Genomic DNA, 51,419 nt, shown 5'->3' with positions numbered 1-51,419 from the left:
ATAGATAGATTTTTAGCTATTTTGGAGATGGTGTACAAGATAAACTAGACTTGCAATCGGGAAGTCTTAGATTCTTATCCTGCTTCATACTTAGCTCTTTCTACTTCGTTATCTAGAAAATGAAGAGATTAGACCCAAGTGCCTCTAAGGTTTTTTCCAGCTCTAAAACTGTGTATGATCCTATGATCAAATGCACAATAGTATGATGTAAATGTCTGGTAGTACTCTTATGTCTTCCACATCTTTCCCCATTGTGGGTTTTAATATAACATGGGTTGGCATAAGAATTTAAATGGGAATTATGGAGTTTGCAGAAGCCACAAAAGTTTGTGAAGTCCAGCAGATGACACTGAGCAAATACTTAACCCAAATTTTACAGTAAGGTATTGTAAATACCCCCTAAATGGGAAAAAAAAATAATCAAACTTCTCTGGTAAGAAGAGAGGACCAACAAATTTTCCAGATAATCCTCATCCCTCATCCCCAAATTATTCCCTAACTCCCTTGATGTGGAAGGGATAACTAAAATTGCAGTAGGAGTAGATATAGGAGTAGTACTTGCATACTTTTTCCACGTTCCTAGACCCAGAGAAAATAAGCTCTTTGAGGGCAGGAATTGTTTCCTTTTTCTCTTTAACGTTTGTTGGTTGGTTTAATAGATCTGTTATTTCATTGGACTGTCCCAAGAGATTGCCTCTACCATTGCAGATCACTGAACAACATCTGCTCTTCATCTTAGAATCTTGGAAGGTGAGGCACTGAGAGTTTAGGAATTTTTCCAGAGTCACACAGCTATTATGTATCAGAAGGGGAACTCAAAACTCATATCTTCCTAGCTCTTCCTTCCAGTGGTTCTCCAACTTATTTTGTCCATGATACAGTTTTCTTTTCCGTGAACAATCCCTATGAATTGAACTTTGGGGAGAACAATGGCCTGGAGAGCCTCAAATGGGCAGTTTTCCTATCATCAAAGCAGCCTTTTTGTTCATTTGTGGTAAGCTCAAAGCTTGATCTGTTATGGGCTTAATGCTTGTGTAATAGTTAAAATTTTTAAAATTCTATTCTTATCACACTAAGTATGGTGGGTAAATAAATGTGTGGCAAAGTTATTTATGTTGTTCATTTGTGTTCAACTCTTGGTAACCCCATTTGAGGTTTTCTTGGCAAAAATGCTAGACTCTTTTGCCATTTCTTTCTCCATCTCATTTTACAGATGACAAAACTAAGGTAAACAGGGTTAAGTGACTTGCCCAGGGTCACATTGTTGGGAAATGTCAGAGACCAGGTTTGAACACAAAAGGAATCTTTCTGACTCCAGGCCCAGAGCTCCATCCACTCTTCTACCTAGCTGCTCTAAAGTTATTTATAAATTTTCCTGTAAGAAAAAGTGATACAAGAATACTCTCTAGGTTTTCCTCTCGCTTTGTCTTATTTTTCACTGAGGCAATTGGGGTTAAGTGACTTACCCAGGGTGACACAGCTAGGAAGTGTTAAGTGCCTGAGGTTAACTCTGAACTCAGGTCCTCCTGACTTCAGGGCTGGTGCTCTGTCCACTGCGCCACCTAGCTGCCGCCAAGGTTTCTCTTAAGAACTTTAGAATTGATTATATGACACCGGAGACATTAGCACAGGACCACCCAGCATGGCATGCCCTCATTAGAAAAGATGCTGTGCTCTATGAGCAAATAGCTCAGAAGAAACTTGAGGTGTGCAAAGTTAGAGAGGCCACGCCCAATATTTATGAGGACTGTGTCCAACTTGTGGCAAAGCATTCTGAGCTTGTGTTGGTCTGATCAGTCACAAACACACTGTAACTTGACTCTAATATTAATGTCATCTTGGCTCTTAGAGAAGGAAGGACAGCAACCACCAACCAGTAACAACAATGATCATTTCACCAATTGCTCACCCTGTGAATCCCAGGGAACACTCTGAGAGACATTGTTCTAGCCACTATACAAGTGCTTTACATATGTGACAAGTATATACTTTTGAAGCATATAAACGGTATATACAGAATAGTTTCTCCAAGGGTATGAGGAAACAAATAGAAGTCAGGAGGGAATAAGGAAAAGTCTTTTATAAGATTTGGTCCTGGAAATTAATCTCTGAAGGAAGCTAGAGATTCTAAGTAGACTAAGGATAGATGGCTTTCCAAGCCCTGGGGTAGATACCCAGTATCAGGGTATAGTGAAGAAAGATGGAATGTCAGGGTAGCTAGATAGTGCAGTGGATAGAGCACCAATCCTGAAATCAGGAGGACCTGAGTTCAAATTTGGCCTCAGACCCGTAACATTTCTAGCTGTGTGATCCTGGGCAAGTCACTTAATCCCCATTGCCTCAGGAAAAAAAAAAAAAAAGATGGAATATATATATAGGGAACATGGGAAAGGCCAGTTTGAATGCCCAGTAAAATATGTAGAAAGAATTAATATGTAATAAGTCTGAAAGGTAAGCTAGGGACGGATTGTAAGGGGATTTAATTGTTTTTGGTATGAGAATAAGAAGCCTCTTAAAGAGGAGTGATATGGTCAGACATGATTCAGGAATATCTCTTTGACAATGTGGTGGAGGGTAGATTGAGAAAGGAAGAGATTTGAGACTGAAAAACTAATTGGGCTGCATACTGAAGAAAGAAAAGAAGGAATTTCTAGTACCAGTTGATCTTGAATGGGTAATGATGAAAGAAGTTCTGGTGAGGGTTTGGGGAAGTTCTTAGGCAGACATCCCTCAGTTTTCTGTCTCCCCCAAAATTGAGTTACACCTGAATTTGTACCTTATCAGGGAGAGGAGTTAGATTAGAAGAAAATAGTGTACTTCTTTAGTTTGGAAGATTCATTGCTCTGACAACTGAGTCAGATTAAGTAACTTCCCTGTTGAGACAAACTGATTAGGTGCACCTAGGGAGCATAGATTTTTGACTCACTGTGTTTAAGCAGGGGCCTTTCCACCTTTTCCCAGTTTCCTCCCAGATAAACAGCTGGACATTTTTAATGTCCAGTTTACAATGAGTAAAAAGAGTGGATTCAGGGATCTTGAAAGTGTTATGCCAAAGTTCCCTTTTAATGTTGTGACCCAGTTTCTCCAATTGTCCTATTTAGTTATTCTGTCTTAGGTTATAACCTTTCCCTCTTAATGTTTGAGATAAAGGTTTTATAGACATTCTTTCTTAATGTTTGACAAGATAAAGGTTTATCCATTTTAGATGTCATTAGAATATCAGTAACCTCCCTCCATTAGATTATCTCCACCTAGGTACCTCCATTACGTCATTGTTCTTATTCTATAAAAAGCTTGCTCTCCCAACATCGGGGTTAGCTTCTTTGAGATGATATTCTTGTCTAGCTCTGGAATCAACCATGGATCCACTGGTCCCAGTATTTCTCTCCATTTAATAAACTACTGAATTTGTCTCTAATCTCTGTCAGTTTCTTCGACATTACAGAAAGTTCCTCCCAACTCCAGATCCTTGATGCTATGATTCTCCAAATGACCAGATGTGTAAATGAAAATGTGTTGTAAAATTAGCCAACATGGGCCGACGAGCCTGGTGTCTCTGGAATGTTTTTAAAGACTATTTAAAAAATATTTTTCTGGGGCAAGAGATAAACCCATCTTCTCTTCTTGATCATTTCTAGGTCATTTTTCTAAAGAGAGAAAACTATGTGGAGCATATGGGTGGAGGACAACTAGTTAAGAAATAAAATCACTGTGATTCCACAAACCTTTGGAATATCTCTGTAATTGGAAGGCAAGTCCGATAGGTCAGTGCTGGATAACTGATTGAGAAGAAGAATGGTAAATTAATTTTTTTTTCCTTTGCTGAGGCAGTTGGGTTGAGTAACTTGCCCATGATCATACAGCTAGGAAGTGTTAAGTACCTGAGGCCAGATTTGAACTCCTCCTGACTTCAGGGATGGTGCTCTATTTATTGTAAATGCAATTCTTGCTAGAAACTTTCTTTGGGTCTTAGAAATTTTTATTAAAAAAAAAAAAGGATAGTCCTACTCTCTCCACTTTTCAAATAATAACTGATATTTATATAGTAATTTACAGATATTATTTCACTTGATTTTCACACACAATAACCCTATGAGGGAAGGTGGTGTGATAATTACCCTCCCCACTTTATAAGGGACAGATTCTAAGGGAATGTTCCAGATATTGTGAATTTCCCATGGTCACATTGCTAGAGAAGAGACTCAAAGCCATGTCTCAATTTCTAATCCAGGATTTGGCTTTCCACTATGCCATGCTGCCTCTCCATGGTTATTGAGTCACCTGAAATGATTCCTTTTTTTGTTCTAAGCTTGTATCTGAAAAACTGAATTCATTTAAAAAACTGTCAAGTTTGAGAGCTGGCCCGATAGAGATTGATATGTACTATTAACAATCTAAAACATTTCCCTGGGGTGTGATTTTTTTTTTAATTCCTCACAGCTGCTTACAAACCTACTTCCAGCTTCAATTTCTGAATTTAAAATTCAACAGTGAGTCTATTTGGGCCAAAATAATTATTCACAGTAAGTATGGAGGGAACATGAAGTTAAATCTATACACTCCTTGTCTGAAAGTAAATCAAAGTAATCACTCCACATGCCTCAAGGGTAGAGAGTAGTTGGTTCAAATGACCTTATCAGGTTCCCCTAGCAGAGTGGTATGCATGTGGGTGTCCTGTAGGAATTCACTAAATATTGGCCTATTATTTGACACAATATTGTATTTCTCAAGTAATTCATTGACATTTCCATTAACCATGCTTTCAGAAAGGTAAAATGGGTGCTGTTAAAAAAAAAAATCCTGAATAAGGTATATTTCTTCTAACTGTCCTTGATTAACCAGAGTGATTCTTCTGATTCTTGGCAAAACAGTGTGGCCTACTCTCACTGAGGAGTAACATATGTGTCTATGGATAAGTTCAGCCTTTACCTTCATTTTTTTCTCTTTTCTTTTGGTGGCAAGGAACAAGGAGAACTTTGGCAATGGACTAGTTAGCTCGCCTTCACGAAGATGTAGTCAACCTGCTTTGGAAAGATTATCAACTTAACAGCACCAGTGGCATCCATTCCAAGCAATCTGCCAAATTCCAGACAAGGGGATCCCCTTGGTCTCTTACCGACATTTCAGGAGGATGAAAAATAGCAACTCTTGATCACCTGCCTTTTAGTTTACAGAAAGTAGTTTGCACCGTTACATGCATTTTACCAGTTAAGTGAAATGCCAAGATCACTCTAACAAGAGTTAACTCTGTATGACCTGAGTGAGCCATGTAAAATTATGTAAAATTACAAAAAAATGTCTCCTTTGATCTACAAACCCAAAAGGTCTTGCATCCTCTCAGAGCAAGATAAGCTTTCTAGGTGAAAGTCACAACCGCAGGTAAGATTTCACCTTTACTTGGACTTCCTTTAGATTCATGCATAAAACTGGTCTTCAAAAAATGACTTTTTGCAGATCACTTCTTCCTTGAGAATGATATGCGGGCCAAGGGACTCCCTCTTGGTGTATTTTTTTTTTTAAACAATAATGCTCTTTACCACCATAACCTCTGGCTTTGGCGAATTCCTTCGCTCCGAACGCCTGCTTTGGAGAAAAGGAACCCCACCCGTTCCTGCCTAATGTCTTCATCGATACCCCCATCCCTCATCCACCCCAGCTCTTAAGTGTCTGAGCGCAGCTGAGAGTCTGAACTTCAGCGTTCAGCCTGGAATCACGGATTCCAAGAGGTGGAGAGGAGGAAGTAAATGCTGGTGCATGAGGAAGGTGCAAAAGCAGGAGCTCAAGTACCACGTGCGAGAGACAGCAGGAAGGTCAGAAGGGGAGGCGCACGGAGGGAAGTAACGCTGGTAATCAATGAGGCCGCAGAGGCAGACTGTGAAAACCGGAACCCAAGACTTGAAACTGAAAGGAAGGAAGGAAAAAAAGGGAAAATGCATAAAAATATGCCAGGTACTTTACAAATAAGATCTCATTTGGTACTATCATTGTACCCATTTTGCAGCAGAAGAAACTGAGGCAGGCAGGAGGGCTCAGGACCACACAGCTAATAATAAGTACGGGGCTGGATTTGAACTCACTGCCGGGTTGGCAAGGGGCCCCTAAAATCATCGGTTCTAGAACTGACTGTAATGGTCTATACTTGTGTTAGCTTCTCGGCAAGGCTCATCCGAGCTCTCTGGGTTTTAGTTTCCCAGTCATTCCAATTACAGGGAGCTCTCCAAAGAGCCCGCCTCCTTCCCGGCCATCCTCTCCCTTAGAGAGCCTGCAGGATCCGCACTGCGTCAGAAGGTGGCGATATCGTCCCCAGGGCAACCAAGGGGGCCCGTCACGACGTTCTCACGCAGCGGAGATTTGCCGGTGCCTCCCGGCTTCCGTCGAGCACGGCACAAGATGGCGGCCTCCGAGACGGTTCGTTTGCGGCTCCACTTCGACTACCCGCCCCCTTCCTCTCCGCGTTGTTCAGTCTTCTGGCTCCTGGCCGACCTGACCAAATGCCGAGTGGTCACTGACCTGGCCAGCCTCATCCGCCACCGCTTCGGCTTCAGCTCTGGGGCGGCGCTGGGGCTCTACCTGGATGGGGGGCTGCTCCCCCCCACTGAGAGCGCGCGCCTGGTGCGGGACAACGACTGCCTCAGGTGCGGGAGCGTGCGCGCGGCGGGGGGCGCGGCGGGAGCGTGCGCGCGGCGGGGGGCGCGGCGGGAGCGTGCGCGCGGCGGGGGGCGCGGCGGGAGCGTGCGCGCGGCGCGGGCCGGGTTCGGCGGCGGGCGTGTGCGCAGACTTGGCTGGGGGGAGGGGGAGGGGGTCTAAGTAGCACGCGCCTTCCCCACCCCCACCGAAGTCCCGGGGCCATGGGTCTCGATGAGGCGGCACCCCGCCCCTCCTCCGCCGGGGTAGGGACGCTCAAGCCTGGAAGCACGCGTGCGCGTGCGGGCACCGGCTTGGATTCGGAAGCCCGTTACCGTGGGCGTGGGGTCCGGCTGGAGCACGTGCTCTTAATTTTCTATCAGCTGGTCGGTTTAATCGACCCCCTTTGCCAGCCTGCTTCTCCCTCTTGCGGTCTTATGCCCGCCACGCCCCTTCCCGGGTCGCTAGGGGGCGTGGCGGCCCTCCTCGCCCTTTCTCTGCTGAACGGGGGCGTTCTGTGGCGGAACTTCTCCGCCCTCCTTTACTAACGCCCGGGCTCTGCTAAAACCCCACTTACGCGGGAGGCTTTAACTCTTGCGCCTGCCTTTGTGGCGATTATTCTCTCGTTGTTGTTCAGCCCTGTCTTACTCGTTAGGACCCCATTCATGTTTTTCTTAGCAAAGACACAGGAGTGCTTGGTCATTTCCTTCTCCAGCTCGTTTTACAGGTGAGGAAACTGAGGCAAACAGGGTTAAGTGTTTTGTCCCGGATCACGAAGCTAGACTGGACTTGGTGACTCCTGACCAGCACTCGTTTCACCCATCACTTTCTGTACATAGTTTTGACGGGTCTCTCCTTAAATCTGGAGCTCTGAGAGCCTCCACTGTCTTCTTATCCCGAAGTACTGTAAGTAGGAGGTACTTAATTAACTTAAACCCGTGCACCGAGGTCATTTCTCAAACTAAACTGCCAAGCATTCTGCCTCAGATCACTTCTTCCTTGAGAATGGGGGCCAAGGGACTCCCTCTTGGTGTGTGTTTTTTTTTAACAATAATGCTTTAATGCATTCTACCTCTACAGCAGAGAACACAGCTCTTTTGGGCCGGCCTGTCTGAATGGCAAATGTATGCTTGCCAAAAAAAAATTTATGGAGAGCTCGGGGCAAGCACTCGCAAGGTGGTCAGAAAAAGTGATATAAGGATACCCTCAAGGTCTCTCGTAAGAACTTTAGAATTGATTGTATGACATGGGAGACACCGGCACAGGACCGCCCAGCATGGTGTGCCCTCTTCAGAGAATCCCACCATCTATGAACAAAGCAGAACTGAATTAGCTCAGGAGAAATGAGAGAAGTGCAAAATTAGAGAGGCAAGCCCCAAATGTTCATAAGGGCTTTGTATTTGACCTGTGGCAGAGCATTCTGAGCTCATGTTGGCCTGTTCAGCCAGTCAGACTCACTGTTAACCTGACTAACAGAGTGATTCCATTTTGGTCTTCTTAAGAAGGGAAGGCAACAACCAGTCAACCAACCCCCTACACACAGGACAAATACAATACTAAATCTCCATACTTGAGTGTTTCCCTTAACTTTTGATTAAGTGTTTAAAAAGTACTTAGTATGTGTTATTAGACAGGCAAATTCTGGATAGGGACTGGACATGGGATGTACAAGTAGATGCAAAAAAGCATACAAAATAAATATAAGGTAATTTGAGGAGGAAAGAGGCACTAGTAAGCAATTAGGATGTGATGCTTGAGCTGAGCTTTGAAGGAAGCACTAATTCTCCTACTGACGCCTGGATTGCTCTAGACCAGGGGTCCTCAAACTTTTAAAATAAGGGGCCAGTTCACTGTCCCTCAGACTGTTGGAGGGCCGGACTATAGTAAAAACAAAAACTCTGTTTTGTGGGCCTTTAAATAAAGATATTTCATAGCCCTGAGTGAGGGGGATAATCGTCCTCAGCTGCCGCATCTGGCCCACGGGCTGTAGTTTGAGGACCCCTGCTCTAGACTATGCAACTTCCCCTTCCAGGCTTTTTTTTTTTGTATTAATTACATTTTCATTCATAACTCAGATCTTGATAAGAGAGTTAGAATACTCCTTGCTCCCCCTTACTCCATCTTCTCCTGTCTCTATCATTCAGTAATCTCACCTTTTTTGATGTAATGCCGAAGAAACTGAGCAAGACAAGAGATTAGAGACCAATTCAAAAGTTTATTAAATGGAGAGAAATACTGGGACCAATGCATCCATGTTGATCCCAGGGCTAGACGAGACTATGATCTCAAAGAGTCTAGCCCCGAGTACCGGGCAGCAAGCTTTTTATGGAATAACAAGAACAAATGACATAATGGAGGAACCTAGGTGGGGAATAACCTAATAGAGGGAGGTTACTGATATTCTAATGACATCTAAAATGGATAAACCTTTATCTTGCCAAACATTAAGAAGGAATGTCTATAAAACCTTTATCTCAAACATTAAGAGGGAAAGGTTATAACACTAAGGCAGAATAACTAAATAGGACCATTAGAGAAACTGGGTCACAACATTAAAAGGGAACTTTGGCATAACATTGAGGGTCATTCAATTCATACTTATCAACCAGTCAGGATTCTGATAGCTATTATTTACCAACCGCAGAACAATTTCTTTCCCCTTCCATAAAGGATTCAGTGCCTGCCTCACACTTTCTCTTTTTTCTAACTCTTGCCCTCATAGTAGAGGACTTTATAATGAATTTTGATTCTCCTTCAAGCATTCTAACTTCTCATTTCCTTAATTTATTAATTTCTCTTGACCAACTCATCTCATCTGTGGAGATGTTCATATTCTTGATCTTGCCATCTCCCACAAATGTTTTACTTTTGTGTTTGTGAATTTTGAAATTCTTTTAGTTATCTGTTTCATTCTACTGTCTCACTGTCTCTCATCACCTAACCCAGTTCTTTGTCTTCATAGTAATCTTCAATCCTTCTCCCTCATTTCTTTCTCAGACCTTTTCTACCTGTACTCTTCCTCTCTTTCCCATCTTGAACCTCTATATTATATTGTCCTCTGAGGCTCTTCCTCCCTTATTCCATTAACAGTCTTGCCCTAGCAAGCTCAGCCTTCTATTATTCCCATAGTCTACTGTCTTCATTCCTATTCACTTGATGCTCAATGAGGATGGAAAAAAATAACAAAATTGTATTGACTAAATTCACTACAAATTTGTTACATGATCCCCAATCACTGTGGTAAGGTAATCCTTTCATGCCTCCCTAATTGATTCACTACAGCAGCTTTCCAGACTTCTCCTCAAACCTCTCATGTTCCTCCCCCAACCTTCTCAGCTGACAGCTTTGCCTCACATTTTATTGAAAATGAAATTTTGGACAAGAGCTTTTTCTTCTCTCATTTTACATCATTCTTGCCTTTTGCCACTATCATCTACACTTCTGTCAGAGGCTATCAGAATTTTTATCCAGCTCTTAGTCATTGAAAGGGCATTGCCTCAGACAAACTGGTCTGGGAGAGACCTTGATGTAGAAAGGTTAAGATTATCCACTACATGCCAGGCCATTGCCAGTCAACTTCCATGACTGGAGGAGAGAATAAATCTGACAGCTTTGTGCAGCTCTGCCTTACTTAAATCCAATTCACTCAGAAGTGGAGACATTACCCTTGTGACAGTATTGGTCCTCTACAGGAGAACAAAGGACAAACAAAAATAACACACATGAAGAGTTGGCCTTTCTCCTTATAAGGCAAACATATACAAATGATCTTCTCCAGCATATTATCCCTTCTGTCTTCCCCACTCACTAATCTTTCCCTGTCCACTGACTCTTTACCTTCTGCCTGCAAACATGACGGTCTGCTTCCTCAAAAAACTCTCCTTTAATTCTTCCAGCCTTGCTAGCTTTATTTCTCTTTTGTATTGCAAAAGTCCTTGAGGAGTGTGAGTACAATAAGTGCTTCTATTTCCTTTCTTTTCATTCTGTGTCATTTGGTCCTGTTTTCCTTTGTTGCCTGAAACAACGTTGTCTTAAGTTACCAGTGATCTCTTTCTTTTTTTTTTTAATTATAGCTTTTTATTTAACATGTTATATGCATGTGTAATTTTACAGCATTGACAATTGCCAAACTTTTTGTTCCAATTTTTCCCCTCCTTCCCTCCATCCCCTCCCCGAGATGGCAGGTTGGCCAATACTTGTTAAATATGTTAAAGTATAAATTAAATACAACGTAAGTATACATGTCCAAACAGTTATTTTGCTGTAAAAAAGAATTGGACTTTGAAATAGTGTACTATTAGCCTGTGAAGGAAATAAAATATGCAGGTGGACAAAAATAGAGGGATTGGGAATTCTATGTAATGGTTCATAATCATCTCCCAGAGTTCTTTAACTGGGTATAGCTGGTTCAATTCATTACTGCTGTATTGGAGCTGATTTGGTTCATCTCATTGACCAGTGATTTCTTAATTGCCAACTCTAATGATCTTATTTTCCATCTTCATCTTTGACTCATTTGACTCTGTCAATCAATGAGTCTTTTTTTCTCCCTGATATCTTTATTCTCTTTATGTTTTTAAGACACTACTTTTCTCTTATTTACCTGAATGCTCCTCAGTCTTGGCCAGATCTTTGTCTAAATATGTCCCTTAAACCATGGATGCCCCCCAGGCCTCTTCTTGGACCCTCTTCTCTCAATATATGATTTTTACTTGTTGATCTCATTAATTCCCTTCAATTTAATTCTTTCTATGCAAATGATTCTTGGATCTTTTTGCCCAGCTCTAATCTCTCTGCTGACTTCCAATCTCAAATCTGCATCTGCTTTATTGTGAAAGAGACCAACCTGAGATAAACTGCTCAGACCCGATCATATGATACATTTATTAGCCTGCCTGCAACTTACTCCGCAGGTTACATTTTTATGTTAAACATTGACTCGATTTCTCGCTCAGGATGTGGGTGAGCACACAATGGAGATGTCGACATACATTTTATATTGTTAACCTAACATTGTTAAGCAAACACTTCTTACAATATCTGGGGCCTCATGACCTGGACAGGACCCCATCCTTTGTCCATTTCAATTGGACATCTTGAATCGGATATCTCACAGAAATCTTAAACTCATCATGTCCCAAACTGAATTTATTATCTTTCTCCCAAACTGTCCCCTCTTTATCTTCACTATTACTGTCCAGAGTACTATCATCCTTTTTTTTTCTCCCAGACTTACAACCCTAGTAACAAAGGAGCCCCAAAACTCTCTTAAAATCCTTGAAGGAGTCTCCTTGAATTCTGGCCTCTGGCCTCAAGACAGCTTCATTCTGTCATGTAGGTGGGGCTAGCTGAATTAGAGAAACACGCATTCAATTGTAAGATTTTCTATTCAATTCCAGCTCAGACTCTACCCACCAGCCCTCATCTGGAGCAGGCTTCCACTTGTAGCCAAAGGCTTCTATTATAAAAAGAGCCAATTTTAAACCCAATCCTCGCAGAGGACCTGCCATGCCATCCCATGGTATGCCAAGGAAACCTCTGCTCACTGAAATAATATTCTCTTTCAGTGTTACCCTCTTTTTATCTCCTTCACCTAGTTCCCTAACAAGACTTTATCTTTCTCTGTAGGGATCTTGCCATTAAGGAATTCAGCCTTTCTATTCATGCATAGCAAAGGCTGACTTCCCAGTGCCTATAATAAACTTTTTATCAGTCTAGCTTTTCGAGTTCATAAATTTCTTTATGAAGGACCTTTGCACTGTCAGAAGGGGGGGGGGGTTTCCACAACTCCTTATCCTGCGTAGATCCTCAAGGCGATTTAGGGGAGCCAAACTTCTTCATTTGGTTCCCTGAACCTGCCACTAACCTTATCATTTAACTCCCTGACCACCAGGAACCCTAATCTCATCATTTTGGTTCCCTGAATCTAATCTCATCACTAGCATCATCCATAGCTCCTCACTTTTTTCTTTTTCTTTTTTTAAAATTTATTTTTATTAAAGCTTTTTATTTACAAAACATAGGCATGGGTAATTTTTCTTTTTTTTTTTAATAGCTTTTTATTTACAAGTTATATGCAAGGATAATTTTACAGCATTGACAATTGGCAAACCTTTTGTTACAATTTTTCCCCTCCTTCCCCCCACTCCCTCTCCTAGATGGTAGGATGACCAATACACGTTAAATATATTAAAGGATAAATTAAATACAAAATAAGTATACATGTCCAAACCGTTATTTTGCTGTACAAAAAGAATCAGACTCTGAAATATTGTACAATTAGCCTGTGAAATAAAAAATGCAGGCAGGCAAAAATACAGGGATTGGGAATTCAATGTAATGGTTCTTAGTCATCTCCCAGAGTTCTTTTGCTGGGTATAGCGGGTTCAGTTCATTATTGCTCCATTGGAACTGATTTGGTTCATCTCATTGCTGAAGATGGCCAGGTCCATCAGAATTGATCATCATATGTGATGACCATGTATTTTAAAATCAGCCAGAGTCAGGAATTCAGGTTAAGGGAAAATCTTCAATCTTTATTCTCAGTAGAGGTGAAGAAGGATCAGAGATAAAGGGGAGATCGCAATAGCAATGTGTATAGCTGAGTCAAGAAGCCACCCAGACCAGAAGCCAGCCAGCCTTCTCTTTCCGCCCCTCTGCCTCCACCCACCAAAATTGTCATTTCCTATACAACACATTAGGACTTGCACAAAGAGTGGGCGGGGGGGTCATTCTTTCTCCAAGCATATATTTTAATAGAGTATGGTCCAATTACTATTTAGCCTCATGTGCTTGGGACCCTCATTGCATCAACTGGAGCTTCAGCTTCATCATACTATATGATATTGTTGTTGAAGTATATAATGATCTCCTGGTCCTGCTCATTTCACTCAGCATCAATTCATGTAATTCTCTCCAGGCCTCTCTGAAATCATCCTGTTGGTCATTTCTTACCAAACAATTAATTCCATAATATTCATATACCACAATTTATTCAGCCATTCTCCAACTGATGGGCATCCACTCAGTTTCTGGCCACTACAAAGAGGGCTGCCATAAACATTCTTGCCCATACAGATCCCTTTCCCTTCTTTAAGATCTCTTTGGGATATAAGCCCAGTAGTAACACTGCTGGATCAAAGGGTATGCACAATTTGATAACTTTTTGAGCATAGTTCCAAATTGCTCTCCAGAATGGCTGGATATATTCACAATTCCACCAACAATGTATTAATGTCCCTGTTTTCCCACATCCCCTCCAACATTCCGCATTATCTTTCCTTGTCATTCTAGCCAATCTGACAGGTGTGTAGTAGTATCTCAGAGTTGTCTTAATTTGCATTTCTCTGATTAATAATGACTTGGAGCATCTTTTCATATGACTAGAAATAGTTTCAATTTCTTCATCTGAGAATTGTCTGTTCATATCCTTTGAACATTTATCAATTGGAGAATGGCATAGCTCGTCACTCTTAAACATCCCCCTCTTAGCAGTTGCTAAGACCTATTCATTCTATCTTTGCAACATCTCTCATGTAGAACTCTCTTTTCCCCTCTGACATTGCTGTCTCCCTGGCCCTTATCACTTTTCTGGTTTGTCCTCTACTTCAGTCTACCTCCCTTTCATTTGTTAAGTTGATTTTCCTAAAGTGGATTTGACTAGCTCACCACCCACACCCATTCAGCAAACTCTAGAGGCATTATTACTTTATTAAAATATTACATATTACTTTCAGAATAAAAAATAAAATTCTGAGTTTGGTTTTTTCAAAATTAGTCTTTATTTCTACAAAGGTTTGCCTTCTCTCCCTCGCCTTCTCTCCCTCTCATTCTCCCCCTCTCCCCATGCACACATACACACACACCTCCCCAATTGAGACAACTGTTTGACTTTGAAAGTTTTTCATAACTTGTCCCTTTCCGATACTTTACTTCCCATCCTATACTTTTTGATGCAGTGAAAATAGCTGCCTTGCTGGTCCTTAACTTGAAACTCTTTCTTTGGACTCTGCCTTTTCACATGCTGTCCCCCAGAAGGGGTTTTCTGCTTCCTTTAGGTCCTAACTGAACTCCTATTTCTTTCAAGAAACTTTTCTAGAGAGTTCTCTTAATGCTAGTGCCTTCCTTCCAAGATTATCTAAACTTTTTTTTGTCTTAATATTACTTATGCATAGTTGTTGCCTTATTGTCTTCCCCATTAGAGTATAAACTCTTTGTGAACTGGTTTTTCCCTCCCTTTTCTTTATATATCCTCAGTTCTGACATGGTGGCTGGTTTTTTTAAAAAGCTAATTGGGCCCTTAAATGTTTCTTGGCTTGAATTAACTTCTAATACGTAGAAATGAAGAGGAATTCAAGGCATGTGTGGTAAATAGCCTGTCCAAAGGTATGGAGATAGCAGATGAAATTTTAATATATGAAGGACAGTGGTATGACCACTTGTTTTTTTGTTTGTTTGTTTTACGGAAGCATTTGGAGTTAAGTGACTTGCCCAGGGTCACACAGCTAGGAGGTGTTAAGTGTCTTGAAAGTGGATTTGAACTCAGGTCCTCCTGACTAAAGGACTGGTACTCTATCCACTGTACCACCTAGTTGCCCCCTCCAACTTGTATTCTTAAAAATGTGGACTAACTACACACCTGTCAGATTAGCTAAGATGACAGAAAAAAAAAATAATGATGAATGTTGGAGGGGATGCGGGAAAACTGGGACAATGATGCATTGTTGGTGGAGTTGTGAACGAATCCAACCATTCTGGAGAGCAATCTGAAATTATGCCCAAAAAGTTATCAAACTGTGCATACCCTTTGATCCAGCAGTATTACTACTGGGCTTATATCCCAAAGAGATACTAAAGAAGGGAAAGGGACCTCTATGTGCCAAAATGTTTGTGACAGCCCTTGTTGTAGTGGCTAGACACTGGAAAATGAGTGAATGCCCATCAATTGGAGAATGTTGGGGTAAATTGTAGTATATGAATATTAGGAAATATTATTGTTCTGTAAGAAATGACCAGCAGGATGAATACAGAGAGGTTTGGAAAGACTTACATGAACTGATGCTGAGTGAAATGAGCAGAACCAGGAGCTCATTATACACTTCAACAACAATATTGTATGAGGATGTATTCTGATAGAAGTGGATATCTTCAACAAAGAGAAGATCTAATTCAGTTCCAATTGATCAATGATGGACAGAATCAGCTACACCCAGAGAAGGAATACTGGGAAATGAGTGTAATCTATTTGCATTTTTGGTTTTCTTCCGAGGTTATTTTTACCTTCTGAAGCCAATTCTTCTTGTGCAACAAGAGAACTGTATGGTTCTGCACACATATATTGTATCTAAGATATACTGTAACATATTTAACATGTATAAGACTGCCTGCCATCTAGGGGAGCGGGTAGAGGGAGGGAATGGGAAAGTTGGAACAGAAGTGAGTGTAAGGGATAATGTTGTAAAAAAATTACTCATGCATATGTTCTGTCAATAAAAAGTTTAAAAAAAAAGTGTTGGTTAGACTAGAGAACTCAGAATTTCATGATTTACTGCTAATACCAGAACCAAAGAGTAGACTAGAAATTGAAAAATTCACTGATCACCACTTGAAAGAGATCCCAAAATGAAAACTCCCTAAAACATCGTAGCAAAATTCCAGAGTTCACAGATCAAGGAGGAAGTATTGCAAGCAGCCAAAAAGAAAGAATTGAAATATCATGGTGCTGTGATAAGAATTATACAGAGTTTGGCAAAGGGCATAGATATAAGGTGACTTCCATGGGATGATATCTTCTCCCCCCAAAATAAATAAAGTCATGAGAAAAAAATTGCATTGGAAAAAGGAGGGGGAGGAAATAGAGTGAGGCAAATTATTTCATATAAAGGAGGTTTAAACCTTATTCTGATCAGAATTGTCTCTAAGAGGAAATAACACTCATTTGGATACAGAAATCTATATTTCTTACTCTATAAGGGAGTAAAAAGGGATGGAAACCCTAGAAAGAGGCAGGGAACTGAGTGCAGATTGAGGAAGTGCTATAAGAAGTGAAATAATTGTCAGGAGGAAAAGGGAGAGAGACAGACAAGCTTTGAAAGAAATATACAATTATAACTATAAATGTGAGTGTAATAAACTCATCCATAAAATGGAAACAACAGAAAGGATTGAAAACCAAAATCCTACAATATGCTGTTTACAAGAAACCCCCCCCCCCCCGCATTTAATAGTAATGTATTTTCTAATTACATGTAAAAATAATTTTCAATATTCATTTATGTAAGATTTTGAGTTTCAAATTTTTTCTCCCTCCTCTTCCCTTCCCCCTCTTCAAAACAGCAAACAATCTGATATCCTATCTCCAGATTAATAATGTTGTGTGTGAGGGAAATCAGAACAAAAGGGAAAAAATACAAGAAAAAGAAAAAAACAGTATGCTGTATGTAAGTGGGAGACCTTAACTTTTCCTTCTCAGGATTAGATAGAACGAAGCAAAAGATAAGGAAGAAGTTAAGGAGGTGAACAAAATTCTGGAAAATATAGTTTTGATAGATATGTGGAAAAAATTGGGAATAGAAAGGAATCTCAGCAATGTGGTTCCTACACAAAAATTGATCATGTATTAGGACATAAAAACATCACAACCAAATGCAGAAAAGCAGAAATAATTAATGCATCCTTATCCAATCATAATGTAATAAAAATTACATTCAATAATGGGCATTGGAAAGATGGATTAAAAATTAATTGAAAACTAAATAATCCAATCCTAAAAATGGATCATATCATAGACACTATTGAGAATTTCATTATAGAAAATGACAGAGACACCATACTAAAAAAAAAAAAAAATTTTTTTTGCTGGCAATTGGGGTTAAGTGACTTGCCCTGGGTCACATAGCTAGGACCTATTAAGTGTCTGAGGTCAGATTTGAACTCAGGTCCTCCTGACTTCAGGGCTGGTGCTCTATGCACTGTGCCACCTAGCTACCCCAATATACTAAAATTAATAATATGCAGCCAAAGTGATACTTAGGGGAAAAAACATATCCCTAATTCCTCGCATCAATAAAATAGAGAAAAAAACAAATCAATGAATTGCACCTGCAACTAAAAAAACTAGAAATAGAACAAATTAACCCTTCCTTTCAATTAAATACCAAATTGAAAATCAAAGGAGAGATTAATAAAATTGAAAGTAAGAAACAATTGAGGGCAGTTAGGTGGCACAATGCATAGAGCACCAGCCCTGAAGTCAGAGGAGGACCTGAGTTCAAATATGACCTCGGACACTTAACAGATCCTAGCTGTGTGACCCTGGGCAAGCCACTTAACCCCAATTGCCTCAGCAAAAAACAAAAACAAAAAAACATTGAAAACTAAGTTGCAAATCTCAAAAGTGAAAGAGTTGAATTCACCACCAATGAAGAAATTAAAGCATTGTTTAGTATCTGTTTTGCTCAATTATATGCCTATAAATTTGACATTTTAAATGAAATGGATGAATATCTACAAAAATATAAATTACCCATTTTAATAGAAAAAATAAAATACCCCAATTTCAGGGGGTGGGGGAGAGGTGGAACTGATCATCAATGAATTTTTTTTTTTTTAATTCCCAGGTCCAGATGAATTCACAAATGAATTCTATCAAACATTTAAAGAACAATCTCAGTACTTTATGCTCTGTTTGGGAAAATGGGCAAAGAGGGAGTTCTTCTAAATTTATTTTATGACACAAAACTACCTAAAACAGGAAGAGCCAAAACAGAGAAAGGACGCTATGGACCAATTTCCCTATTCTGAATAAAACACTAACAAAAAATTTTATAATAATAAATGAGTCATATACTATGATCAGATGAAATTTCTACCAGGAATGTAGGAATGATTCAATATTAGGAAAACTTTTGGCATAATAGACCATATCAATAACAAAACCAAAAGAATCCATCTGATTGCCCCAATAGGTGCAGGAAAAACCTTTAACAAAATACAATGCCCGTTCCTAATTTAAAAAAAAAAAAAAAACTACCAACACTAAGAAGCATAGGAATAAATGGAGTTTATTTTTAAATAATAGTAATATTTATCTAAAACTATCCTTAAGCATTATCCATAGTGGGATAAGCTAGAAGCCTTCTAATACAATCAGGGGTAAAGCAAGGATGTCTATTATCACTTTTATTATTCAATATTTTAGTAGAAACATCAGCTATAACAAGAAAAGAAAAAAAATTGAATTAGAATAGGCAACGAAAAAGCAAAACTATTTTGCAGATGTTATACTTGAATCATAGAAAATCAACTGAAAAAACTACTTGAAATTATTAACAACTTTAGCAAAGTTGCAAGATATAAGATAAATCCATATAAACTGTCATTCTTATATACCCAGTGACACCTAGCAGCAAAAGGTGAGAAATTCTATATAAAACAATTATAATATAAAATACTTGAGCATTTATCAAGATAAACACAGGGACTATATATGAACAAATCTACAAAACTTTTCACACAAATAAAGTCAGATCTAAACAATTGAAAAAATATTAATTGCCCAAGTATAGACCAAGCCAATATAATTATGACAGTTCTACCTAAATCTATTCAGTGCCATGCCAATCAAACTATTAAAAAATTATAGAACTAAAAAATGGCAAAATTCATCTGGAAGGACAAAGGCCAAAAATATCAAAGAAATCAATGAAAAAAAATGTGAAGGAAACCTGTGGGGAAAAGTGTGTCTGTATCAGATCTCAAACTCTTATTATATAAAAGTGGTAATTATAAAACAGTTTGATATCAGCTCAGAAATAAAGTGGTAGGTAGATCAGTAGAATAGGTACAAATTGCATTATAGTAAAAATCATTTTAGTCTGGTATGTGATTAAACCCAAAGATCCAAGCTTTTAGAATGAAATTTTATTATTTCACAGAAACGGCTAGGAAAACTGGAAAATAGCATAGCAGAAACTGGGTACTGATACTGAGATAAGTTCAAAATGGGTGTGTCATTTACACATAAAAGATACCATAAGTAAATTAGGAAAGCATGATGTCATGCTTTATGATTTATCTGTCAGATCTATGGATAAGCGAAAAATTTATGACCAAGCAAGAGATAAAGAGTATTATAAAATATAAAATGGATAATTTTAATTATATAAAATTTAAAAGATTTTTCACAAACAAAATTAATGCAACCAAAATTATAAGGCAAACAGAAAAACTGAGGCAGGGGAAATTTTGCAACAAAATATGCAACCTCTGATAAAGGTCTCTTTTCTCAAACATAAGGAGAACTGAGTCTAATTTATAAAAATACAAGTCATTCTCCAATTGATAAATAGACTATGAACAATTTTCAGACAAAAGAAATCAAAGCCGTCTGTAGTCATGAAAAAATGCTCTAAATCACTATTAGAGAATTCAAATTAAAACAACTTTGTTACCCTCTCACATCAATCAGATTAGTTAATATGACAGAAAAGGAAAATGATCAGTGTGAGAAAACTGGGACACTAATGCCCTCTTGGCAGAAATGTGAACTGACCCAACCATTCTAGAGAGAAATATGGAATCATGCTATAAAACTATATGCATTCCCTTTGATCCAACAATATCACTGCTAGGACTGTATCCCAAAGATAGCAAAAAATCCCCTAAAGCTTAAATAACCAACCAATAACAACAGCAAAAACAGGGTTTGGGGGAAAGGACCTATTTGTACAAAAATATTAATTGCAGCTCTTTTTGTGGTAGCTAATAATTGGAAATTAAAAGGATGACCATTAATTAGGGAACGGCTAAATAAGCTGTGGTATATGGTTTTAATGGAATACTGTTTTCTATAAAAAATGACAATCAGGATGATTAAAAAAAAAACAAAACCTAAAAAGACTTAACATGAAGGATGTATAGTGAAGTAAACAGAATCAGGAGACAGCAATATTGGGGTTTTGTTTTGTTTTTTGCTGAAGTGATTAGGATTAAGTGACTTGCCTTATATTTTACACAAAAAAGGGAAGTCATTTGCAGGGAGCTCCTTTTTCTGTTCTCATCTCACATCCCTTAAATGTCTTCTGTCACTATCTCTTCTACTCCTCACATAAAGAGTTGGCTCTTTTTGCCAAAGCTAACCCCTCTGCATGCACAAATGATTCCATTCCATCTGTCTTCTCTAGCAGATTGTTCCCCTTTATCATTCCTACTCTCACTAATCTTCTGTGTGTATCTATTGTTTTATTACTTATTGCTTGTAAACATGTCCATATCTCTCCCAACCTCAAACACCTTTACTTGGGTAATCTATCCCTGCTAACATTCCATATCTTGCTAGCCTTTTGTGCTTAAACTCCTGGATAAGGCAGTGTCTAATAGATGTCTACATTTCGTTTCTTTCCATTTTCCTCTTAACTCCCTCATTCTGACTTCTGACCTCATCATTCAACCACAACTTTCTCCAAAGTTGCTACTGTTCTCCTAATGGCCAAATCCAATGGCCTTTTCTCAGTCTTCATCCCTTTTGACCAACCTGTAGTCTTTGACATTGTTGATCACTCTTTTCTCCTTGATACCCAGGGTTTTTTAGATGTTTTGAGATATTATTCTCTCCTAATTCTTTTCTTACTTATCTGATGTTTCCTTCTTCTTTTCCTTTTTTGGATCTTCATCCAAATCATGTTCACTAGCTATGAATATCCCCAGGATTCTGCCTGGGCCCTCTTCTTCTCCATACTATTGAATTTGGTAATCTCATCAACTCTCATAAATTAAATTGGGATCCCTGTGCTGATGATTCTCAAATCTACTTATTTAGGAAATCTAATCTAGCATGATTTGTACTGACCTTCAGTTTTGCAACTCTATCAGATATTAGCTATCTTCAACTAAATGTCTTGTAAACATCTTAAATACCTTCAGAGCTTAACGCTTTATCTTTCTTACCAAAAATTCACCCCTTCCAAACTTCCATATTATTATTGATTATTATTAATGATGTCTTTTCATCATTAGAACCACTACCCTTCCAGTTCCCTGTGCATGCAACCTAGGTATTATCTTCTTCATTCTCTCAACCTTTCCAGACCCAGTCTATTGCCAGACTTGTCAATTTTGCCTTCTCGCATATACGCCCTCTTCTGTTCTTGCTGCCACACTCTGGGGCAAGTCCTCATTACCTCACAGCCAGACAAACGATTGTCATAATCTACTGATGGACCTCTGCTCCAAGCCTTTCCTTTCTGATTCAGCTGTTAAAGTGATTTTCCTAAAGCACAAACCATATCATTTTTCTTCCCCTACTACTCACTAAATTTCCTATCACTTCCAGGATCAAATAGCAAATCAAAATCCCCTGTTTAACATTCAAATATAAACTACTCTTCCCTACTTTTCTAGTCTCCTTATATCTTGTGCCCCTTATCCCCCCTGACTTCCAATACTTTCTGATCCACTAACATTAGCCTCACTGTTTTCTGAAATGCAACACTTCGTTTAAATCATGCAGAACATACATATTGTTCTTAAAGAATTCTTTAAATCTTTATGTTTCTAGGACTTCATATTTCCTATTTATTGAATTATCTAGAAAGTGAATTTATTTAAGACAGCTTCATTACTTTCGTATGGTGGTAAGAGTAACTAACGTGTTCATTATTCAAACGGATACTATTTCACGATCTTATAGTTTAGTCTTCATTTCTTTAACCTTAGTAGCTTTTATATTGCTTTTGATTTGTTTATATCTATGAACTTTTATATTGTGAATTCCTAGAAAATTATTGTAGATAATTTGAGATTATGCTACCCATATGTGAATTTATATTGTTCAGTCACTTTTAAGTCATGTCCAGCTCTTTGTGATCCCATTTGGATTTTGGTTTAGGTTTTTTTTTGGCAAAGTTTTGCCATTTCCTACAGGGGAGGAACTGAAGCAAACAATGTTTAGTGGCTTGCCCAGGGTCATGTAATTAAGTGTCTGTTATTTGAATTCATAAAAATGATTCTTCTTAACTCCAGGCCCTGCACTCTATCCCCTGGATCACCTACTGCCCCCCTATCTGAATATCTCAGTGTATTTATTATTCTTTTATAACAGCCTTCTAGTGGTTTTTTTTTTTTTTTTTAATTCTTTGGAGAATATTTATGATCCATTTATTTATCATTTTAGTTGAAATAATGATAGATTTAGAATTAGAAGATCTAAACTCATACCTAGTTCAATTACTCATTATGTGACCCAGGCTAATCTATTGATTTCTCTGAATATGATTTCACTGTTCGCAAATGGGATTATAATACTTACAGCAACTACCTAGAAGGGATGTTGGTGAAGATCAAATTACACCATATTTGCAAAATGTTTTGTAATTGTAAAGCATGATATAAATGTAAGTTCATTTACATTTTTAACTAATATTTCCTCTTTTACTTATAAAATATAATTCTGTAATCCTTTATGGACTACTAAAAATTGTTATCAAAATGCAAATTGCATCTTATTCAGAGGAGGTCCCTGGATAAGAAGGTATGCTAAGATTGTCTTCTACTTGTGATATGCCACAGTGGGTTATATAGAACCCCCCCACTTTGGGTCTTGTAACTGAATGTGGGAGTCATGAAACTGTGATTTATTACAGTAAATATTTATATACCTATTTTATATACCTTATGTATTTGGAAGTCATGTAAAAATTTCTTGGGCAAAAAGTGGTCATGAGTGGAAAAAAGCTTAAGAAGCCATGATATCGAGGGATTGCAGCATCTGTGGACCATGGTAGATCCTGTTGAGTATTGTAAAATAGTAAGTGAAACTTGTCTGTGAAATGTTTGCATAAAATGTCATGGTATATTTTTCTGGATTATCTCTCCTTGATCAGGGAATGTACTCAAGTTCTAATGAATTTAATTCTTTATTAAATATGTGATATGAAAATTAATTTGTAGGGGTTTTAAAAATTGCAATCCAAAGCCAAATATTAAATGACAACTTCATATTAAACTTTGTGATTATTTCGGTTGCTTATTCTTTTCATCATTAGAAGATTAGGACTTGATTATATAAATCACATTCATGAAAGCAGTAATGACTGCAGTCTTGGAGATTGGTACATTTTCTATTCAATGTTGATTTAGGATTTGTATAGTTAATAGTGTTTTTGTATGGAGAAATTGTCACAGGTTTCTCAGTGACAGTAGGTTTCTTTTATTCTTTTGACAGAGTTAAATTAGAAGATGTTGACATTGTTGAGAACTCTGTAGCAGTCAGTAATGGGCTCAGTTATTCATACAAAAAAGCACGGAAGAGGAGATCCACATGGGAAGAAGAAGAGTCCGATGCAGAAAATGATCAATACATAGAAAAGCATTGGAAAGAGGGAGAGATCAGTGAAACCTCTTCTCTGGAACCAGATCAAGACACAAAGAAAAAAAACAAGAAGAGAAAAAGGAATGAGGGAGGAAGTGAAAATAATGGAAAATGGACCCCCCAAAAATCAGGGAAAGAGAAGAGAGGAAAAGCTGAAGAAAAGAAACAGAAAAGGCCTCCAAAGTCTTCTAAAACAAAGACATTGCCAGAACGGACCAAAAAGAGGTGTGTTGTTCAGAAGAGTGCTTCCATTAAAAATAGTTCAGCTGAAACCAAGAGGAAAAAGGATATTGGCTTGTCTGCTAAAGCCAACCCTGACACCTCATCGGACTCTGATTCTTCTGCCACATCGTCAGATGATAGCCACAGCAAGACAAGTCTTGGTGGTAAAAAATCAATAGAAAAGGAGTCATTCATTACATCAAAGTCAACCGGTTCCCACCCAAAGGCAGACAGACTTGTTACCGGCTCTGCTAAGGCCAAAGGAACTCAAGCCTCATCCTCTAGTTTGGATTCCAGTTCCAGTTCAGATGACCAGGGCAGTATGCCCAAGAGAGCTCCAGCGCCGGCTCCTCCCCCAGTGGGAGCAGCAGGATCTCCAAGATCTTCCCAGACAAATGGTCCAGATACAGGCAGTCACTTAGGAACAAGACAGGAGATGCGATACTCTGATCTCTGGGATAAGCCAGTATTGGGAAATAGTGGGAAACAACCAGCCCCTCTGACTGCAGAAGCAGCTCCTCATCCCAGCAGTTTTGGAAGGGGGAGGGGAAGAGGGGAAGACATTTTCCCTTGGAGGGGACCTAGGGGACGGGGTTTTCGTGGAATCAGAGGACGAGGGAGAGGGGGAAACATTAATTATGTGTTTAATGGTGAATCCCAGAAACAGCAGCAATTAAATGAAGTAGTAAAAAACACTTCCATTATTATCCAGGTATGTAGCCTTCCTTTCTTCTTTTATCTCTTTATTTTTATTACCTACATATGTTAATCAACCTGATATATGGTGAACCTGGAGTTTATCTATCAGTATTTATTATTGTTAATGAAATCAATCAATATTTGAGCATTTATTAAGTATCTGTTTATATGCCAGCCAGTGTGTTAGGGATACAAAGAAAAATGAAACAGTCTTTACCCTTACGGATTAAAAATTTTATTGGGGGAGATGGTGTAAACACACCATCTCTGTGTGTGTGTTTGTGTGTGTGTGTGTGTGTGTTTTAAATATAAATAGAAATTAATTTGGATTAGGGCACAAGTAGCTAGATGAATCTGAAGAGGTTTTATGTAGAAGCATTTGAGCTGAGTTTTGAAAGAAAAAGTATTTAAAAGGCTCAGGTGAAGAGGGAGTACTTTCCACACATGGAGGACATCCAGTGCAAAGGCACAGAAATGGAAGATGGAGTGCCCTGGGTGAAGAACAGCAAGTTGGCCAGTCTAGTTGGACAGAACAGTGCGGGAAGAAGAATAATATAAAACAAAGTTGAAAAGGTAGGTGGGCATCAGGCTATGAAGTGCTTTAAAAGCCAAACAGAAGGTGTTTACAATTGATTCTAGAAACAGTAAGGTGAGAGTTGGAGTTAGGGTAGTGATGTGGTCAGACCTTTTCTTGAAGAAAATCATTTGGACATCTATGTGGAGAATGGATTAGAGAGACACTTGAGACTAGGAGACCAATTAGAAGAATTATCAGTAGTCCATGCTAAGATAATGAGGTGATCCTAAACAAGCATGTTGTAGAGGTAGAAGCAAGATTTAATAACTAATCAGGTATAGGAAATGAGACATTGAGGAGGGAGAATATTAAAGTTATAAATCTAGGAAACCTCTTGAATAATGGTGGTGTCCTTGACAAAATAACAAAATGTGGAAGAAGGGTGCATTTAGAAGGAATTCAGGGTTCTGTCTTAGACTTGAGTTATAGTAGCTTACCAAATTTCTTGTTGGAAATGTCCAGTAAACAGTTGCAGCTACATGACCAAAGTCCAAGAGATAGATGTGACTGTATAGATCTGGGAGTTAAAGACATTTTAATTAAGCCTGTAAAAGAGCATAGAGAACCCTGGAACCTCTCTTGGTATGCCCAGAGTTGGGTACCATGATAAGGTTAATGACCCAGCCAAGGAAGCTGAGAGGGAGCACAGTCATACAGGTAGCAGGAGAGCTAAGGTAGATCATTGTTGTGAAAACTCGGCAAAGAAGGATCCAGGAGGATAGGGTGGAGAGTAGTGTGAGGCTGCTACAATGGAAAGGATGAAGACTGAGAAAATGTCATCAGATTTAGCAACTAAGATCATTGGTAACTTTGAAGAAAGCAATTTTAATTGAGTAATGAGGTTGGAAGACCGATTGCAAAGGGTTGAAGAGAGAAAGAGGCAATGAATATGGACAGCTTTTTTAAATAGGAATTGGGCTGAGAAGGAAAGGAAAGGAAAAAAATTTAAAGGAAAGGCATGATCTAATGAGAGGGTGATGGAGACTTAAGTATGATTCTTAGCAGAGAAGGAACCACTAAATGGGGAGAAATTAAGGATTAAAGAAAGGTACAGGATGATAGTCCTGGTGGTCTTCTAGGAAAGATGGGAAGAGATTGTTATCAGGAATAAATGTAGCTTGTTGGCCTTGGTGATAGGGGTCATCTCTTCATAGCTACCATTGTTTTTGTAGAATCCAGTGGAGACTCCCCAGAAGGACTACAGTCTACTTCCTCAATTAGCAGCACCCCCACGGGTAGGGGAAAAGATTGCATTTAAGGTATATTTCCTCTAACATATAAATGGTCTCACCAACTAGAATATATCATTGGGGTTCCAAATTTCAGAACCATTGATTTTTGGGGATCTGTGAACTTTAAAAAATATATTTTTATAACCATGTGTCACAGTAGATAGAGTGCCTGGTCTGGAGTCAGGAAGACCCATTTTCATGAGTTCAAATCTGGCTTCAAACTTGTCCTAGTTGTGTGACTCTGGGCAAATCACTTAAACTGGGTTGCCTTGATTTCCTCATTGTAAAATGGGAAGGTAAATCCTTCCAGTATCTTTGCTAAGAAAATCCTAGTTAGAGTCATAAAGAGTTGGACACAACTAAGATAACTGACTTAACAGTCTCAAAAATTTCGGTATAAATGATCTTGCAATCCTATATATTTTATTTTATTTATTCAAAAATGATCCTTAAGAGTCCATAGGTTTTGCCAGCCTATCAAAGGAAGCCATATCACAAAAAGTTAAGAACTTTGTGTCTATTGAATTCATAACAAAATAGCTTAAAATTGTTTCCTATTTCCACCTCTGCCACTCATTCATCTGTTAGACATGTTAGTAGGGCAGATGAAGTAGGAGAGATCAGCATTCTGACACTACTAATTACCTTGAGAAATTAGAAGTAAGAAGTTGGAAGACAGCCTTTCTTAGAAATGAGAAGATCCAGAACAGCCATAATCTGGATTCCATTTTTTCCATATCTAGTTTCAGTATTTTCCCCTTCTATCCTATATGTTATATCAATGGCAAATGGATATTACTTACTGATATGGAAAAGCTTTTAGCTTTCATCTTGTGTTATGCACAATGGAGTGGCTAAATGTTCTTGTCATGTTAGCAGCATTTAAAAAAGTTTTAAACTAAACAATTATATATCTTTTTGTTTATCTTTCTTAGCTTTTGGAATTGACAGCAGATTATTCTCCTGATGTCTCTAGTTACAAGGTATTTTATTTTATTTTAAATTTGTTTTTTATTTTATTTTAAAATTGTTATATGACAAAAGGAAAGGTATTTAGAACACAAGACTTAAAAAAATAATCTTTGTATATGTAAACCATATTTATATAATTTAATACCTCTTTCAAGATGTTTGGTGTTTTTAGTTATTATATATACTTTAATATAATAATGCACATTTATATAGAACTTTTAAAAATTTAAAAGGCACTTCCTCCTGACAGTCATCGAAATATGTGATCTGAGTATTATTATCCCCATTTTATAGATGAGACTCAAAGCTAACGTGACTTGCCAGTGAACACAGCTCATAATTGTCTGCCATGAGTTTCAAATTCAGGACTCTTGATTCCAAATCCAATGATATATTTACTATATTTGCCAATTTTTTTTAATAGCTTTTTATTTACAAAATATATTTATGGGTAATTTTTCAGCATTGACTCTTGCAAAACCTGTTCCAACTTTTTCCCTCCTTCTTCCACCCCCTCTCCCAGATGGCAGGTAGACCAATACATGTTAAATATGTTAAAGTATATGTTAAATACAATATATGTATACATATCCATACAGTTATTTTTCATGTCATTTCTTTTTAGCCTAATAGATATAGACAGTATAGGAGATTGAGCTGAGGAGTATAATTAATAGAAGAATGAAAAAATTATTAATTTATAAACAAAATGACTGGCTTGCTTTCTTTAGGAGCCACCTCTGTTTTAAGCCTAGTAATAGGTGAATTTTCCCATGTAATTCATAAGGGATGAATATTTTCATCCAAGGAAATAATTTTTTGGAATCAGCCTTGTCAATCTTTTTCACATTTTTTCAGAACACAGTTTTTCCATTATGAACTCTGATCTGAGTTAAGGAAAAGCTGTTAAAAAACTTAGATAATTCTAAAATTACAGTTTACATAATTATACTAATGATGGTTACATTAACATGTTTCTTTTGAGTTGTCATTTTATAATTCTTTGAAACTGAGCTATTTAATATCTCTTTGAGACTTTCTTTTGGCAGATTATATATTACAATTCAGTAAAACTTTGATTTAACCAAAATATTCAGAAAATAATATGTTGATTTGTTTATACTTGATTGTCTTGAATATGCTTTAAAAAAAAATAACTTATTGCAAGTCTTTCTAAAGTATAGTAATACACTTCTTTAGCAAATGCATTTAGTACTATGCTTCTTGTGAATTTTCCAGTGCATTAAAATTCTTGTCAATTATGCTATATTCTTATATAATAGCTATGAAAAAATGTAAAAAAAAAAATTGGTGAATTTGAAATTCCAGAACATTTCAAGATTTTGATTTTTAATAAAATCTTGATAAAAACTTTCCTCTTCTCCCTTCTCCCTTTCCCTGGCCCTCTGTCTTTCTTCCTCTTCTCCTTTTTCTTTTCTGTCTTGATAATTTTGGTTAATTTTTCAAGTCATATTGTAATGGAGACCTCCATGCAAGAATGAGGAGTCATCAGTGTTTTAACCTGTCCTGCAGATTTTAGAAAGTTCTCTGCCCAATAACTGCCACCATGCCATGTGTAGTAGGAATTTCCTGGCCAGAGCAGGAAAAAATCAGCTTAGTCTTAGTGGCTAGTCATTGTTAATGACAGCAGGGAAGCTAACATTTAGTACCAGAATATATGTTTGGGGAGAACACAAGATGGAATCTTATGAGGAAAGAAATGTACAGGTTAAAAAATATATGAGACCAATTATACAACTTTGCTGCCTCCCTGTTTCTCCCTGTAGTTTACTATCCTCCGCTTATAAGGCAGTTTTGGAGAAGTTTCCAAAGAGGTTGATGGTAATGACAACCTTATTGAAATAAATACATAGCTTCTCAACATTTGGCTGATGTTTCATTTGTTTCTAATCTTCTGGATGTGAACATATATTGACTTAAATGAAATTTTGTTTTATTTGTATTGAGGTTTGCCAGTATTGTTGAAATGGGATGTTTACTAAACTTCTTTGATGTCAACTTTTTTATTTTTGAAGGAGGGGAAAATAATAAACTACAATCCTGATGCTCAGGAAGTAGACATAGAAATCCTTTCATCTTTACCAGGTAAGTTCTTTTAGAGCCAATTGGCTGTGGATTTCTAGAGTGCTTTTAAACAACTTTCATAGAGATTGCTGAGTTTTGAATGACCTTGTTGGCATTAGAATTGTACTGTCTTTTTTTTTTTTTTCATACCAACTATCCAGCTGACAGTTCTATGTAAAATGAAGAAAATAGAAATTAGCAGAATATCTTAATTGCCTAGAAATTACACAGATTTACAACTCCTCCCCCTCTTACCCCCTTCCCTCCCTCCTTTTCCTATGGTTTCAGTGGTGAAAGAGCCTGGGAAATTTGACCTGGTGTACCAGAATGAAAATGGAACAGAAGTGGTAGAATATGCAGTATCACAGGATAAAAGGGTATGCTTCTATTCTGGGAGCTACTTGGTATCATTCTTTATTAAAAAATTTGTATTAATGTTTTACTCTAAACATAATGACAAGATTTTTGTTGTGGGAAACTTTCTCTGTTAATAATGTTATTTTGTAATTTTATTAAGCATAATTTGCTTTCTATTCTATTTGCTTAAACTAGGAAGATTGCTGTTTTAAGAGTATTTGGTTTAGGTTTGAAATCTACAGGTTTAAAGTTTTTTTTGACATGAATTGACTTTATTTTGCCAATATTGAAATGAAAAATATGAGTATTATATTTGACAATGGTCTGTTTGAAAGTTTTGTATTTCAAGTGAACTTCGTAAATAGTAAACCCTTATTTTGTCCCAAACTTAAATAGTTAAATAGTCAAATACATAGGTTTTTCTATATTTTATGAAAGAGGTAGGAAGCTCTCGTATTTATTTTTTAAAAGTTCAACTTTCAGAACACATATTTGGAATGAATATACTAACCCAATCTGTTATACTTCTTATTTTACTACATAGACATTTTACTACAGTACATTTCTGGAAATTTAAATTTTAAGTAGATAGTAGGCAATATTTTTCTCTATGTACTGCTTATGCAGTTACATTTATTGTGATTTTTTTCTATTAAGTGATGCTTCTGACATCATTAATAAAAGTCAATGTCATTGTAATTTTAGGAAAGCTGATATATATTAATAAATGCAAGCTTTACTGTGACAAAAAATGAATTACCTTTTTTTTTTTTTAAAAGGACAGATCTGTGGAATGCAGAGTGGCAAAAAAAGGGGATTACTTTGCCATCTGCCAGGGAACAGATGTCCTCTGTTTGAGGAACAAGGTTCTAAAGAGCCTTCTGAGTAATTAAAGATAAATTTAGTCCAAGTTTTGTTAAGTCCCTACTATATGCAAAATATTCTGCTAGGTGAGATAGAGAGTTTAGCTAGGATATGTTCCCTGTGCTTAATTTAGAAGGGAGATAATGAAACATGCTTCAGGTTTTTGGTTTTTTAAGGGTTTTTGTATGTGTTCAGTTTTAACATTATATACAAATATGTTGTTTTTATTGTTTGTACATAAACTTTATTATAACTCAGCCAAGGTATTTAGCTACTAGAAAAAAAAGTTTTCTTCATTGTTTTGGTCATATGAAAGTTGACTATATTTGAAAATGAATTTCTTCACTAGAGCTGGAAAGATAATATCACCATATTGATTGTCTTTTGTTTTCCCCAGATAACTATTTGTTGGAAAGAACTGATCGAACCAAGACTAATTATTGAGCCTCACACTGACACTCCAAATACAGAACAGGCCTGACCTTTATCATTCCACCCAGTGTATATGAAGGACTATATATTTAGTTTATAATTCAAATAGTTTATAATTTTTGTTTGCTTTATGACCTTGTGAAAATATGACTATAGGTTGCACCTTTTCTAAATAAAGTATTTCAACAACATAGAATAAAATTTTTAGTATTTTTTTATGTTAAGTATTTTATGAAAAATATACCTCTTAATATTAAAAACTAGTTACTTTAAAACATCATATGTTACAGAAGTGGTAGTTATCTTAAATTAATCATAGTTTTAGAATCACTGATAAGTAATTTCTACCCTCAATCCTACCTTCAAGTCCTGTAAGTTGGTACAACTTTTATAACAGAATTTGATATAACAGTTGAATGTTATGAAGTTAATAAACTTTTGGCCACTGGGTGGTAATATAAGAAAAGAAACTTTTTTTTTACTATGCCAGTTATATATGTAACATTTAAACCACTAAAGCAAATGTCCCCATCTTAATAATTCTGTCTATTGAAAAATTTCAAAAACTTTATTTTCATTTATAGACAGATTATCTCAAGATATAATGAGTATTTATATAAATGTTTTCAGATGTTTGGGGAGTAATGTTCTGTGAACTTTTCGAGAAAAGGGGTACAGAATTCATGAGACCCTGTCTGAAGAAGTTAGCCTGAGAAACTTTGGAAATGTGAATTTGGAAAGAACTAGTTCTCAACTATAAAATAGTTAACATGGGAAATGCCATGACATCAGGTTTAGATTGATTTCGTGAACAATCAAGTAGATGTTTGACTTCATCATGAAGACGACGACCACCCTCCTATTTGTATCAAAGAAGAAAAACTGTCCTCCCTGTTTTGACCATAAGTTTGTCAGAGACCATGCATTATTACTCAGCATTCCTGCTAGGAGGAAGAGCCGGATTATAGGAGTCATTCCAGGAGCATTTTAAAATATGTAACATTCTAAAGAAATCAGCAAGTTTTTCCTGAAATTTGAAATTATCCCCAATGCAAGAAATATTCTCTTAATCTTATACTAACCAAAAGACAAAAGTATCACAGCAAGGTAAAGTAAAGCACAGAATTTAGGGATAGTGTTTTTGTTTTTCTTAAACAAAACAGTAATGTCATTGGACCCACATAGACATTTCTTTTAAAACCATTCGCTCTTTCTTTCACCATATCCTCCAATCAGTTCCTCTCTGTTTCATCAAAGGGGGATTAAGAGATAAAATTCTTAATTGAATTAAACAAAGGTACTTCTATTATTTCAGTCAGGTCCAGGGAAAGGAAAAGGATCACTTCTCTTGAGCTGATTCATGATGAATCCGGGGACACTTCTTTTTATTAAGAAAGATTTTCTCCATTTAATCTTAGTTTTAAGGAATTAAGTTCTTCCTTGGATTTAAGTTCTGTTACTAAAAAGTGACTAGGTCTTTAATTCAAGTGAAACAAAGGACTAATTTAGATTACCAAACTGTCAAAATATTGTTTCTTAATCCTACAGCAAAAAAGCTTTAATGGCTATATTTTCCCAGTATTAAGAAAATATTGTTAGAATTCTTACAAGGTGCTGTCAGTGGACTTGATAAGAAACAATGGTCGTTTATCAGGGTACTTAACAGTTCTCTAGATGTACTTAGTACTTATTCGAGTTTACACTTTAAGAGAGCATATATAAGCTAGGAACCTCAACCAGGATGCACTTTGGGAGATTCAGAGCCAGGATTCAGTCGAAGAGATTCGCAAGCCAGGAAGAACGAAGGAAGACAGAGAAGTGGTGGCAGGCTGTCCTGTGGAAAACACTGAAACCAAGATCCGGAAGGCCTCCAGAAAGCTAGCCAAGCCCCAAGTGAAGGAGATAAGATTTTGACGGAAACAATAAAGGATTTGACTTTAACAGCTGGGTGCATTTGAAGTGATTATTACTTTGAATTGAAACTAAGGCTGCTCCCAGAAGCCCCCCAAGAAACCTGCTCCCAAAGAACATTATAATTTGGAGAAGAGAATGTTACAAATACCAGTTCAAGAAGTCAGCAAACATTTAGAACTGTTTGGATTTCAGTGAGTGAGTGTGTGTGTTTGTGTGCGCACTCATGTGTGTCTACTGTGAAATCCAAACTTTTTAAAGTTGATGATCATACATTTTAAAAACAGCTGCCTAACCTCTTAACATAGATTCCCTTCACCATCATTACTTACCATGGTTTCGGTTCCTAAACCTGTTTGTTCTTGGAAGATTGTATTGCTTATTGTACTGCTATTTTATTGCCTTCTTTGTAATACTCAAAAATAGGCAAAAAGCTCTAAAGATTCACTCCTATGTTCATTTAAGACAGAATTAAATCTTTAGCCACCTATGATTTCAAGTTTAAATTTTAGGGAATATTCTTGAAGTTTTCATCCAGTCCAGCACTAGTTTCTACTCTCTCCTTTTTTTTGCCAGGGCTAGAAGCCTATGATTATTCTTACAATTGTTTAAGATAGAGACAAACACTGGAAGTTAAATCCCAAAAATACTTTATCCTGAGAGTAAATGTAGCTGGATTGATTATAATATGATTAAACATAAGACTGGAACTTCTAAAGAAGCATGTGCACTGTTACCCTTGTAACTATAGAACTTTATCAAGGGGCCAGAACTATATCAAGTAATTTTGGGTAATAAATTGATTTGTTGATCTTGTCATCTGGAGCCGATCGAGCAGAAGTCTTCTTTAACTGATTCCTAATAATAACAGAAATATCATCTGCTATTTTGGTATTATGACAGTGCAAAGATGACTGAATCTAGAGAAGGAGGGCCTAGGTTCAAGTCCATGCCTGTCTCTGGTTTGAGCAAGTCGCCCAGTCTCTTGGACCTGTTTCCTTCTCTGTAGAGTAATAAGGTTGGGCTTTATGGTCTTCCAGGATCCCTCAAGCTCCAGATTAGGCTGTGATTATGTACGAGGGCTGCTAGATGGTGCAGTGAATAAAACGCTGGCCCACTCTTCTTCCTGAATTCAAATCCAGCTTCAGAAAACAATAGTTCTTTGACCTTGGACAAGTCACTTAGTCCTCTGCCTCAGTTTCCACATCTGTAAAATGAGCTAGAATAGGAAATGGCAAACCATTCCAGTGGCTCTGCCAAGAAAACTGTACCTGGGGTCATGAAAGACTTGATATGACTGAACAACAAAAATTCATATATGGGTATCACAGCACCAAGACAAAAATGGAAAAAAAAATTTTTTTTTGTTTCTGATATTTATTTTCTTTGTACCCATAGAAAAGTTAATCTCTCTGGTCCTCAATTTCTTAATCTGTAAAAGAAAGGGATTAGAACTGATGACTTCTAAGGTCATTTCTAATTCTAAATCTACGATTCTATGATGAGGATTGTCAACAACAATTGACAGTTATAAATGTGAAGAATTCAGATTAGAACATTGCTGATATATAGAGAAATACAGTTTTAAATGAAGTACTTTAAATCCATTAAATTTACAAAATGGCAAAAAATGAGAAAATTTAATGTTGGCAATACTAAGAAAACAAGCGCATTGATTCTCTAATAGAATTGTGAATTGGGCCATCCTTTTTAAAAAGTAATATAAAATTATGTAACAAAAGTTACAAAATTCTTGATACATTTTTGACTAATCCACCACTTAATCATCCAAAATTGTCAAATTTAAAAAATAACAAAAGCAAAACCATTTATTAAAAGGACTGGATCCCCTCATAATCTGAGATGCCATCATTCTCCAGAGCCTTGTTTTTATAGGACTTGATATTCAGAAGATGCAAAGAAAAAGTTTTGTTGACAGATCTTATTTGTGACTCTCCAGGCGGGTCAGAAAGATTGCATCAGTATGGGTGGTCACAGGATGGACAAGACAAGGGTCATTTTTGCTAAGTGATCATAAAATGGGCTCCTTATGTTGTGCAAGAGGTGATCCAGAAAGAAAATATCATGTGATCCTATTCACCCTGGGTTTAGTCATGATTCTTTACCCAAAAAGGTAGAAGCCCACTAGTCAGAATTCTTGTGATTAGACAAATGAACTTCATAACAGGTTAGTTAACAATGAACTATCTTAACAAGCTAGTAAACTTATAGCTTGTAGTTTAAAATTTGGGATCTAAGAGAGAATCTGTCTTATTTAATGAGTCCTAAATACATATATACATATGTGTGTATATATACATATATATGTAATATGCATTAATATATATAATTCCTATATTAATATTAGTTGACTAGATTTGATTATCACTACCTATATGAATTTACACTAAACTAATGCTGGATTAAAATAGGGGATGCAATAACTTCAGAAGTCATTGACAGGAAGAAAAGATTCTCTGAACAAAACTATTCAAAGCAGCCATTTTTTAAAATTCTAAATAATTAAAAACAAACAATTTGCATGTTACATAATTTATTCTATTTGCTAATTATGGTAGAATAAATTATGTAACATGCAAATAATTGAATATTATCATGTTTTAAAGAATTGTAACTCAAGAATGATAAGAAATGGAAGAAAACTTGTATGATGGATTCAGAGCAAAGAAAGCAAATCTAAAAGAATAACATGGACTACATACATGTGGATGAAGACCACATTACATGGCAACACAATGGGCATCCTTGTGACTACCTTGTTAAGATATACAATGTTACTTTCAACAGACCTCAAAAATTACAAAAATATTCCAGTGTATCAATGATTTGCTTAATATTTGGGAGGGAATTTACTTGTATTCATGCATTTGCTTTGTTAAATTTTTTCAATTAAAAAAAAGTAAAGGAAGGTGATTTACTTGAATTATTTCATTGAGTTAGAAAGGATTTATGTTCTAGACTTCCTTCACTTGGAGAAGAATATACTCTCAATAAACTGTTGCAATGGTCAAATTTCTCTCCAAGCACATACTTCAGGAATTTAGGTTGTTTCTACATTTTCCTTTTCATTTGTCAAGATTGGTTACTTCTGGAAAGGTCCCTTAGACATTTTTTCATTGTCTGACCTTCTAGCCAAGAAGGCCTCCTTGTGACTTTGTCCATCTCAATTTTTTCCAGTTCATCTGTTGAAGTTAGTATGTCCTCCTAATTCTTCTCTTAGACTAATGCCTGGTAATATTTTCTCCACCCTCTGGTTAAAACTATTATGTATATACAAAGTCTTTTGGCCAATCAGTCCCCAGAACTACAGTTTCTGGTCCTTTTCTGCCTTCTGTTCTATCCCACAGATTTTCAGTAAATTTTCTCTGTGAATCACTATTTTTTCCCCAGTACTTCATTTCCCACCTGACACTTTCCTGTGTTTTGTTGCCTTTTTGCCTTCCCAGTCAGTCAACTAGCATTTACTAAGCACCTACTATGTGCCAGGTTTTGTGCTAAGCACTGGGGATAGGAAGAAAGACAAAAAACGACTTCCTGCTGCTCTCAAGAAGCTCATAATCTAATAGGGAGAGTCAACATGAAATAGCTTAGTACAGACAAGATGTATATGCTGGATAAATTGAAGATAATCTTAAAGGAAAGGCACTAGGATTAAATAAAGCCCTTCTTAACTTCCCAATTAGTAGTATTCCTCAAGAATTTACTAGTGCATGTTCCAAAAATATGGGTTTAAAGCAATGGTGTGCAACTCAAATAGAATGGTAGCCTTCCATAGAGATCTTTGTTGACTGCATATTGATAGTTTTTAAAAGACAATGTTATCTATGTTTTATTGTATTTTTATTTACTTTGTTAAATATTTTCTTTTTAGTTTTAATCTAGATCAGCTGTACTTATCAAGGCCCACCCATAGGCTGTGTCTTTGACTCTCTGTTTTATACCTATTCCTAACCACATCTTTTCCTGCAATCACAGAAGAAGAGAGACATTTTGTCTTTTCTATTCCTCTATCCCTCTTCTTTTAAAATTACCTTTAAAGTCCTTTGGGTAACATATGAATTCTTAATCCTTTGAGACTGGATTGGATTGGATTGGGGGAGATCAAACTGCTGATACTGATTTTGGTAAAGAAAAGAAAATGTATGACCTTTATATGTGATGTTCTTGTTGGTTCATAAAGTAATTCTCAAAGAGGATCTGCAAACAGATTTTTGAGCAATGGCAACCTAAAAATAAACACATAACCTTCCAAGGAGATTCCTTTCAAGGATAACAATGATATGGATTAATTGCCACTTCCTACATAAGACCTTCATTTACTCCTACCCCACTTACAAATAATTACATTACATTGTGTGTGTGTGTGTGTGTGTGTGTGTGTGTGTGTATACATGGTGTCTTTGGTTGTATATGTGTATAGATGTTGTTTCTTCCCAATAGATATAAATTCATGGAGACTAGGGTCTATTTTCATTATTATCTTTATATTATATATTTATATGCCTAACACATAGCAGGCATCATTCTATGGAAAAGTTCTGCTGCTTGTTTGGTCATTTTTCAGTCATGTCTGTTTCTTCGTGACCCCCATTTGGGATTTTCTTGGCAAAGATACTGAAGTGGTTTGCCATTTCCTTCTCCAGCTCATTTTACAAGTGAAGAAACTGAGGCAGGCAGGGTTAAGTGATTTGTCCAGGGTCACAGTATCTGAGGCCATATTTGAACTCATAAAGAGTAACCTTTCTGACTCCAGACCTGGCACTCTATCCGCTACATCACTTAGTTGTTCCGTTCAGACATGTATGTTTTAAATCTTCATTACACAACAGCCATGTAACTGACTGCAAAATTAGGTGGTACAGAGAAATAAGAGAAAACTGAACTGAGGATGTTGAGGAAGACTGTATAAGAGTCAAATTTGTAGTTTGGTTGAGCTGAACATGCTGAAAGGAAGGGAGAAGTCAGTACTTATTTGCCAGGCAGACTAAATAAAAGTACCATCAGAATAATCATAAGTCAGGGGACAAAAAGGAAACTATCTTGATGATGTGGAGAGCTTTATCCTGGTGGTATAGTGGTAGAGAAGTCTGAATAGAAGTAGAATCAGATAGAGGAACACTGAATGCCGGGCCTAGAGTCTGTAAATCAGTGAATAACATTATGTACCTTTCCTTCCCTCCTTCTCAAACATGCACCCTTTTAACATCAAGAGATCCTTCCTAAGTTATCTGCCCAAATATATGTATTATTTTAATTCCGTCATTCTTTTTTGAGTCACCTTTCCCATTTTGAGTTAATAACATTTTAAATGCACAGGAATAAATCAATCCCAAGTCCAATTGTTAACTCCCTCCTTCTGATTTGTCCCTCTGTGAAAACAATTTATTTTTTTTTGGTGGGGAGTGCGAGGCTGCGGAAGTCATTGTTTTTACAACTTTACAATGATAATGCCTTAACTATTTCTATAGCCCTGACCTCTCATATTTTGGTTAACTCCAAAACACAACTTCATCAACCTGTACTTTGGATAGAATATCTCTGCTTTTCCAAATCATGTCATACTTGAGTTAGAAGGGACTTCGAAGGTTATCTAGCTCACCTGATACATGAAATCCCTCTATAACATTTTGACATTTATTAAACACTTCCACAGTTGGGGAGTTGACTATTTCACAATCCTAAATGATTCATTTAGTTTTCTATGTCTCTTGCACTTAACAGAGTGCTTGTTATATAGGAGGTAATTAATTAAATGCATGTTAAATTGAATTATTAAAAAATTTTCTCTACATTAAAGTGATCCCTGCCTTTTTTTTTTTTTTTAAACTTCCATTCACTGATGGGCCTAAGTCTGTTCTCTGTTACAATACCACAGGTAAGTCCAAATCCTCTTCCTTTCAAATATTTGAAAATAGTGATGCTGTCAGGAAGATATCTTTTTTTTTTGAAGTAAAACATCACATTCCTTTCTACTGTTTCTCATGATGTTTCTCTCACAAGCTTTGTTGCCTAATTAAGGCAATTCTGAGATACCACTACACACCTCTCAGATTGACTAGGATGACAGGAAAAGATAATGACAAATGTTGGAGGGGATGTGGGAAAACTGGAACACTGCTATATGGTTGGTGAAATTGTGAACTGATCCAACCACTCTGGAGAGCAGTTTGGAACTATGCTCAAAGTTATCAAACTGTATATACCCTTTGACCCAACAGTGTTTCTTATATCCCAAAGAGATTTTAAAGAAGGGAAAGAGACTCACATGTGTAAAAAATATTTGTGGCAGCCCTTTTCGTAGTGACTAGAAACTGGAAACTGAGTGAATGCCCATCAATTGGAGAATGGCTGAATAAGTTATGGTATATGAATGTTATGGAATATTATTGTTCTGTAAGAAATGACCAGCAGGATGAATACAGAAAGGCCTAGAGAAACTTACATAAACTGATGCTGAGTGAAACGAGCAGGACCAGGAGATCATTATACACAGCAACAACAAGACTATACAATGATCAATTCTGATGGACGTGGCTCTCTTCAACTTTGAGATGATTCAAACCAGTTCCATTTGTTCAGTGATGAAGAGAGCCATCTACACCCAGACAGAGATAAGACTGTGGGAACAGAGGGTAGACCACAATAGCATTTTCACTCTTTTTGTTGTTGCTTACTTGCATTTTGTTTTCTTATTTTCCCTTTTTGATCTGATTTTTCTTGTGCAGCATAATAATTGTGGAAATATGTAGAGAAGAATTGCACATGTTTAACTTATATTGGATTACTTGTCATCTAAGGGAGAGGGTGGGGGAAAGGGAGGGAGAAAAATTGAAGCAAGGTTTTGCAAGAATGAATGTTGGAGATTATGTTTTGAAAATAAAAAGTTTAAAAAAAAAAAAAAACTTTGTTGCCTGTCTTTGAATACACTGTATTTTGTTTTCCCACTCGACTATACTCCTTCATATTTCTCCATCATGATTACTCATAATGTTACAGAATCAAATCAGCCTTATTATTTCTATCTCATCTGTTTCATAGACTCCAGGAACACCTCAAATTAGAGGGTGGAGCTGAGATCTCCTCCAAGATAGATTACCCAGACCTTGTTTGACTGCAGTCCTTTGGATTTTCCATCATACTTTGTTCACTCCTATAGTGTACCTTCCCTTCCACGTCCACTCAGATTTTATGTTTCCTTTTGTGTGTTGTTTTTTCCCATTCAATTATAACCTCCTTAAGGGCAGTAACTGTGTCCTTTTTGTATCTATCCCTAATACCTAATACAATGCCCAGCACATAGAAAGTGTTTCGTGAATGTTAATTGACTACCTTTCTTAAAATAAGATGCCCAACAGTGCTCCTAATGGATAAATGAACAAAAAGATAAAAGAAGAAGGATTAGAAATAATCACCTGAGAAAATTTCCAATCTCAATAATAATAATGGGATATAATTTAAAGCACATTGATGGGTGTGAGGTGATTCTTCAAATTGTACTAAAAAAAGATTTTAAAAATTAAATTAGGAATAAATATTTTTGAAAGGTAAAGCTGGGGATAGAGACAAGATGATGGAGTAATTTTATCTCTAAGTAAATTTATCTCTAAATAATTACAAAATAATGTCTTGAAATGAATTTTGGAGGGGCATGTAGGGGGCTCAAAAGAACACCAGATCTGGAGTCAGAAGGACCTGAATTCAATCCACTCAGCAGAATGAAATGTACATGATCATTCTAGCTCTTACTTATCATCCAAGAGATATAAATATAATATCTGATTTGGCCTGTTCAGTAGATGTGGTACAAAGAATTGCCACAGCCCAAATAAAATTTGTAGCCTTTAATATATATCAGCTCTTTAAGAAACTTCAAGAGCAAGTGAGAAAGCATCCAGGTAAGATCTATATATTGCATGTCCACTCTCATAGTGGACTTCCAGGTCCTGTTTTTGATGGTAATTCAAAGGCAAATACCCTTCTAACCATGTTGGCCAATACTTCTTTATTTCAGGAAACCCAAGAATCTCATTTTAAATATCATCAGGCTGCTCAAGCTTTCCGTTTACAATTTGGAATAACAAGAGACAAAGCTAGGAGCATAGTAAAAGCCTGTACAGCTTGCCTTCCTTTCCACGCTCCTACACTGCCTCCAGGGAAGAACCCTCATGGTTTGAGCCCCAATGAAATTTGGGAAATGGATGTGACCCATTATAAATCTTTTGGTTGTCTGTCTTTTATCTATGTTGTGGTAGACACCTTTTCAGGATTCACTTTTGCAATAATAGCAGCAAAAGAGACAGCAAAAGAGTGGTCACTGAATTCCTTATCCAAGCATTTGCAATTATGGGTGTGCCACAAGCAATAAAAACAGACAATGGACTTGCATATACTTCTAAACATTTTGCACACTTTTGTGCACAGTATCAGATTTTATACACCACTAGCATACCTTTTAATCTTCAAGAACAAGCAATAGTAAAGAGGAGAAACATTAAGATGCTCCTCCAAAAACAAAAGAAAGGGGGAGCCACAGGTAACCCTAGAGAACTTCTAAATCTAGCTCCTTATACTATTAACTTCTTGATTTTTGATAAAGATGCACTGGCTCTGGCAGACAGGTGTCCAGTGTGAGCAGCTCCACTGTCTTTAGATAATCGCCAGGTGATGTGGAGAGACCCAGAAAATGATGAATGGAAGAGACCAGATAGGTTAACTGCTTGGAGAAGAGGGTTTGTTTGTAGATAGAAGATGGAGAAGGAATCAGATGGGTGCCAATGAGCCCTATGCACCTTGTCCATTGGAGAGAGATGGAGCAGATCCTTGAAACAAAGGAGAAGACCCAAGAAACATCAGGTGGTTCCATTACTGACTGTGCCCACCACTGAAAGAGCCTGGCAGTTTTGGTGTTTCACTCATGGATATCAAAAATTGTTGGACTACAAAACCCTCAGGAATCATTGGATTCTCTGAGACATGATAAGACTATTGCAGGACTTGATAACCCCCAGGAATCATTGGATTCTCTGAGAAATGATAAGACTGTTGCAGGACTTCAAAAACTTGTGGGGATCATTGGATTCCCTGACACGTGAAGCAAAGGACAATAGATTGGTTTTGGACTATCTCTTGGCTGCTGAAGAAGGCATGTATATATGACTGTTGTTTACATACCCTCCTTCTAGGACTTCTGGAAAGTCCTATGTTAGGACTTTTAAACACCATGTTGATTAATATTGTTTGTAATATCACTACTTGCATGTACAATTCATGTCTGTTACACCACATTGAGCCTGCACTGGCTGTGGGGAGACTCATCACCAATAGCCTGTGCATTATTGCTATATGCTGATGGGTTTGTGCATTCCTGTTTCTAATAAGACCCTTCAGCCCAGAAACCCACTAGCAATCCCCACTTCCCTTTGGTGCTTTTCATCTCCCTTCCTGAGATGTCAAGGAGAGTGTGATCACCTCCTTTTTGGTGTTTTCACCTCCTTCCCTGAGAAGTCGGGTGTGTGTGTGTGTGTGTGTGTGTGTGTGTGTGAGACCACCTGTGTTCTAAAACAAAAGAAAGCAGGAGATGTAAAGGGCTGAAACTCTTGAGTTGATGCACTGAAGTTAGGACAACCAAGCACTAACTACCAATTGGACAATATTAGCATATGCTTGGAAAATGGCCCTCCCTACTATTTTGTGCTGGTCCAATCTTTTGGTGTATACAGAGAATTGAGGGGAAGGATTAGGGGGTGGAGTAAGACTAGCCAGAGTCACTTCTGGGCGGGAGATGAAGAGGAGAGGTGGTGGAGATTCTTCCATCCAATTCACTTCTACCCCTAAAGACCAAGAATAAAGACCAAGGACTTTTGCTTATCCTGACTCTGGCTGATTCTAAGGTATCCAGGGTGCTAACTCGGTCCTCACAGTTGGACTTTTCTGAAGATCCTTATTATTTTCCTTCCAACCTGATTCACCACAGATTTAATTGCTTTACCACTCAGTTTGTATAAAGATATAATGTTGAGATATTCTAGAATCAAACTTTCATAAACTCATAGATATAATGCCGAAAGGGACAAAAACAAAAACACCCAAACTCTTCCTTGCAAAACTGTTCCGGTTCATTCTGAAATTCCCAAGATAGGAAATTGACAGAACACACTCTGTAGGAGGTACTGCAGATTACCTCCTCCAAATTTGCTTAATAAATTAGGATGGTCCTTGAAGATAACTAACCTTCCAATATGGAGAATGATTCCCTCCCTTTCACAACCTAACTAAAGAAATCTGCCTATTCTTTTGTCTTCACTTCCTCTTTTCTCCGCAACTCTTCAATCCTTTGCAATCTGGCTTTTCTACTCAACTTGAAGCTGCTTTTTCCAATTACCAATAATCTTTTGTCAAATTTATTTTTTTCTGATTCTTATTCCTTTTTTCTTGATATTTTTGGGCAGCATTGGCACCAATACTTTCTCTGTTATGGTTTTTCATTACATTACTCTTCTGGTTCTCTTTCTACCTGGTTCTATCTTTGGAGCAATTTTTTTTTCAGTCTAACTATAGCACATTTTCTAACTGTACCCTAAGGCTTTGTCCAGCATTCTCTTCTCTCTTTTCCTCCTATCACTTAATAATTCCATCAGCTTTCATGGATTTAAATAGCATTGCTATGGAAATGACACCCCAGATTTCTATATCCAACCTCAGCTGCTCTCCTAAATTCTAACCATATACCTCCCAACTTTCTATTGGAAATTTCCAACTGGGTTTCTCATGGGCATCTCAAACTCAGAATGTCCAAAATAACACTCATTTTCTTTTCCCAAATGTTTGTCTCTTTCAATTTTCCTTATTCCTATCAAGAATACCACCATCCTTCCAATATCCTAGGTCACAACAGTGGCATTATCTTCTATGCAAAGACCAGTGAAAGACTTGGCAATGATGATTATATATATCACAAAATAGCAGTTGTAATCCTTGATGGCATTTTCTGATCCATTCTGTATTCTTTACAGGGGGGTGGAAAGAGGACAAGGAAGGGACCTTACATAAGAAGTCACAGAGCTCTGACACTTAGACCTACACATCATATTGACAGAGAACATACCCAAAAGAAGAGAAAAAAAATTTATTACCTTTTTTTTTTTTAGTTCAGTGTTAAAATAGAAAATTTTGTGACTGAGAACTATCCTCAACTACTATTATCAAATACTAAATGGCTTTGGAAATTAGCCTTTGCTACAGAGTTGATAATGTTTCTTAATGAATTCAGTCTAAAATTACAAAGCAAAGTAGCATTTATATGTGAAACTTATATTGTGGTAAAGTCAATTCTAGAACAATTAACATTGTTTGAATTCACAAGAAATGACAAGCTGCTTTAAACAGTTCTCATATTCTCAAAAACTGAGATCTCCATTCCCACACAAATTTGCATTGGATATATTTTCTGAGTTCAAACTACAGTTTCAGTGGTGGTTTTCACCCCAATATAACTATAAAGGAAATATGCATATTTCAAAATCCATTTAATTAAGCAACTGAGGAACTTCCATTTAACTTCTTTTGGAAGTGGTTAATAGCCTGCTAAAAGGCAAATATCAAGAGAAAAATCAAATTAAATTCTATAAATGCCTTCTAAGTAATGAATATGCACAATTAAAACTATATGCTGATGGACTAATATAAGAATTTGCCAGCACCTATTTATGTGAAAAATAATTTTCAAAGATCAAATACATAAACTCTCATTACAAAATAGCATTAAAAGATGAAACTTTGTAATTAATTTTGATAATAGGTAACACTAATTTTGAATTCTAATTAAGTGAACTTTTATCTCCCCAAAACAATTCCATTCCTTTAGTAAACTTGCCCTGCAAAAAATTATACTCTATTAATATTATATTTTGAATTTCATTAATGAAAAAATTTTGGAAATTTGTTTTCTTGTTATATAATCACCTACAAAATATCCCCAATTTTGCCTCTTGATTTGCAAAGCCTAAAATATCTTCTATCTGGTCTCTGATAGAAACAGTTTGCTGACCCTTGTTCCAGGCAAAGCTTGAAGACCTTGAATTACAGAACAATTGCCTATGTGTATTAAAAGAAATTTTCTCACAGGAGTTTCTTACACCAATAAAACCACAGGGTTTTTTTGGGAGGGGAAATCAGTTTCTTACTTCTTTACTTAGGCATTTAATATAATATATCCTCTCAATTAATGTTTACTGACTAAATTAGCGTTTATTTTTATAAGAGCATTATCAATACAAACTACATCCATTACCCCATTCTGGGAGAGCAAATCCAAAACAACTTCTGGCAAAAGACTTTACCTATGAGATATATCTTATATTTAATTTCTACAGTATATATGATTTGGGGGTGGCATAGTGGATAGAATGCCAGACATGGAGTCAGGAAAACTCATCTTCCTGAGTTCAAGTCTGGCCTAAGATAATTACTAGGTATATGACCCTGGGCAAGTCACTTAACCCTGTTTATTTCGATTTCCTTATCTGTCAAATGAACTGGAAGAGGAAATGGCAAATCACTCTCCAGTATCTTTGCCAAGAAAATCCTTAATGGGATCATGAAGAATCAGATAGGACTGAAGAATGACTGGGGAAAAAAAAAATGATTTATTGGCTCGCTCTCTCTCTCTCTCTCTCTCTCTCTCTCTTTCTCTTTCTCTCTTTCTCTCTCTGTCTGTCTCTCTCTCTGTCTCTGTCTCTCTCTGTCTCTCTCTGTCTTTCTCTCTCTCTCTCTCTCTCTCTCTCTCTCTCTCTCTCTCTCTCTCTCTCTCCCTCTCTCTCTCTCTCTCTCTCTCTCTCTCTCTCTGTCTCTCTCTCTCTCTCTCTCTCTCTCTCTCTCTCTCTCTCTCTCTCTCTCTCTCTCCATCTCTGTCTCTGTCTCTCTCTGTCTCTCTCTCTCCCTCCCCACCCCTCTCTCTCTGACTATTCTCTCTTCCATCTTCCCTCCTCCCCAGCTTCTCCCACTCCCAGACTAGGAAAAAGGAGGAAAAGAAGATAAGAATCGGAAGTAGAAATGGTGATGGATCTTGTTAGCTTCAAGACACAAGGTAGGTAGATAGCTTATCCCTCTCTCCTATTTCAACAACTATTTTGCTCTTGTAGACACTCCATGAGAGAACATAGTCAGGAGACCTGAGCTGAAGTCCTATCCCTTACTATTGTGTATGACTTTGCAAAAAACACTCAAACTCCCTGGGCTTTAGTTAAAAATATTTGAAGCCTTGGAGATGGTACTTTTAATACACTGGTAAAATTGGAAGACAGATTGAAAAGTAAAAGTTTCCAAACTTTATGTAATGACACCTTCCTCTTCCACTCCATCTTGTTTCAGGTCATACTTTATTCAAATAAAAGTAAGGATTTATTACCACTTTTATAACACACAAACAATTTTAATATAACAATAAAAATAGCATATATATAATGCTCAGGGGCACCCACCAATTTGCAGGTTGAGTGTCCCAGTGGACAACTTACCTGAGATTCATGGTTCTGTGTGAATTTGAAGATCTTCCACTGGTTTATTTAGAATACTCCATCAAAAAAGAATCCATTGGACATTTAGATTTCAGGGGGAAAATTTTCATTATAAAATGAATTTGCTTCACCTTTATTATTATCACCAAGAAAAAATGACAATTCTTCTAGCTCAAACACTCATCCATGTCCTTTGGCATGAAAAAACTTGTGTGCTTTACCATAATATAGTTGTGGCACCATTCTGGGTCACCCTGCCATATCTATTTAAATTAGCTGATTGTGCCATTAAGGACTTTATATGTCCACACTCGTAATACCACGTGTTCTCAAGTTTCTACCTATATATTTACCTTTACTTCAAGTGGCAGTCAAAATTCTACCTTCTACAAGAAACCTCTCAGTTCCTCTTAATGCCAGTGCCTTTCCTTTTAAGACTGCCTCCCATTTACACTGTATATATTTTGTAATTACATAGTTGTTTACATGTTTGTATGTTACATTGTAAGCTCCTTTCTTTTTGTCTTTACATCTCCACTGCTTACCACACTGCCTCACACATTATAAGTGCTTAACACTAGAAATTCCAGAGTTTCAATTGAAATGAAAATGTTATTGTAATTTTTGAAATATTTTTCATGCTATCTCTTTTTTTTTTAGCTTATGGAATAAAAATAAATAAATATGTGCTGCATCAATCAACACATCTTGTTTTTTCCAAATCCTTATATTTGGATTCTTCTCAACAAATGTTTGCTAACTTGAGTCTAGTCAGCCATAGGACCAATTGCTCAAGACAAAAGAATTTATTGAAATGGTATAATAACCGTTACAGCATTTAATTTACCTGATGAGCACTTCTGACAAATATTCAAGGTATCAATGGGAACAGGAGATACCAACAGAGTTCATAAGTGGAGAAGTGCATGCAAAGGGAATATAGGTCATCAAGATATATTCAAAGTGGGGACTCTGGTGGGGGTGAGAGTGAGGGTGATAGGAACCAAAGATGATTGATATCCTCCAACTCCTTCTATTATCCTTGTTTCCCAGACTCTGCCAGAATTTGATTCATTGACTACCACTGCCTCCAACTTTAGGGTATGATAACATTTTGCTCTAAGGTATTATGATGTATTTTTATTTTTTAATAGTAGCTTTCAAAATACATGCAAAGATAGTTTTCCATATTTGCAAAATCTTGTGTTCCAAATTTTTCTCCCTCTCTTCCTCCTACCCTTTTCCCTAGACAGCAAGTAATCCAAAATGAATTAAACTTGCAGTTTTAATCATTTCTACATTCATATAATGCATGTTTAGAAGAAAATGGAGACCTAAATGGAAGACCAGAAAGAGTGCCATTTCTGGGGGCTGCTGTCTCCTGAATGGAATCTCTTCCCTAAGCAGCTAACTCTTGATTTCCCTCTTTGACATGCTTAGCTGGGTTCTGCTGGACTCCCTTCTGCCCTGGACACTGGCATGTTTCATTTTCAAGTTGCCATATGTGGGGAGAGGATATACCTTTCCTACCCACCTATTTTATAATAGGAGCAAAGGCAAAGGTAAAGAGCATTTTCTGAAGCTGAGTTTTTCCTTCATGGTTGTTTCTCTTCTTGACTATTATAGCTGGCTAACTTACTTTATAAATAGTTTCAAAGGTCAGAACCAATATTTTCAGTCCACCCCTGGACTTTGCAATCAGTTCATTCAATGACTCATACTCATGCTAGAAATAAAACCCTACCAGGCTAATTGATCAACTTTCCCCTACATCCTAAAGGAGTAACTATCTCACCTAGGTCTACACCTAGGCATATCCTATCCAGATCCCATATCATCAGGCAATTTTGTAAAGAGATTTCCTTTTAATGAAATTTAAGATTAATTAATTCTTTAACAAATTAAATAATACTTTTAGAAATTGTATCGTAGTCCCATCTCAGAAAGGATATCCCTCAAAGTCTGGCAAAGAGATAGGGTATTGCAGAGACAAGAAGCATAGGGGAGTCTAGCTAGGACTTCAAGTTTTGACTCAATTCTACATTACTCTTTGTTCCCCCTATCCCCCTTTCCATTCCCTTATTTTGTGTTTATGTTATATATATGTATACACACCATATGACATATATCTATATCTATCCATCTATCTATCTATCTATCTATCTATCTATCCACACACACACCATAGAGGCAATGTGGCTTTATGACAGCCAGCCTTCACTCCAAGGAAGAATCAGGTTCAAGTCCCAGCCTGACACATACTAGCTATATGACTCTGGGAAAGTCACTTAATCTCTTAGTGTTCTAGGTGACATTTCTTCTCCCTTACCCCCTTTCTCCATATCCCCAGGGTAAAGCAAGTATCTAATAAATACTTGTTGACTATAGCTATAAATTGCAGAGAACAGGTTGCCTTACAATTATAGATAGAGTTTACTCTGCAAGAATTCTCTATGTCCGTGTATAGATAATAGAATCATAAATTCAGGGCTGGAATGGACCTAGCCCAATCCTTGATTTTAGAGGCTTATTTAGACATTTTAAAGAGAATATTTTAGAGATAAATGTGAGAGACAAACTAGGGTTAAGTTTTCACAGAACAGTTGAAATTCAATTCCTTAGAAACCTTGAATAGACTGAGAAATAATGAAAAGTTAAGTTTCCACGAGAATGTTGTAAGTTTCAAGGTCATGTAAGATAATAAGTATCTCTGACCAATGAGTTTTCAGAAGAGGCTCACTTGGCTCCATATTTTTGATAAAGGGGTCTAGGATAGAAACTGGCTTAAACCAGCTAGGGTCAATGACCGGGAGACGTCTTTTCTTTATTGCGCTTGCTTAATAAAGCTCTTGCATAGTATCTTCTCCGCCCAGGGGAGAGCAATAACACAAATCTAGACACAAAAGGGTGAGAAAGAGGGCGTTTCTAGGCACTGTTCTTCTAGTCAATTAAAGGCTAAGTGGGAGGGGACTAACCTAGAAGAGCTTCCACTGACTTCTGTAACCCCGGGAGGGGGGGGAGGGGGAGGAGAGACGGGGGGGGGGGGGGGGGGGGGGGGGGGGGGGGGGGGGGGGGGGGGGGGGGGAGAGAAGAGGTAGGGGAGGATGTCCCTTTCTCAAGTGAGTGGAAGCTTGCGTCCTTCAATTTCTCTCACTCTTTCAATAAAACATCACAGCTTTTGAAGTTGAGTCAGGGGTCTTGTTTCTAACAACAGGAAACCAAGGCTCAAATTAACACTTGACAGTACCGGAGAGAGTTGAAGGATCTGAAATCACATCCCTCTGATGACCAAGTTAGTGTTCTCGCTACTATAACACAGCTAACTAGCTGCCTCCTATTCCATCAGGACGGAGAAAATGTTCTTTCTTAGACTGATTTCCACACGCCTAGGAAAAGATCAGAAAAGATCATCTGGACCTGAAGAAAAGCTACCCTGTTCCCTATTTAAATGGGCTGCCTAGAAACAAACCCAGAGTACTGCCTCAGAGTACTAGAGGCAGTGAGGAGTTCTGGGTCTGAGCTCAGGGAACTTTTAATCCTGATAGTCCCCACACGACCTAGATGCCATTAAATGAATGGCTTCGCCGCTTTGTACCAAGTTTTCTTTTGGTAAAAGGAGGAAGCTAGTTTGTTCTAAGGGCACTTCCAGCTCTAAATCGCAGGGGTAACTTGAGGGACACGGGAAGAGGTTTGGAATGGCAAATGAGTATTAAGATTAGGGAAGGACCTGCTGGCTCAGATGGAAAGGGCTGTCAGGGATTGGTGGGGTCTCCAGACTCCACTTAGTAGCAATTGACAGTGCAACTGAGAAAGGCCATCTCTTCTCTTCCCTAGCCTCCCATTTGGCAGATGTGTCTCTGCCCTTCCTATTGATATCTTGTGCTGGGGAGAGGTTGTACCAATGTTGTCCAGCCTATGGAAACATTTTAAAAGCCTTCTTCCTCTTTAGTTCAACAGGAAATAGTAAGAAACACTATTTCTCCAGCCTACAAGTCTTCCAGACTTTCCCCCTTTAGGAAAGTGGGTAGAACAAAAACTAAGGTCTTTTGTAGAGGACTGCGTTAAGAGTGACAACTAAATTTAACTTGTTTTAAAGTAATAACCTAGCATTCCCACTCACCTCAAGCAAATGGCACTGTATCTAAGGATAGTCTCCCCTTTTTCATTCAGGATTAAGGTATTGATGAAGGCAAGGAGGGCAGAAGAGGGGAGGAAGAGGAGAAAGTAGAAAGTAAACTTGTTCAAGTTTCCTATAAATTCTACCTCATGCCAACTTGTAGTTGAGAGGTGTCAGAGATATGCCAATTGGGACAGCTCTCTCTCTTAAAATTCTTCATAACCTGATCCCCCTCCTGTTTTTCAGTTTTCTTTGATTTCCTGCTCTCCGCATATTATTGGATTTAGTGACACAAGCCTTTTCGATGTCCTTTGCAGGAGACCTCTATTTCCGGGCTGCATTTTCGTAGGCTGTCCCCCCTATCCCTGGGAAGCTTCTCTTCTTATTTCCTTTTCTTACCTTTCTTAAAGTTCAAATCTTACCT

The 51,419-nt window shown here is 37.3% G+C and overlaps 1 protein-coding gene and 1 long non-coding RNA gene across 3 annotated transcripts; one reads left to right on the top strand and one right to left on the bottom strand.

Moving 5' to 3' along the window:
- Nucleotides 1-4,495: 4,495 nt before the first annotated feature.
- Nucleotides 4,496-6,585, bottom strand: LOC116423321. Its single transcript, XR_004233876.1, has 2 exons — nucleotides 6,511-6,585; nucleotides 4,496-5,901 (listed from the first exon to the last, which is right to left on the bottom strand). It is a non-coding gene; the product is annotated as an uncharacterized LOC116423321 (long non-coding RNA).
- COIL (coilin) lies at nucleotides 6,321-33,120 on the top strand. Of its 2 annotated transcripts, XM_003770600.4 has the most exons (7): nucleotides 6,326-6,635; nucleotides 23,846-24,926; nucleotides 26,663-26,749; nucleotides 27,658-27,705; nucleotides 29,731-29,800; nucleotides 30,068-30,156; nucleotides 31,398-33,120. In XM_003770600.4, the coding sequence occupies exons 1-7, from the start codon at nucleotides 6,391-6,393 to the stop codon at nucleotides 31,479-31,481; spliced, it is 1,704 nt and encodes a 567-aa protein (XP_003770648.2). In that variant the 5' UTR covers nucleotides 6,326-6,390; the 3' UTR covers nucleotides 31,482-33,120. The 2 variants fall into 2 exon arrangements, 1 of the variants encoding a protein (XP_003770648.2); XR_001121136.3 differs by lacking the exons at nucleotides 30,068-30,156; nucleotides 31,398-33,120 and adding an exon at nucleotides 25,328-25,486 and having other exon boundaries at nucleotides 6,321-6,635.
- The last annotated feature ends 18,299 nt before the right edge of the window (nucleotides 33,121-51,419 follow it).

This window comes from Sarcophilus harrisii, chromosome 4 (genome assembly GCF_902635505.1).
Source record: "Sarcophilus harrisii chromosome 4, mSarHar1.11, whole genome shotgun sequence".
NCBI classification, from domain to species: Eukaryota; Metazoa; Chordata; class Mammalia; order Dasyuromorphia; family Dasyuridae; genus Sarcophilus; species Sarcophilus harrisii.
This window is presented reverse-complemented; position numbering and strand designations above follow the sequence as displayed.

Coding starts and splice junctions, on each gene's coding strand:
- COIL (XM_003770600.4), top strand. CDS start 6,391: ATGGCGGCCTCCGAGACGGTTCGTTTGCGGCTCCACTTCGACTACCCG. Junction 27,706..29,730: donor CTGATGTCTCTAGTTACAAG/GTATTTTATTTT, acceptor TTATTTTTGAAG/GAGGGGAAAATAATAAACTA. Junction 30,157..31,397: donor CAGTATCACAGGATAAAAGG/GTATGCTTCTAT, acceptor TGTTTTCCCCAG/ATAACTATTTGTTGGAAAGA.